The following is a 72,089-nucleotide window of genomic DNA, read 5'->3' as shown; positions in this document are numbered from 1 at the left end:
CTTGACCCTGATAGTGTTGAGTGAATGAACTTGTGAACTCTCAATAGAAGAGGTATTTTACTAACCAGGACTCGACGAGCTGAGCTAACCCCAAGGACTAAGTTCACGGTATGTTTATTTTCTATATTTTGTCTTTTGATTTTCATTTCTCCTTTTGGTGGGCTAGGGTGGTGTTGGGTCAGGGTCCCGTAGGGTCTGTTTTGGGGGAAAACGCCCAAGTTTGGGGGCAAAAATCCCAAGTTTTATTGTATAGAATGTAAAGTCTCCATAAGTTGTGGTCGCAGAGGGCGTATATAATAAAGTGTCATAAAGGGTCTTATCCTTCTTTTATGTAAGTTGAGTTGGATTTTGAAGATCTACCCATGGTCTGCAGACCATGGGATTGTATAAAAAGGTGTGTCTTAGGATGTCTAAGGCGAGAAGAAGTATCGATGATGAAGAGGAATGTAATTGTTCAATAGAGGAAAGAACAAAGAAGTCCTAGAGTAGAAGAGAGGCTTCGCAACTACATGCGTAGAGTCTGAGAGTAGAGTCCACAGTTGAGTGCGCAGACCCTTGCAGCTGATTGCACAGAGAGGTCTTCAGTTTCTAAGTAGAACTTAAATGTTAATAAAGAGATTCTTCAAGAAATTCTTGTGTTTTGTCCATTTACTTTTGTTATGAATGAATGTGCTTTTATGATGTAATGAATGATTGGTTTATGAAGTAATACTGTGTTTATGTGCAACTTTACATAATTGATGTTTTTATATGAACACACTTAATATTAACTGTTTACGTGAAGCATATCTTATTTCATGTCAAATTTCTCAATGCTTAGGCCGATCTAGGTAAACAAAGGATTAGGAGTAATCACAAAGGCACGTAAGTAATTGATTCACTCGTTTGGGCTCCACGAAAGACCGTCATGAATGTTCTTGAAGACATAAGAGCTGATTAAGGGTAGTTATATCAATACACCCTAAGGCCTTATCAATTTGCATGAAGGCAGGTTTAGGCCATAAAAAGACATTACACTAATCTTTGCATGTGCAAACTTGGTTCCAACATTCTTCCCATACTGCTTTCGATGACACTTCAATCCGTGCTACGCGGATTGATGCCGAAAGGGCCAATAGTGTATGGATTTATTTGGAAAAAATAACTCTAAACGTAGGTCAAGACCCACTAAGGCAACAAATAGTTTCGTTGTTGGGGTCGGGATCTGCATAATGTGATGTGTGATGTCACATCAATGGAATGCAATGAAGAAGGAAATTGAGGAGTGGTTGGTGTTTTGGCCAGCAACAACCCCCCTTCTTATTTAATTTTATTACTAATACTAAATAAGTGGGGACCCTTATGAAAAAAAAAAATATTAAAAAAAAAAATTAGTATTTGTATTCCCTTTTTGAATAAATCTTACTATCATAAAATTAGGAAAATACCTGTAAAATCCAAAAGAACATAAAGAGTATGATAATTTCTTTCAAAAATAAAGTATCGCATCGCAAAAGAGTTAATGAATAACACCGTAATAAGCAAACTCCTAAGATTGTGAAATCGCGATGCGAGATCGCACACTTAACAAACTCATCGCGCATCGCAGTTTTCATATGTCTCAAGTATCACTTAAGATGAAATACGTCAAGCCGCTGATATGCGATAACACGTCTCGTAAATCGCATTCCGCAAAAACATATGGTAATAGACGATTGTCAAACACAACCGATCTATGATATTGCAAAGCAAATCGCAAAATCGCTTTATCGTAAATCTACAGGGCTCATCGTTCAGAAATTTTTTTCTGTAATCCGATGCCAAGTTATGCACATTAATGTTAATTTAATGAGTTAGTTAATGATCATTAATGAAATAAGGTTTGGATCTAATCGAAAGGTCATTTCATGTAGGGTGATATATTTTATATGATTTCAGCATTTAGAGCTTTCACGTCAGCTTATTTCTTATCATTACTCTTTCCTTATTTGTAAAATGAATAGATGAGGAAAGAATAACAAGCAACAGAAGAAGTAGCCACAGAGACAAACAATGTCATCGACTGTGTCATTGAAAACTTTCACAGAGCAAATCTCATATCAGAGACTAGTCCGGGATTTCTACCAAATGCACAGCATCTACAGACAAGCTGTAGATAAAAGGTGAAAGAAAGAGTAGAGTCCATCATGAGGTTAACCAAGTTGAATTGGGATTCTTACTGGCAGTACTTGGTTAAACCACACAGTCAACGTATGATTATCAATTGCCTCACAAACTCTGCTGAGAAGAAAGCGCCAGCAGTTGCTGATTCTATTTTCACATGGCTACTAAAGTCAGAAGTCGGCGAACCAACTCTCCTCAAGCCAATGCTGAATGCTTGTGACCACAAAGAATAGATACATAGATAGTTAATTGCCATATTCAATTTTAGTTTTAGTTTTAGTTTTGATTTATTTTTTCCTTAGATGAGGACGATCATTTAAACCTGCTCCTATATTTTTTTAATAAACTATTTTTAGATTTAGCTAGTAGTATTTCAACCCTTATCATGCATTTGGAGAAGGGTCGTGAAATTTCTCAAAAATGTTTCCTCAGAACCTACAATTCTGCACCCTCGGAGGAGGTTTTGATGAATGAATGGAACAAGATTTATTGATATTTGTGCTTAAATGTACTACTGAAATGCACTTTTGTACTCTTAGTGGATGTTGAATTAAGAAGAGATAAATCATTATTGCTAAAGCTCATGAGTAGAACTTGTTATCAATGGTACTTTAATCTCCTAATGATTTCTGCTTATGTGTTAAGATGATATTTATGTTCAGTTATTTATATATGAATGCTTGAATGTTTGAGTTATCATTTGGAACTTCTGTATGGTGATGGCTATTCTATGTATGCTTAATATATGAATGACTTATTATATGATATGCTTTTCATAATTGTTTCGGCTAACTTTTTTTATGAAACGATTCATCTTTATTGAACTCTTTTCTCATAGCGATTGAATGATATTTTTACCAATTACTGTTAGAAATTATTTTAGATCACATAACTGAAAGATTAAATCTCGGGTTAGTTTTAGAATTAGATATTTCTATTCATTAGAATAAAATTTCATGTTGTTAAATTATATTTATAATAAAAGCATTTTACTTAGGAATTATTAGAAAGGAAATATCAATTCTCAACACACACATACACAAATTGGGAAAGTGGTCCCATTATGCCTAGTTGGGCCCACCATCCCAAACGGAAAAGGAGGTACTTTCAAGGTTCGGACTGGGTGGGTATCCCCCTTGTTGTAGACCTGATTTTTGGGGCCTCAAGATATTTGGCTCTAGAAGGAGGGCCTGAACTGTGAATGGCAAGTAAATTTAAATCTAAATACCAATTTGAGTGTAAATCACCCTCAACATCTCCCCCGACTTCTCCATCGCATTTAGAATCTTTAAATCTTGATCAAGAAGTCGATAAAACAACAACCACTCCCACAAACATGAACATTTTAGAGAAATCTACTATTGAACCTCCTGAAGTTGAATCTTTGATCCATAAACTTCAAGGATTTTCTATATCACCCCAAAAATCTAAAATATCTCAAGGTAGTGTGACTTCACAATATAACCCTTGTCATCCTCTTACCAAATTGCAAAGTGAAAATTTTGGTATTGAACCAACTGAATTACCTCTACCTAAAAGGAAAAGAGAAAGGAAATCACCTAAAGGGTCTGATACTAAGACTCTTTCATCATCATCGTCCATCTCAACTTCTCCACTATGAAGTCAACCATCCACCCCTCCACTTCAATTTATTATCCAACTGACTACTGGAACTTCAACATCTGCTTCACAATCATCTAGAACTGCAATATCCTCATCTTCCCAACCACAAGGAACATCTTCTATGCTTTCCTCTGTTACTAGTTCAACAATGGCCCAAACCCCATGGAATAACCCAGGCGCAGTCTTAATGCCTGTGCCCTTGAGTCAATACCAGCCCATCATGTAAAATGGCTGCCTAAGTTTAATCCAGAAGTAGGCATGCTAGTAGAAGAACACATAAACAACTTTATGTTATCTATAAATCTCAATGGAGTTACTAATGAAGATGTTGTTGTCTGACTCTTTCCTTACACTTTGCAAGGAGCAGCTGGATCATGGTATTTTTCATTACCATCCGGATTTATCACTAGTTGGGATATTTTCCAAGAGAAATTCTTGACTAAGTTTGGTGATGATAGGTCTACTGCGACACTGATCAATGACCTGTCAAATCTTAGGACTGAACCAAGGGAACCTATCAAATATTTTAACTCGTGTTTCAATAAGATTTTGAATAAAATTCCTACCTCTTCCAAGCCTAGCGAAGAAGTTCGAAGTGAATGGTACGTATTTTCTCTACCTTCAAACATATCAATCTTCATTGATAGGGTTTCCAAAACAACTTTGGTTGAAAATATGAAGGAAGCAATAGCGGTAGAGAAACGTATCATAGCCTTAGAAAAGAAAAACACTATTGATGAATGAAAATCTAAGAAGGTCACTTTTAAAGAAGATCCCAAGAAAAAACAATCAAAAGACACATTTGATTTAGAAGGATTATAGAAGGTTTGGAAAACCATGTCTAATGAAATGGTTGACATTAAGAAACAAGTAGCAGAGACTTCTTCAAAAAAGCCTTACAGGCCTTATAGAAAAAAATCCTTCAACTGATTCAAAGCCTCCCAATGCTATTACAAATATAGAATCAGAAGAAGAAGAAGGGGATGTTTCTAATGAGGAGCTTATTGATGAAGAAGAAGTTGAGGAAGTATAAGGAATGTGGGATTTCATCCTCCTAGAAGAAGAGGATCAAAAGGCACCACTAGTCAGTACCATAAGTAGAGATCAACTCGATCCTCCACAACCTACTCCTAAATAGAAGGGCGTAAGCTCAATGTCCAGAGATAAAGTCGCAAGTAAGAAAACGTCACCCAAAGCGAATCAAACAAGCCCAGTCCAATCCAATTCACCAACTCCATCTAAAACATTTATTATTTCGGATGAGATGGAGTATAATATCATAGAAGACATGAAGAAGACTAGGGCTAACATTACTTTTCATGAGTTAAGCAAATTAAAACATCAACAAAAGCTAATTTTTAAAAAGTTACATGAAATACCTGCTACACCTCTACCTGCCGTTGTAATCTCGCAAGCTTCTCATGAGATGGGAAGACCTCCAACTAATGTGACTAATAAAGTTGATCCAAACAATATCCCCTTAATTGGAGGAGGTCAAGATCTCATACTCCTCCATTTCTTCTTGCTTATGAATTTTTCAACAAAAACTTGCACAATTGCTTAGTAGATTTAGGAGCTTCATCTAATATCATAAACCTAAATTAATATTTGCAAAATTGAACGTTCAACCTCAAAAATATGTAGTACGCATAGTTCAGCTAGACCGATCTCCAGTTGAAGTGATCGGCGAACTAAATCAAGTTACCACAAGGTTGTCATCTAATCCAAAGGTATGTCAAGTTATTGATATTTTAGTTGCAGACATCTTAGAATTTTATGGCTTAATTCTTAGTAGAAATTGGTTTGAAAAGCTTCATGGATACTTTGCAACTAATTGGTCGCATATGTGGCTCCCTTACAATGGTAAACCGAATCAGATAAAGGTTGACCGAGAAAGACATAAAAAATACATAGTAACAGAATTGGAAGGAGAAAATGAACCTATAGCATACAACAATAATATAATTGGCAACTATTATGTTGAGTCTTTCTTAGGAAATTTTAATGCTCATACTTCGCCTTAATTAGAACATTTTGTTTTGTCTCAAGTAGAAAAATTTTCTCAAACAGATAATTCTAAATGTGTTAATTTTATAGATAGTCCTGTAAATAAATATTCATTTTGTAAGTTACTTTTTGATGGTTCTAAATCTAATGATGGAGCAGGAGCAGGATGCGTATTAGTTAGTCCAGAGGGAAACAAAACTATGGTAACTTGTAGACTCGAGTTTGATTGCACGAATAATACTGCAGAATATGGGGCTTTAATATAAGGATTATACAAGGCAATCGGATTAGATATCAAGGATCTACAAGTCTTCAAAGATTGTGAAATTGTTATTAGATAGGTACGAAATACTATACATTGTCTATCAGGTCATTTAAAGCATTAACAATCTTTAGTGCAAGATCTAACTGAACATTTTATAGCATTCAATATTTCATCAATCCCCAGACTCCAAAATGCTAGTGCTGACCTCTTTGAAAATGTAGCTTCCAAGCTCATTCCCTCAGAATACTATAGCCTAGACAGATTCTCAATCGAACTGATCTTTAGAACCTTGATTCTTGATAATATTACAAACTAGAGAATTTTCAATGATGATCCCAATATTGTAAACTTCCTCACATCAGAGGGATCTTACAATAATCAAATAATTGATGAAGACCAACATGACAAACAGTTGCAACAAGATAGCACTAATAATGGTATACCAAAATCAGTAGTCAAGTTGGAAGACTTATATGATCTGAAAGACTGATTCAAAAGATCTACCAATTCAAAACATCAAAGCTCAACTCTGAACTATGAATTAGTAAATCTAGGAACTGATACCAAGCCACTGAATATCAATCTAGGTCTTGGCCTAGCCCCTAAAGAAATATTAGCATATGTTCATCTCCTGAAACAATACAACAGTGTCTTTTCCTGGAACTATGATGACCTTAAGACTTACGACACTTCTATCATTCAGCGTACTATCCCAATGATAAATGATGAAAAACTTGTCCAGCAAAAGCTGAGGAAGATCCATCCTAATATGGAAAGCCAGATTAAGTCTGAGCTCAATAAATTATTGAAATCCAAAATTATTTTTCCCGTTCGACATTCTAGACGGGTTTCCAACTTGGATCCCGTTAGAAAGAAAAATGGAGACATTAGAATTTGCATTGACTTTCGAAACCTTAACAAAGCCTGCTAAAAGGATAACTTTCCCATGCCTCCCATGGAGCAAATATTACAAGCAGTTGTAGGATCAGAATTAATGTCCTTTTTGGATGGTTTCTCCAGCTACAACTAAGTTTTTCTCCATCCTGATGATCAATTAAAGACCATGTTCAGAACCAAATGGGGTACTTATGCATATCAAAAGATGCCTTTTGGTTTGATCAACGCTGGCACCACATTTGAAAGGGCCATGGACATGACATTTAAGGGATTAGTAAACAAATCAATAGTAATCTACTTGGATGATATAACTGTATATTCTAAAAAAAGTGGTAATCATCTCAGAGACTTAAAACAGATCTTCCAATGTTGCCAAAGGTATGGGATTTCACTTAACCCAAAAAAGTCATTTTTTGCATTAAGTGAAGGAAAACTTCTTGGATTTATAGTGTCAAAATCTGGAATCCATATTGATCCTGATAGAATCAAGGAGATTTCTGAAATACCCTTGTCTCACAAAAAGAAAGCCATGCAATCCTTCCTTGGCCAAATTAATTTTGTTAAGAGATTTGTTCTGGATTCTCAAGGATCGTATCTCCCTTACAAGCAATGATTAAAAATAATTCAATTTTCAAATGGGGCCAAGAATAATATGCGTTCAATCAGATTAAACAAGTGATTGTAAACGCCCCATCCTTAACAACTCCAAATTTCTCCGATCCTTTCATTTTGTATACATGTGCCTCTGATAGATCGTATGCTGCGATACTCACTCAAGCAAATCAAGACAAGGCGGAAGCCCCAATTTCCTTTTTCAGTTCAAATATACAAGGGGCCGAATTAAATTATTCTGATGTCGAGAAACAAGCTTATGTTGTTTTCAAAGTGATCAAACACTTCAGACCCTTTCTACTTAAAACCCATACAAAAATCATAGTACCATTTCCAGTGGTAAGAAATCTCTTAGTATAGAAAGACATGGGTGAGAAAAGAGAAAATTAGGTTACTACCTTAGAAGAATACAACGCTGAAATTAAACCAACAAATATTGTAAAAGGTCAAGTCTTTTGCAAAATGTTGGCTGGAGCATTGCTTATTTCCGAAATACCATCTTCAAAAGTACAAATGTATGAGGTAAGCCTAAATGATATTGAATCATTATATGCTGATATAATATTTTATCTAAAGAATAGATATGCTCCTTCAAACCTGGATTATACAAAGAAAAGAGCCCTAAGATTGAAGGCTAAGCAATATCAACTCATGAATGATGTACATTTTAGGATGAATTATGATTTTGTTCTCCTTCGATGTCTTGAGAAATCTAAAGCTGAAAAGGTGTTGCAGGAACTTCATGATGGACCAGCAGGTGGACATTATGTTGGAGATGATACAACACATAAAATCCTGCGCGTAGGGTACTACTGGCCTACACTATTCAAAGATGCACATAGCTATGTAAGGAAATGTCAAGTTTTTCAAACTGCTGCTAAAAGACAAAAGAAACCATCGTTGCCTTTGCAACGAGTCAATATCAATAAACCCTTTGATTAATGGGGATTGGATATAATAGGTGAGATCTCCTCATTCTTCTAAATAACGTAAGTACATCCTTACAACTACGGATTATTTTACTAAATGGGTAGAAGCAGTTCCTCTCAAGACAACTAATGCTCAACACATCATTGATTTCATAGATCAGTTGATAATCACCAGGTTTGGTTTACCCTCTGCTTTAATGTTTGATAATGCATCATATTTTTCTGGCAATGCTATGACTAAATTGCGCTCAAAAGAGGTTTTAAACTTAAATACTTTGCCAATTATTACCCATAGGGGAACGGGTAAGCTGAATCAACAAATAAAAACTTGATCAAAATCATTAAGAGAACCATCGATCAAAATCATAAGAATTGGCACAAATCTTTGATGTATGCTCTATGGGTAGACCGAATAACGCATAAAGCCTCCATTGGAACTTCTCCCTTTAATCTAGTTTATGGGAAATAAGTGGTTCTTCCAACTCATCTAGTGATTCCCTCTTTGGCCTTAGTTCAATTTATTGATGGAACACCAACTTCATCCTTACAACTAAGGCAATTGAGAATCCTTAAGCTAGAAGAGCAATGAGAATAGGTTAAAATAACTCATGCTCATCATCAAGCATTAGTAAAGGCTTCTTTTGATTCGAACATGGTATCCAGAAAGGACTTTCAAATTGGAGATTTAGTTTTAAAATGGGATAAGACTCATGAATAAAAAGGCAAACATACGAAATTCTAATGAATGTGGCTTGGCCCTTTCCAAATTGTGAATATCATAGGTCCATCTATTTTTATGTTACAAGATTTAACATGAAAAAGAGAATATTTACATGTTAATGGACAGATCCTCAAAAAATACTTTGCATAGAAGATCATTTTTTCTAATTTTTGTAAATTAGTTTTTCCTTTATTTTGATAATAAAACCAGTTGTAAATGGTAACATTTGGAAATCACTAAAAAGACTAGTATTTCTTTTAGATTTTGTTTTTTCGCTTGTATAAATAGAATTGATTTGGAAAGTTGGTCATTATTATTGAAAGATACAGTCCAAGGCTATAAGCATGAAAATGATACTAGTTACAACCTTGCAAATTTTGATTAAAAAACAACCTTTAGTGGGAATTTGTTTTATATCAGTCAAATGAAAAACATTAATAACAAAAAATGAAGACTCTCTATAGAAAAGTTCTTTCCAAAAAACTCTACCATTGTCATCCAAAGATATTCTTAAGGAACCAATGACTTCCTCTCCATCTAGAGAATTACAAGCTTGAAGGAATAATCTGGTGATACACTTTAAACTTAAAGAATAAGAGGTCTCACCACGAGCCGACTTATCAGGATCATAGATATTATAGCTTGTTGACTTTGCTAAAACTACATACCACAATAGGGCAATGACTGAAGATTGTTGCAATCAAAATACAAAGGGTCTCATCACGAGCCAGCTTGTTCAGCAAAGTTATAAATCAAGTGAGTGGCACTGTCATAATTTGGCTACCAAACCAAGGCATTGTTCTTTAAGAATTAAAAGAAAATAAAAGCAACAAGTGTGGATATGGATTTCCCTTTGAAAATCATATATTTCTCCAAGTAGGATACATGATCATTTTTGGGTAATAGGTAACCCTGTCGAGGCTATAAATGCCTGCTGGCAGCAGAGGCTCTACCTATGATAAATGAGCATATTTAAAACTAATTTATAGAGAAGACATTGTTTTTATCTTTACAAACCAAGTAGTGGCTGATGTAAATACAATGACTAGCTCTAGGAAGTAAATAATCAAAGTTAACATAGAAGAAACAAACTATCATTAACAGCTGAAAGCATGGTGTACTTTATCTTTCTATAATAAAGTTTGATTTTCCAAAAAACCCTTCTAATTTGGATGTCTAGAAAATTCAAAAGAAAATCGAAGATAACTGGTTCTTCCAAGTGAATCGCCAATTGTTGTGGCCAGTGACAACCATGCTTCTTATTTAGTTTCATTACTAATACTAAATAAGTGGGGACCCTTATAAAAAAAATAAAAAAAAATAAATAAATAAATTAACATTTGTATTTCCTTTTTGAATAAATCTTACTATCATAAACTTAGGAAAATACCCGCAAAATCCAAAAGGACTTAAGTTTTATGATAACTTCTCTAAAAAATAAAGTGTCACATTGCAAAAAAGGTATGGATAACATCGTATAAGCAAACTCCTGATATTGCGAAATCATAATGCGAGATCACACACTGAAGAAAATCATTGTGCATCGCAGTTTTCATATGCCTCAAGTATCACTTAAGGTGAAATACCTCAAGCCACCGATATCTGATAACGTGTCTCGCAAATTGCATTTCATAGAACCATATGGTAATAGATGATTGTCAAACACAACTGATCTATGATATTGCGAAGCAAATCGCAAAATCGCTTCATCCAGATCTGCATGGCTCATCGTTCAAAAAAGTTTTTCCATAATCCGATGCCAAGTTATGCACATTAATGTTAGTTTAATGGGTTAGTTGATGATCATGAATTAAATAAGGTTTGGATCTGATCGAAAGGTGGTTTCATGTAGGGTGATATATTTTATATGATTTCAGCATTTAAAGCTTTCCTGTCACCTTATTTCTTATCATTACTCTTTCCTTATTTGTAAAATGTGCAGATCAGGAAAGTAGAACAAGCAGTACAAGAAGCAGCCACAATGGAAAACAATGTCATCGACTGTGTCAATGAAAACTTGCATAGAGCAAATCTCATATGAGAGACTACTCCAGGATTTCTTCCAAATGCATAGCATCTAAAGACAAGCTGGAGAGAAAAGGGGGAAGAAAGAGCAGAGTCCATCAAGAGGTTAACCAAGTTGATTTGGGATTCTTACTGGCAGTACTTGGTTAAACCACACAGTCAATGCATGACTCTAAAATGCCTCACTAACTCTGTCGAGAAGATAGTGCCAGCACTTGTCAATTCTGTTTTCACAGGGCAACTAAAGTCAGAAGTCATCCAACCAACTCTCCTCAAGCCGATGCTGAATGCTTGCGACCACAAAGGACAGATACATAGATAGTTAATTGCGAGATTCAGTTTTAGTTTTAGTTTTAGTTTTGATTTATTTTTGCCTTAGATGAGGACGATCATTTAAACCTCCTCCTATATTTTTGTAATAAATTATTTTTAGATTTAGGTAGTAGTATTTCAACCCTTCTCATGCATTTAGATAAGGGTCTTAAAATTTGTCAAAAATGTTTCCTCAGAACATGCACTTCTGCACCCTCGGAGGAGGTTTTGATGAATGAATGGAACAAGATTTATTGATATCTATGCTTAAATCTACTACTGAAATGCACTTTTGTACTCTTAGTGGATGTTGAATTAGGAAGAGATAAATCATTATTGTTGAAGCTCATGAGTAGAGCTTGTTATCAATGATACTTTTATCTCTTAATGGTTTCTGCTTATGTGTTAAGGTGAGATTTATGTTCAGTTATTTATATATGAATGCTTGAATGTTTGAGTTATCATTTGGCACTTTTGTACGGTGATGGCTATTCTATTTATTCTTAATATATGAGTGAATTATTATGCGATATGCTTTTCACAATTGTTTTGGCTAACTTTTCATACGAAATGGTTCATCTTTATTGAATTCTTTTCTCATAGCAATTGAATGATCTTTATTACCAATTTCTGTTAGAAATTATTTGAGATCTCATAACTAAAAGATTAAATCCTAGGTTAATTTTAGAATTAGATATTTCTATTCATTAGAATACAATTGCATGTTGTTAAATTAGATTAAGAATAAAAGCATTTTACTTAGGAATTATTAGAAAGGAAATATCAATTCTCAACACACACATACACAAATTTTGAAACGGGTCCCATTATCCCCAGTCAGACCCACCATCCCAAATGGAAAAGGAGCTGCCTTCAAGGTCCAGATCGAGTGGGTATCCCCCTTATTGTAGATCCGATTTTCGGGGCCTCAACAGTTGGATAGAAATATCCATGAATTCAGGACACAATAAAATTGAAATCCACACTTGATATAAGAACAATTGTTGGATATATATTTGTATAGAGAGATACACGAGATTTTTTTTGTTCCTTCTCGATTGAGCTATAGGAATGGATCACTAAATTGGCAGACGAACAAGGAAGGTGGAGGCTTGACGGTCCAATAGTGTGGACCTCGAAGCTAGTGTGGAGATTGGAAGCCTATGAAGATAATATCATGTGCGTTTTCCATCATTGGGTTGATCAAGGTCATTTTTTAACTAGATTGCTAAATAAATTTTTTTTATAAGATGTCCAATATATAGCCCACTTGTCAAATTTCAGCCCTAAAATTTTCCCTAATATGGATGTCTGGAAACTTTTTTTAATTTATTTATTTATGGTTGTTCAGGGCTATAAAATTATGAAATATGATATGTTATGATTTGAAGTGCTTAAAGTATTTTCTAGGAAGGATGGATAACCCTACTAATTTTTTGTGAGAAAATATATAAACAGATGTATGTGTATTTTTTTATTTTTTTTCACTACAGGATAACTAAAGATTGCAGGTATAGTGTAAGCATTTCCTTTGGTGAAGATATAGGGAAGAGAAGCTCTTGTTAAATACTAAACCTAGTTTTCACTATTCATGTGAATCTGAAAAGGAAAGATAGAAATGATTGACCATAGTAGAAGTTACAAGGTAGGAATGGTGAAAGGAAAAAGCATGTAATCTGTAATAAACCATAATTTTATCTTTGAATAGGAATCTGGGTTCTATTTTAGAATGAAATAAATAAGAAATATTATAAAATTGTAAAAGAACCAATCATGGGTAGTAAAGTGTGTTTCTCAAGTTAGTATATCTTAGGCCAATTATCAAGAAGAGAACTATGTTAACCCGCCAAATGACATTTATTATGTGGAAATAAAATTAATAGGGCCTAAATAAATTGTGGATGGTTCCCCATGATAGGAGAACATTGGGGCTTTTGGCCTAGTTGGTGTTCAAAAGAATAGAAACCAAATAAAGTTTTTTATGATTTATACATAGACACATGACCATAACTTTACTTAAGCTATGTTTTACTTACCACGTATACAACAAATACACCTTTATGTATGCATATATATATGAAAAGGAAATTATATAACAAAGCTAAATAAAACATGACTAGGTATATATCAACATGCACAATAAGCATAAAAAAAATAAATTAAAATCACTTTTCTTCAGAATAAATCAAAGATGTTTGTAGTCTTTTCCTTACCTCAAAATTGCAAAGTAAGCATTTTGAAGCTAACAAAAGGGGTAAACCCCTAATGAAAAAATTATGAGTATTATAGAAATTGTGTCTACAATGGCTAGGTATTTACCCAAAATGTTTTAGACCCTGAAAAAGTATATATAACAAAATAAATTGCAATGTTTTACAGTTAAGTTCCTTTTAGTAAAAACCATAATCACAAATAATTTTCATGCAAAACATAGACAAGTCGAAGTTTGATAATGGAATTGAAAATTTGTGAAGGGAAAAAATAAATGAGTAGATGTATAAGTTGTAGATAAAATAAGTGAAATTGTAAGTATGCAACTTCATAAAGTGCCGAGAATAAAACCAAAGTGAAACCAACTATTACAAAATCATATATTACAAAGAAATGGAACACATAAAATATTGCAAAAATGTAAACACAGAAAAGAAATAAAACAAGAGAGACATAGATATATGTGGTTCACCCTATTTGGGCTACATGCACAGAGAAATAGTTAGTCCTTCGTATTATATTATACAACAAAATGAATAGATACAACCTAGAATAGATCCACTGTAATTCCCTCTTCACTCTCAATCTCCTCTCTCTTTCTCACTCAGAATAAAAATATACATAGACGCACTACAATTCCCTCATATATAGTGAGGGGTTTCCTTCTAGGGAAAAAACCTAAATTAAGAATAACTTGTACCATCAGATTTCTGCCTAATGAATGGCCCATATTGACTATGAAATTACAACATTTTACAAGAAAATTTTACATCCATTTTTAGCTTCAGGTGGACTTCCCTCGATCCCTCGCCAGGGGGGGTCCAAATAATCACTATCACCCCCCCTGGACCCCTTTGGCGATGCATATTTATAGATGCTTTTACTGTCACATTACGAGCTGGGGTCCAATGTGACGATACCTCTCAATAAACAAGATAACTAGTCTCTACACCCAACACCATCAACTATCCTGCTAAAGAAATGTAGAAATTCCTTACTCCATCCCCCAAATTTTGAAGAAACTTTCAAAATGATATGTAAAAGAATGTTACTGATAACCAAAATATTTTCTTGTTCCTATCATTATATCTAGGTAGTCATATTATTCATTCCTATCATTGTAATAAAAAATGGTTCCTATCATTGTATCTAGGTAATCCTATAAACCTTTCTAGTGTTACTCCATTGCAATGACGCATTCATAGACTTGACAGGGTTTACCAAATAATACAAGAATTAATCTATTGCCCTCACTAAGAGATTTACATACCAACACTAGTAACTTGTGAAACTTTATTCTCTCCAATTTTGTTCCTTTTCATTTTTCTTTTAGCAATAATAGAAGAAGAAACCTTTTACAAAAATATGGTTACATCTTGGATGATGGCATTCGAGTAATTACACTTTTAATCTTATGTAAACTAAGAGAAACAAGACATTTATCAATTCTCATTAATCACTTACATGACTATTTATAGATTTATTCAATTTATTCAATCTATCCTTATTTGGTAAGACTCATTACCACCATTGAAAGTAATATATTTTATAAAACCACAAAAAGTAAATAAAAACTATGTAATTTCTTTAACTCTTCATACGCACTATGATGTCAAGTTAGTTTTTAGATTTAAACAAATAAGATGTATCTTTAAGAATTAAATGTTACATTTTAAAATTGCAAAAAGTTATCACTCCCAAAAACTTCACTATAAATGAGATTACTCAAGTAAAACATGAAAACAAAATACAAAGGGAAAAAAAATGAATCTATCGTCCAAGAAACTCTTAAAAAACTAGTAGGTAAAGTAATTTTTTCAAAAGATCTCATTTCAGTATCAGTAGTGCTACCAAGGTTAACATATTTTATTTTTAGAGTTTTAGTAATGATAGGCAGCTTTTCAGCTAAAATGAATCATGCATTTCTTTATTTGTACCAACCACATAAGTTTTGACCCACTATCATCCAACACACATCTTATCCATAATCCCATTCACACACAGTCATCCCTACAAGGCCTGTAAATGGAGGCTTCCTCCACACATTGATAAGAATCGCAATAAAATTTCCCATCTTAGGAGATTACTAAAGGATATACATCATTATAGCCATCCATCCATGTCAATGAGGTCATTTGGTTTTTCAATAGTTGTAATGGTTCTAGCCATGGTGGTGCATAATGCTACAGGCATGCCCAATACAAACTTCGTATCATCTGTGTGTAACACACAAAAGATCACAAGAGAAAGCCCCTTTTATAATACTCTCAGATCTCTACTCATAAATCTAGAGGGAAACACTACCTTCAGTAGCTCCAACTACAAAACATTTCATGCAAGAAATGGAAGCTCACTTACTTCATATGGGCATGGGGTTTGAAATTAGTGAATCTCTAAGTCTGATTGCACCACCTCCTTAAAAAGGTTGGCAGCTGCTTCTGGAAAGTTTGTAGCAATGCCATCGGTGCTCAAGTTCAAATAACTGACTGTTTCATCTATTAGGAGAGATACAAGTTTAGTTATATTAATGTGTACTCACTATTTCATGGTGCAACTAATGCATTCTTTAACATCATTTTTCATATGGTGATTATCTGTGTTTCTAATGTTTTTAAAAGGGGTTCCATTCCCTTTCAAATGCATTTGTTCTATAATTGAGCAATGATTGTCAAGAGTGATAAGTCATAGAGTACAGAGAGAGGATTTATGCACTAAAGTAGCCCAAAAGCTACAAGGCATACTTCTTTTTAATTGCATTGATTTTCTATTTCAAGAAGTAGAGCAGAACACTCACCTTTTACATACGTTATTCTCCCTAAAGAGTTTAATATGACATATCTTGTGTCTAATCATGGTTTGTGAGTTTTTATTTCACTATTTTGTATTTTTCCAATAATTTTAATTTACATGCATACAAAATTAATAGTAATCTACAAATTAATAAATCGAAATAGAAACAAAACTGTGATAGTGTAGATTTTGGATTTTCAAATATAGTTTTATCTAATCCATTTTGGTAAACTATCTAGTGGAATATCCATGAGAATTTATAAATCAAATTAATTTTTTTTTTCTCGATTAAGACTAAATCTATTAAGTAAAAAATAATGTACAAGAGGATACATCCCAAAGATGCAAGAAACCGGCAACCGGAAATGATAGACCTATCAACCTCGGTTCCGGAGAAGGAGCTAAGCAAGCAAGGAGCTACAACAAGTCACTAGAAGCTGAAAGAAACATAGAAAACTACCCTGAGAGGGTAGAGGCTTCAACACGAGGCTTTTTCCCTTTTCGTTTTTTGACTACAACCCATCCATTTTGAGGTGGATGAGCGATTACAACTTGAAGATTGGGATCCTCCACCGGGGATCCCTCCTTGGGGAAGCCCTCCTTTTCTGAATCCGAGGAGGAGGACAAATGGACACGTTTCTGAGCAATGGCTGAGTCAGAGGGAGGCGCCAGACCATCTGTGGAGGGGGCCACGGAATGAGGGGCCTGTTCCAATTCTTCATTGCTGTCTTCATCTTCAGAGCTGGAGGAACCAGAATCCACCACTGGAGGTGGAGAGCAGGGAGTCCAACGTTTGGACTTGGGCTTGGAGGCATTGGCCTTGTTATTTTTTTCCGAGCGGGATGGGCATGTATTCTGCAAATTCCCAGATTGGTGGCAATGGCGGCACCAAAAAGCAGTATTCTCGTAGTCCAGTGTCTGGGTCCAGACAAAGTCGTTTATCTTAAGGTTGATTTGTTCTGGAAGACCTTTGCTCAGGTCTAACTCTGCACATATTCTTGCATATGAGTAGAGACCTTTAGATTCCCGCCATAAATCTCCACTGAGGAAGCTGCCCAAGGTGTCTCCTATAGCTCTGAAGACACGAGTACTCCATAGGTGGGCAGGTAAGTTTGGAAGCCGAATCCATACCGGAGTCTTGGTAATGACTGCAGTAGCTGGATCAAAATCTGGGAACCAAGGAGTCAAGAATAGCCCTGCATTTCCCATGAACCAAGGGCCCTCTTCTAAGGCCTTTTCATAGTGCTTACTGTTATCAAATAGAACAATGAAATAGCCTTTCGAACAGAAAAAGATCTTACAGTGATGAGTCCAGTTTGCATGGATCCAAGCGTAGAGATCCTGAGAACGCAGCCACAATCCATTAAATCTGCAGATGATGGCTCTTTCAGCAAAATCTTGAAGATGGGAAGCCATTTCTTCATGAATGAGTTCAACAAAGGGAACTTCTTCGATCTTGTCAACCAAGAAGACCTTAGATTTAGGGGCTTCCAGAGGTTTGGGTTTCTCAGAGTGGACTGCATCTTTGTATGAGAAAGGCCGGGTAGAGGAAGATTGCCCCACTACACCTCCTCTTAAACGAAGGGTCGCCACCACCAAGCTGTTCCTGGTAATGCTATAAGCAGAGAGCGGAAGAGGGTCTTCAAGTTGTTTACCTTGAGAGAGAAGTCGCAGAATTCTTGATGGAATCCCCAATCTGCACTCTAGCTTCAGTTTGAGATCTGCACCAGGTCTGAAGGGCTAACCCATTGCATGATGGTTCTGCCTGAAGGCTGAGAAATTAGAATCTGAAAGGAGTCAGATATAGGCCTTGATCCCATACCAAGATGAGTACAGATCTCTGGATCTGGCCATAGCATGGCCTATTCTGCCTGCTGGATGACCGGATCTGGCCAATCATTGTCAAATCTGAGGCTACGATTGCCTTTTGGAGAGCAGTTGTTCGCCCCAGATCCATATGGAGACCATGCGAGTGATGGGGTCAACTGCTCTGGCTCGTGGCTAAAGCAAACAGATATCAGACCGGTCAAGCCCCTAATGGCAAGTGCAGATCTTCCGTGAAGGCAAGAGGGCCTCGAGCTGTACTTGCTGCGATTGTCCTGAATGCTGGGCAGCTTTGCTTGAAGGATAACTGTAATAACCTGCGCGGCCGTGGGTGGAGATCGAAATCCCAGTTTGAGTCCAAGCTGAGCAGCTGCGGCCTGATAGTTCAGCTCTTTGCCCGGACTGCTTCTACAAAAGATAACATAGACGGTCTTGGATCTGGACGCCCTCTGATCGGACCCTGACCCCGTCGTTGTTGCTCCTTTCTCTAGAAAGCAACCACCAAGTAACGAACCATGGAGACCTGTGCAAAGTTTTGTCCGTCTGATCTGGAATGTGTCTTCCTCTTCAACGGCAGAGAGCCGATGCAAAACGGAGGCCGAAGGCACTGAGTCGGCGACAGCTGTAGGGTTCAACTTCGAGAGCTGTAGGGTATATCTGGATGCATCATAGAAGGACCAAGAACAGTCTGCCCCAGCGACCAAATCGGCGAAGAGTAGATGGGGGGGAGCTCTCAGGGAATATTTGAGATCATTCATGCCAGAAAAGAGAGCAAATACCTGCGATCCCTGTATTGAACTCGCATCATCGGCTGCGACAGGGCTGAGCAGGGGCCAGGCGGCGGCCGAAACAGGGGAGGCGGTGGAGAATCGGCTAGGGTTCATCGTCGGCTCTGACATCATAAATCAAATTAAATTAACCGAGTAATCACATAATAATAAATTGAAGTGTAATGATGGATAGGATATGGTTAATGGTCTATTTAAGTAATTATGGTTGTTGGATGGGGGAGACTTGATGCAAATAAAATGTGTGATGGTGATTAATAACACATCAGGAAACTTGATTAGTTAGCAAGGGGAAGGATTTAGTACTCAAAATCAGTATCACTCATTTATGAGAATAGTAAAATGGAAACTTACACCCATCATTTTATTTATGCCTGTGACCTGACTAATTGTTAACCAAGTCGTAAGTTGAACTAAAAAGATTTATGTGTCATGGAAATAATGAAGAGTCTAGAACGGTGAGGATGTGAGGGAGTCAAGGCATAGCAGAGTCATCACAAGGACCACCTCCTCTAAGTACCACATTATTGTCTCATATTATGCTTCCTAGACGTAATTAATGAGACTTTAAGAGGGAATCAGACAAATGAGATTGTACTAGAGCACTTCCTATTAGTTGTGGGAAATATTCAGGGATTGAGGGACTCTAATAGAGGATATCAAACTGAAGACATTGCTAGGTAGCTCGAAAATATTAGCCTCCCAGAACTTGTTGGATGTTGTGCCAGTGAATAAGTAGAAGCTTGGTTGGAGGGAATGATAAGTTGTTTCACACTAGGAGAGCATAATTCCAATTTGAAGACTAATATGGAGATATTACAGCTCAATGATAGTTATATTCTTGCATATTATAACTAATCGAATAATTAATATTATTCTAATTTTGTAATCATAAACAATATTTCACTTAGGTTACTAAATTTAAGTAGATTCAATTGGTTTTGTTATATTACGAACAACTTATTTAGAAGAATACTCGCCATATTAATATTACATTAAAATAAACTTAAATAATGATCATTTATATTTGTAGATGTGGTATTTTATAATGAAAAATATTTTCATATTTTAAAATATGAGATTTATAAATAATGCTGTTAAGAATTAGAATAAATTGTATCCTTTTAATGTTTCAAAAATTTACAATTAAATTATATTTATATAAATATAATTAATTTTTTTTGTTCGTCAAGTTGGAGATTACAACATGCTTGAGCTTGGGCTTGAGAAACTATGATCTAGGACATCTAGACTACCAAAATGGACACAAGATCACACAGTGGAGTTCTGCCCACAAAATTTCGAATGGGTAACCTTCACATTATGGAATGACTTAAAAGTACAACCATCACCGCCAAGTGAACTTATATAACATAATTATTTTAATTAATATAATTCTCAGCTAAAATATAGTTATATAAATATAATTATTCTAATTAATATTATAATTAGGAAAATATTTAACACATTTAAGGCAAGTATTATTACGTTCAATATGAGTCATTTTAAGCCTAGTAATGAATTTTAATGATGATATGGTTATTGAGAGATCATATTTTTGTTTTTCTTGTGTTTTCATTAATTTTATTACAATGTTATTATTTTCTTTGAATGTAAATAATATTTTCAAATTTATGTTATTGGCTAAAAGTTTATATTTAGTTTAGTTTTTATTTACTGTATTATTTTTAACATTTTATGTTCATAGAATAGATATGTTAATTTTGGATCTACATAGTTACGAGATGAATTAAATCTTTTGAGATCCAAAAGGAGTAAAACGTTAAAAGAGGCTTGAGCTCTAAATATATATATATATATATATATATATATATATATATATATATATATATATATATATATATATATATATATATATATATATCAACTCCATGTTAATTATGGAAAGAATAAGCCATCTATTTTTTTCTAAGAAATTGGCTAATAAGATATTTTATTTATAATTATTTTTCATTTACTTTATATAAAATATAAAATATATTTATATTTAGATTAATTTTTTTATTATTATTGATTTTTTTTTAAATTTTACCTATAGTGTGCATATATTTATACTAAATACACAAAGAATTATAAATCTCTCTAGTTGTAAAATTATTTTTTAGAGATCTCATATACTTTAATTCCTAGCCAACCTCTTCGTTTTTTAATAATTCTAAAAATTCTACTTTAAAATAAGACCCAATTGATTTTAATAAATAATGTGGCATGTCCGATCTAATCTTTTTACCGATCTTTACTTGCACCCACTCCACAAAGGATGGGGTGGTCATCATGCATGACCCATATGGATTTCAATTTGAACCCACTCCACCCAAGATGGGGAAACGGTCTAGTGAGACGGCTACAAAGATTCATGCATTTCTTTCATTTATTTGTAGGATCATGCGTCCTGATCCAGCGACGTACAACACACTAATGTGACCCATAATACTACAAATAACCATCCTGACAATACCTATAAATGGAGACTACCTTCACATATTGATAATCATCTCAATAGCATTACCCATCGTAGGAGTTTATTAGACGTCTGATATCATTCAAAGCATCCAATTCGATGAGGTACTCATTTGGTTTTTCATTGGCAATAATGGTAGTAGGCCTGGTGGTGGGCAGTGCTCTAGGCAGAAGTCCCTTTTATAGTACTCTCAGATGCCTACTCATAGATCTAGAAGGAAACACTGCCTTCAAAGGTTATGACTACAAATCATCACGTGCATGCTCACCTACCACCTAAGGGTTTCCATTTTTCAATCAAGTAATCTCTTAGTCTGATTGCACCTTAAAAACCTTGGGAGTCACATCTAGAGCATTAACAACAATGCCATCAGTGCTCAAGTTTAGATAGTTGACTATTTCTTCTTCTACGAGCAATACAAATTCTAGTTATATATTCATTGTCTGTTGTACAACTTCAAATTCTTGAAGAAAGAAAGTAAAAAATCAAGTACAAAATTTCTGATTTGAAAACCCAACTACAGGAGGAGAAGAGAATTGAAGAGGAAGCGAGCATTTTGATGAAGGTGATTAAAAAAAATATGAAGCACTGAAAGCTAAAGCAAAATCTGCAAGACATGATGTAAAAAGGAGTAAATCTAGTGCAGAACCATCTACAAGCCAATCAATAAATAACAATAGAAATGTGAATAACGAGAAACCTTAGTAAGACCATCAACATGAAAAGGATAATGATTATACCCAACATGTTTTGGATATTTTCCACCTTAACCTTTGGATATTTCATATGGGGAGAAAGGAGGAGTGAGGGAGGATCGCATAGGGGATCCCTTGAGGGCTAAAAAAATTGTTGAGAAGATCAAAGAGATCCATATATAGGGGTATGAGACACCACAAAATCCACAAGAAAAATACAATTATAGGCAGGGTCAACACAACATGGAGAATTCATTCAAGGTGGGAGACAAAGTATGGTTATAGTTGACCTAGGAGAGGCTATGTTGGGTCACTATAATACTAGTGATTACCCCATTACTATTGTAGTTATACCCCTTATTTATATTGTTGTGCCCCTATTACCCCCATATTGTTATTTCTGTGCCCCATAGAATCCCTCTATTGTTATTTTTGTGGCTTTATATTATTATTGTTAGGTCGGCTGGAATATATTGTGACTCCTTAGACTCCCATATATAGAAAGGAGGTTTTGTCATTTGTATCATCCAAGAATTGTTCATTTATGTAATGTAAAGGAGGTTGCCACCTCGAAGAGGCTGAATTCTAAGGCGTTGATCTTTCTTTTCTTGAGCTGGTTTCATAACATTTGGTATCAGAGCTTTGGATTCTAGGGTTTCGCTGCTCCAAACAGGTCATCGTGGAATTTTCGCCATAACTTTTTTTCTGTGACATTTCAGAAGTCGCAAACAAAACCCATTTGAGAAGAAATCGCGCTGAACCTTGGGTCTAAATGTCAGAGCTTTTCGCGCGATATTGGCAAAGATATGATCTGAGGAAGTTGGTCTTTTTGCAGACTCCTGAATTACATTCAAAATAGGTGACCTGGGGAAAATCATCATAACTTACTCTCTGGGGATCGGATTGAAGTTTCGTAAGAAGGTACAAAAAGAGGACAGAAGTTAGTTTCTTGTGGGTGCTTTTCAGATCCAAAGGTCGAAACAGTGACTCGAGGCATGTCGTACAAGTTAGCTCTATTGAACTAGTCTATAATCAAGTCACTGTGGGAGATTTCGCATAACTCTTCCTTGGAGAATCCAATTTGTGTCAGACTTGTGGCATTGGAAAGAGGAAACAGAGAGCTACTATAGGTCGCAAGTTCAGAACTAGATGATTGGAAAGTATAGAGATACATCAGAGGAAATATCGAGCTCCTACAAAGTGAAAAAAGGTGTGTAGATTTTTTTAAATTTTTGCTTAAGCTTGGTTTGAAAATTTATTTTGAAGGAATTCAAAGGGCATAGTAGAGAATTATTATCGGTAACTGATGCCCCAAGGAAAGAAAATGCAAACGCCTAGTAAGGAACCTGAAAGCTCTAGCATGACTCATGAAGAAGAGGAAGAAATGCTACATGATATATCAAAATTACAAGAACAAGTGAAACAAATGTCACGCTCACAAAAGTTAACAGATGCTAAGATAAATGGCGTGGAAGCTAAGATGAATGGCATGGAAGCTAAGATGGACAATTTGAAGATAGATTTGAACACAAATTTGAAGACAGGCATGGCAGATTTGAAGACAGATTTGACTAATTTTCTACAAGAAATACTTACTAATGGTGAAAAGGTAGTAAAGGAAACTCATGATGAGAACAAAAGAAATGTTAATCATGATTCCATAGATGCTAATGTTGGATCGAAGAATCACCACGTTCCAAAAATCGATATGAGGAAGTTTGATGGCAACGAGCTCATAGCTCATCTTATCATCCTCAATCTGATGGGCAAACTGAGATAGTAAACAAATGTTTGGAAGGATATCTTCGTTGCTTTGTATCTGATAAACAGACACAATGGGTCAAATGGTTGCCTCTGGCTGAATGGTAGTATAACACTTCCTTCCATACAGCAACAAAAATGACCCCATTTATTGCACTTTATGGGTACCAACCACCATCAATCACATCATATTTAAGAGAAAATTCTAAGGTTCATGCAGTGGAGTACATCACATCGAACATCAACAACAAGTCCTCCAACTCTTAAAGGATAACCTCGTGGTGGCACAAAATAGAATGAAACAACAGGCAGATCAACATCGCAGTGAAAGAAGTTTTGATGTCGGTGATTGGGTATTCCTACAGCTACAACCATATAAGCAAATGACCCTAAAGCAAGCTAAGAAGGATAATAAATTATCACCAAAGTATTATGGTCCATACAAGGTGTTGGAAAAGATTGGTACTATGGCATACAAATTGGAGCTTCCTGCAGCTTCTCGATTGCACCCAGTTTTCCATGTTTCATGTTTAAAGAAGGTTATAGGCGACAAGATCCTAGTTCAAACAATATTGCCAGAACTTGACGAGGAAGGAAAAATTATATTGGAACCGGAAGCAGTCACAGAAACAAGAACTCGACAACTACGAAATTGATCAATTTCAGAGTATCTTATCAAGTGGAAGAACTTATCCGCTAAAGATTCTACATGGGAGGATGAGAATTTTATGCAGAAGTATCCAGAACTGCTCAAGCGTTGAGGATAACACTTTTTTGAAGGAGAGGGGCATGTTGGGTCCCTATAATACTAGTGATTACCCCATTACTATTGTAGTTATACCCCTTATTTATATTGTTGTGCCCCTATTACCCCCATATTGTTATTTCTGTGCCCCATAGAATCCCTCTATTGTTATTTTTGTGGCTTTATATTATTATTGTTAGGTCGGTTGGATTATATTGTGACTCCTTAGACTCCTATATATAGAAAGGAGGTTTTGTCATTTGTATCATCCAAGAATTGTTCGTTTATGTAATGTAAAGGAGGTTGCCCCCTCGAAGAGGCTGAATTCTAAGGCGTTGATCTTTCTTTTCTATCTTTTCTTGAGCTGGTTTCATAACAGGCTATAGGGTCTTGGTAAGAAAATCAAGGCTTTGCAATATGGTTCTTTTAAGATAAGAGAAAAGGTGGGAGATAATTCCAACAAACTCAATTTATATCGTACATGTGCATCTATTTCTTTGTCAATATAGAGAATCTTGTAAGGTCGCACGTTAAGCCTCTATGAACCTTCCATGCTAGATCATGAAGAGGAATAATCCCTACCTTCTCTGGAAAATTTTGGCCCCAGATGCTTCAGAAGCATTAACCGAATATATAGTTTATAGAAGAGGTCTAGAATTGTATGAAAATGGAAATATGACCTTTGACAGATTGTGTTGAAAAGAAAACTTGCAGAAACAGATAAATGGTACACTCAAGAAAGGTGGAGGAAAAATTTCCTCACCTCATTTAGTAGAAGGTTTTGGAGACCAAAATTCTCCCAAAATGGGGGGGTCTGATCCGAATCGACCATTATATTATTTTTCAACCAACACTATGATTTTAGAGTGGAAAAGTAGGAGGACTCAACTCACATGACCATTTTTACTAGCAAGACCCCATTTGGAAAATCAAGGTCTAGAAACCTTCCAAGAGAATTTTGAGGCAACAACTGAAAACATTTTGGGAGTAAAAATATTCTCCTTAAGTGTTGCACTTTTTTCATATTCGACACAAAGATTTCTTTCAAACAACAAAAGAATCACCTAATTCAGAGTCTTTATGCAAAATTTATGCCACTCAAAAGTCGACCTCGCCATTTTCACAACCATAATTTGGGAGGATTCCATTCTACCACCCATTATTCATGCAGAAGAGGATACCCACATAATTATGATGAAAGAGACTATAGAAGAGTCCATATTGTAACTTTGGTTAGTAATTGAGATAGTCAAACCTTACCACTAGTAGGCTATTGCATTGTGTTATAACTAGGTCATTAGGAGGAAACGGGGTTCCATTCCATTTTTGAGTGCATTTATTCCATAGCTAGGACAAAATATTCGAGAGGGATAAGAGATAGAGTGTAAAGATATGTTGAAAACGTAGCAAGAAAATCCTAATTTAATTATGTCCTTGAGTTAGATTGGGAATAAAATTGTAATTCCACATCTCATGACAACTTGTATTAGTTATCGAAGATAATTTCATTTATTTAGCTCAGTTAATTTGAGTTTAGGGTATAACTTGAGTCATGTAGAGTGTTTCCTACTTTATAGAATCCCTGGTAGAGTTTATTTTGAGTTGTAATTAATTAACTTAGTTTAACTGAGTTAAGGTGAGTGAAACTAGTTCGAATTGTTGGAGGAACTAGTGGGAGGTCTATGAGTGGCATGTTGTTCAAAGTGATAAACCAATTAACTGATTATTCACTCATAATTAACTCATGCATGTCAGATATTAGAGTTACCCAGTTGAGATTGGAGTTCAGGGATAGTGTACTATCATTTATATCATCACCTCAATGGTACAATTGGTGCATGTAGTTAGAGGAATACCTATGATGGATTGTGGAATTCCATTGAGGAATTTCCCTAATTAATATGGGCCTAATTCCCAAGGAAACAATGAAAGGAAATAGGGACTTGGGAAAGAAAGAAATTGGTCAAGTATTGGCCTAGGCTTGTCGAGGAAGTTGTGAGACAGATAGATATCATGCAGAGGTTGTTCATGCTTGAGAAAAAACATTGTTTTCTTCTCATATTTTTTTTACTAATGGGATATATAGACAGGAGGGGTTTTCAGATGTGGATTTCGCTAGGAAATAATTTCTTATTGTGTTCATTGAATTCTTGCTTTTGTATGCTTCATGATTTAGTGATTGTTTAATTGTTTCCACTAATGAGTAGAGTAGATTCAAGTTGGCGGTTTGAATCTACAAGAAATTTCTACATGCTAACAGAGATGAAATCACTATAGAAGAGTAAAATCAATGTTTTTCTATTGTAGGTGAAATCAAATTTAATATCATTCTTTAGAGCTAGCAGGATTTCATTCTCTGGACTGAGACTCAAATATGCCCTTAAGGGTAGTTCAAACTACATTGCTTGGAAGGACAAGATGGAGGAAATGTTGGAAGTCAACATCCTTGAGGAATTCATAGAAAAAGATATTTCTAAGCCTCTAGTAGTTGATTCTCAAGATCGGGTAGAGTAGAAAACGTTTGTTGCAAAAGAAAGAAGGACTATCCTAGAAGGAGATTGTGATTATATTGTCTTGAATCTCCATGGTAATGAAACTCCATATGCAACATGGAAAGCCTTGACATACTTATTTCAAAACAATAGTGACCATAGGAAGCTACCTCTAAAGGACAAGCTCAAAAAAATCAAGATGGAGAAGGGAGACACAATACCAAAGTACTTGACCAAGTTCACTCTGTTAGAGTCGGTATTTTCATCCCTCCATCAAAGATCAAATCCTCTTGTTGCATTTCATATTAGGTGTCACGCCCAGTCATTTTCATTCCATTAGGTGCATAGATCACATGACGGTAGTGGCATTCCTTCAGTTTCTCTCACGTTATTTACCTGTTGGCTCATGTTTGTTCATAAAAAAGCGTATATAGTCTTCTTTTTATCTTGAAAGTAGCAAAGGTTGTATTTAGAGTTTTATGGTCAAATATGTCTAGGGTTTCATTAGGGTTTGGTGCAAAAATGTGTTAAAGTGTCCAATAATTGCCAGTAGGCCATGAGGAAGTTTCAACATCAATAAATTGCATCTCCAAATGTTTGAAAATGTGTTTTTCCTCAAAATTCTGTTTTGAGGAAAAAAAGGAGTATTTAACCTTAATTGTTAAAAAATCATGAAAATTTTGTTATTTTCAGTGTAAATCCATTCATCTGCATCCTGGTTTCTTTCCTTAGCCCAGAAGCTCCAACACCCGCAAAAACAAGCAAGCTCAGGTCATCAAATTTATCACAAGGTGAAAAAGCAGTGAAAAATTTCAAAAACAGGGTTTAAAGATAAAGTCAAATCCAAAACATTATAAAAGTGGCTTTCATGAGCCGAAATTTCAAAAGATCTTGGTTTATAAGCAATGCCTTCATTTGTAAAGTTCATTTGCAAAAGACAAGTAAGCCAAAGTGATTTTGTTGAGCAAGAGGAAAAAATTGGGTGAAAATCGCTCCTGGTGACCGGCGTAGTGCACTAGGCAGGAGGCGCGGCACATTAGTGAGGCACGGCGCACTGGACCTCAAAACTCAGTGTATTTTTACACAGGCATGGCGCACTGCTGGGGCATGGTGCATTGGGCATGCTGCATGACACACATAGCCAAAAAGCCCGAAAAACCTCCAAACTTGCTCCAATCACCCAAAATCACATGGAGAAATCTTGATACAAGTAGGTAGACTCTTCAAATCTATATTCCATCTAAGTTTGATGATGGTTTGATGGTATGTTTTTGATGATGCTTGTGAAAAGCAATCAAACCCTACTATTAAAACAAAAACTTGCTACCTAGGGTTTGAAAACCTATTTTGCTACCAAGTTCATCATCCTTCCATTACTCCCCTAACCTCCATTACTCCCCCTAAGTTCATTGAATCCCTTTCCCAAATGTCCACATGTAAACCCCAAACCCTAATCCTATACAAGAACTCCCATAATATCCCATTTTTCCCTAGCTAACTCTGTCCCAACAGTCCCTAAATTCCCATTATTTTTCCCTCTCCTAACAGTCCCTTGTTTCACTGTTTTCCCTTGGTAGCAGAGGTCAAACAATCATCAAAGGCAGTCCAACACAACTTGACACATCAACTCTTATTTCTTCAAAGTAATTTGTCTCCCAGCAGTTATGGCATCAGATCGTTCATATGAATTTGAAGAAGAGACCCAAAGTGATTCACCCATGGAGGGGCATGCACCCAGGAGGCCTCATAGAGGTGGCATACATATTAGAGAAGAACCGACCACTCTTGCCGAGTTGCAGGCCTGCCCTCTTGCCATCTTTTGTTTCCAGCATTAGTCATGTTATGAATTTTGCAAGAAGATTGCTCATATTCAATTTCATCGTGAGTTGGCCCGCTTATTTGTGTTGCATTTGCATGGTGATCAAATCACTCTTGCCGGTGTTACTTTCACATTAACAACAGAAACCATTTCATTGGTAACCGGCATACCAAACATTGGAGAACCATGGAATAAGAGACAGAAGATTGACCGGAAACACTATGAACCATATATCAAACCTAGTTTTCTGAGGCAGCTCAAGAGAGTGTTTCCTTTTCGGTTTCTCAAGGATGAGTATGCTCCTTTAATGAAACTCATCATGAAGTATTTCACCTATGAGGGCTGGTTCTCCCGCTTGTATGCTTATCACATCAGGTTGTTGATGCATTTCACTTGGGTACGGATGATGAACATTCCTTATTTCATATGCCGAAACATAGAAAGGATGACCACTCTTGTTCAACACAAGACCCCTCAGTAGCAGATTAACAGTCTTTATCATTTTGCTCTCATCAAAATTGTGGTCGTTCATTAGCCTAGTTTACAGGGCATCACTTGGGATGACTTCATCTCTCATGAGATTTTCAGAGCCTCACAGGGACCTTCAGAGGTTGGGCATGAGACAGGTGGACCTTCTTATCAGCAGGGGCATGAACCCGCTAGTGTGCTAGTGTTCATCTCTTGTTAGAGAGGCACTAGATAGTTGTTTGCAGCAGCAAAGTTAGTGTTATCTCCACCCGGGGTGGAAGGGGCCTCACTTCCTCCATCAGCACAACAGGTTCAAGACTGAGGCAAGAGGCCTCTACAGGAGGAAGGACCATCAGGTGAGCGAGAGACTGATTTCATCCTCATTGAGGGTGATGATACTGACATGGGCCCACAAAGTGAAAACCTTAAATAGATCATCAAGGAGAAGCAGGTGGACATTGATGCCTTGTCCACTAACTTGGATAGAGACCAATGGACTATACAATATTTGGAGCAAAGGAATAAGCAGTTTGAGTATCAGCAGGTGGTGATGGAGTTACAGAACATGCGGCAAAACTGCCAAAGTGCCTGAAGGAGGAGGATAGAGTTCACTTCCTTGGAGCAAGAGATCAATGCCGATAGAGAATCATGGCTCAAAAGGGTCAATATCCACTTGGGGAGGAAGCTGGAGAAGGCAATAAATGAGAAGAACATGCTTAGAAATTTGTCATATCATTATTTGTCCCAGAATTTGGTGTGCCAAGCAAGAATTAGGAATTTGAAAGCTAAGTTGAAGAGAGCATCAAGGAGGCAAAAAGTGGATGAAGGACTTCAAATCTTGGCTGAGGCTTCCTTGGCCCATCACAACACTTGATAGAGAAGATTCACCCCAAATTTCAAGAAATTTGGAGTAATTTTTGCATTTTTGTAAATTTTTGGCACAAAAAAAAAGAGTTTTCCTCCCTATGTGTCACGCCATGTGGCGCTCGCTTTTGCTAGAGGGCTCTAAATCACGAAAAATTTTCATTTCTAGATTTTTCATGAAAATTTATGCTTGCCTACTTATGGCCAGGAAGTTTTGGCAGGTTTTGAGCCCTCAAAAGGTCAAAAAACACTCAAAAGATGAACTCACTGCCCCTATTTTGACACACAGGAAGCAGTGTTGGGAGAATGGACTTTGGGAGGGTAAAATGGAAGCCAAATTGAAAAATTCTACTTGGGTTGGAAAGTAGACAGGTAGACCTTTCCAGCAAGAATGCCTGGAGCTCATTTGGACATCGGGAACGCCTCCAAAAGTGGGTCCAAACAGGCACTATGCATAGAGAATAAGGCGCGACGCATAGATGAAAAATTGCCAGTTTGACCAAGTTTTTCTCTGTTTTTTGCCCAACTTCGCCTAGTTTGACTTTTTCACTTTTTTAATGGAAAATTTATGATGTAATTTGATGAAAATTGATGGATTATGATGTAAATATGTTTGATTTTCACTTGTAGCGGTAGATTCATCAGTTTAGAGGTTGTTTGAAACTGAATGAATCAGTTACCTTGTTTTTAGAGGCATGTTGTTATCTTGCCTAGTTTCTAGTTCTCAGTTTAGAATCAGTTGGATCAGCTCCTAGACTCATGAGCTCCACCCTTAGAGGCAAGGAGGAGCTATGTTTGTCTATATTATGTTGTTTTTCAGTCATTAGCATGGTTGGACTCTTGAGAAAAGCATTGAGCTTCATTGTACACTCATACTTTCATTTTGGCTAATGAATTGTGATCAGGATTTGCAGCACTCGTTAAGATTCATGTCGAAATTTGTATTGGTACAGTGCTTCTCTTTGTAATTTTGAATTTTTTTATGTATGCCATCATCTATCTTATTTCTTCTAAACTTAAAAAACAAGAGTGTAAGTAGAGTTCATTGAAAGTGCAATGCTCTACTTGAAGTTTGCTTTAGTTGTTTGATGTTTTCAGCTGTTTGAGGAGGATTCATGATTTCCCTTGCGCTCTTCAACACCTCACCTATCTTTTCCTTCCATCTCACTAAAATTTAAGTTCCAATACGATTGCCTACCTTGCCCCATCGAGATCTCTGTAGAACTGAGCCCCAATCGCCACATCCTAAAATTTTCCTTTCCACTTGATTCCAACAAAACCCCCTAAAAATAAAATCAAATCCTTGCACTTCATACCTAGCCTAAAATTAGTTTTTCTTTTTGTCATCTCAAGCCCCATCGATTATCTTTTGTTCAGATTGACCCAGAGAGAGCCCTCTCATGTCCTCATAGGGATAGCTATGAGGCTGAGCGTGGTTTGATGTTGGCCCTGGCTCCTACATTTTTAGCCTGAGGTAAATCTAGGCTCTAACACACTCAATGTAAATATCATCTTGGAAGTGTTGATGTTACAGTTTTTGAACACCATTTCATCATCCTAACACTTATAGGCCTTCCCAAGAGCTGGCACAACTACTAGGACTCAGTAAATGGGAGGGAGAATCTATGAGAGTGGGAGCATTTGTGGTCCAACTTGGTCCAAGAAGATATTCAGTAGAACACTAGAGATGGATCCTAAGCCAAGCATGATCATGAGGAGAACTAGGCCTTAGTTATAAAGGCAAAGAAAGGGAAAGGGAAGTCATCCCATTCCAAATCATACTCCAGTAAGGGCACTACCATGGGATGTGACACTATGCCATGAAGTGTCCACACAAGAAGGCTGACAAGAAGCCCTGAGGAGGAGTGGCAAGTGAAGCTGTTGCTTCACAATTCGATATGGATTTCCACCTCATCACTTATATGGTGACATTGGTGATGGGTAGTGTGTGGTGTCTAGATGGTGGAGCCTCATTCGATATCACCGACAACAAAGAATTTTTTAATGACTTAGAGGAGAAGGACCTCTAGATGCACATTGAAATGGGGGATAGCCGGGGGTATAGCACGACCAACATCAGTATTTTTATCTTTCATAGGGAGTGTGATTATCCTCTGACATTAAAATATGTCATCTATTTTCTAGGTTTAAAGAACAATTTGGTTTCAGTTTCCATGTTGGATGAGCTGTGATGCAATATTTAGCAAAGGAAAGGCTTGCCTTCATAACATAGTGTCAGGAAAAGTGAAGTGGATTAGTGTTTTAGTGAAGAACCTCTATATATTGGATGTAGTATATTTGGCTACTTTGAGGATAAAAGCAGAGAAGATGCATAATAGAGACATTGGTGAGTTATGGCATAGAATATTGGGTCACCTGTACCACGAACCTTTGAAGATCATGGAGCAAATTTCTATAGTACTTTCCAATGGTACACTAGAGAAGAGAGACACATGCAAAGGGTGTACATTGTGGAAGTACACAAAAGCTACCTAAAGGATAGTTTAGCACAAGCAATCCTTGAAAGAGTTCACTCAGATGTCTGTGGATAGTTGTCGACAACCTCCATGGCCAAGCACAAGTATTATGTAGTATTTGTAGATGATTTCACATAAATTTTTTATTTTATTCATTCAAAATAAAGATCAAACGTTCACTAAATTTTTTGAATTTAAGGAACTTGTTGAAAAAGACACTGGGAGGAAATTTAAAGCTCTCAGGAGAGATAATGGTGGATAGTATGTCTCAAATGAACTTAAGAACTTATATGCATCAGAAGGCATTTGACGAGAGTTAATAACACCCGATAACCCACAACAGAATGGGGTGGCTGAAAGGAAGAACATAAGTATTGTGGGTATGTCACGTGAAATGTTACATGATCAGGACCTACCATTGCGCTTGTAGTTTGAAGCATGAAACATAGATGTATATGTGCAAAACATAAGCCCTTATCAAAATATCAGGATGAATACACTAGAAGAGGATTTTTCAGGTAAGAAATTAGATGTGCTACACTTCAGGATCCTTGGTTCATTAGTTTATTTTCATCTTACCAAGATTGCAAGGAAAAATATAGAACGAGTAGCTAAGTTGTGCATATTTTTAGGGTACACTGATACACCATAAAATTATCTGATGTACCTGCAATCTCACAGGGTGACAATGGTTCATAGAGTTTTGATGTTCAATGAAGAGAAGGAGATGAGATATTCCCTTAAGAGGGAGATTCAGTTGCATGGAGAAGAGGATAGTTTAGCTCTGAAGGAAGAACCTTAGGATGATGTGGCATAGCCACATGCAGAGGAGAAGAGAGTGGAAGAACCCTCTCACGTAGAGACTTCTAGAGATGGAAGGAAGCACACCAGAGTGGTTGACGTATTGATGCATGATGTTAGAGAGAATGTGAGAGCACCCGCATCATAACACAAGCAGTGGAGGTCACCAGATTGGTACACTAGCTACATGGGCCTTATGAGCGAAAGTGTAGAGATTGAGCCATTATCATTCGAGGAAGTATGCCATGAAGTGTCCACACAAGAAGGCTGACAAGAAGCCCTGAGGAGGAGTGGCAAGTGAAGTTGTTGCTTCACAATTCGAGATGGATTTCCACCTCATCACTTATATGGTGACATTGGTGATGGGTAGTGTGTGGTGTCTAGATGGTGGAGCCTCATTTGATATCACCGACAACAAAGAATTTTTTAATGACTTAGAGGAGAAGGACCTCTAGATGCACATTGAAATGGGGGATAGCGAGGGGTATAGCACGACCAACATCAATATTTTTATCTTTCATAGGGAGTGTGATTATCCTCTGACATTAAAATATTTCATCTATTTTCTAGGTTTGAAGAACAATTTGGTTTCAGTTTCCATGTTGGATGAGCTGTGATGCAATATTTAGCAAAGGAAAGGCTTGCCTTCATAACATAGCGTCAGGAAAAGTGAAGTGGATTAGTGTTTTAGTGAAGAACCTCTATATATTGGATGTAGTATATTTGGCTACTTTGAGGATAAAAGCAGAGAAGATGCATAACAGAGACATTGGTGAGTTATGGCATAGAATATTGGGTCACCTGTACCATGAACCTTTGAAGATCATGGAGAAAATTTCTATAGTACTTTCCAATGGTACACTAGAGAAGAGAGACACATGCAAAGGGTGTACATTGTGGAAGTACACAAAAGCTACCTAAAGGATAGTTTAGCACAAGCAATCCTTGAAAGAGTTCACTGAGATGTCTGTGGATAGTTGTCGACAACCTCCATGGCCAAGCACAAGTATTATGTAGTATTTGTAGATGATTTCACATAAATTTTTTATTTTATTCATTCAAAATAAAGATCAAACGTTCACTAAATTTTTTGAATTTAAGGAACTTGTTGAAAAAGACACTGGGAGGAAATTTAAAGCTCTTAGGAGAGATACTGGTGGATAGTATGTCTCAAATGAACTTAAGAACTTATATGCATCAGAAGGCATTTGACGAGAGTTAATAACACCCGATAACCCACAACAGAATGGGGTGGCTGAAAGGAAGAACATAAGTATTGTGGGTATGTCACGTGAAATGTTACATGATCAGGACCTACCATTGCACTTGTAGTTTGAAGCATGAAACATAGATGTATATGTGCAAAACATAAGCCCTTATCAAAATATCAGGATGAATACACTAGAAGAGGATTTTTCAGGTAAGAAATTAGATGTGCTACACTTCAGGATCCTTGGTTCATTAGTTTATTTTCATGTTACCAAGATTGCAAGGAAAAATATAGAACGAGTAGCTAAGTTGTGCATATTTTTAGGGTACACTGATACACCATAAAATTATCTGATGTACCTGCAATCTCACAGGGTGACAATGGTTCACAGAGTTTTGATGTTCAATGAAGAGAAGGAGATGAGATATTCCCTTAAGAGGGAGATTCAGTTGCATGGAGAAGAGGATATTTTAGCTCTGAAGGAAGAACCTTAGGATGATGTGGCATAGCCACATGCAGAGGAGAAGAGAGTGGAAGAACCCTCTCACGTAGAGACTTCTAGAGATGGAAGGAAGCACACCAGAGTGGTTGACGTATTGATGCATGATGTTAGAGAGAATGTGAGAGCACCCGCATCATAACACAAGCAGTGGAGGTCACCAGATTGGTACACTAGCTACATGGTCCTTATGAGCGAAAGTGTAGAGATTGAGCCATTATCATTCGAGGAAGTAGTGCATAAGCTAATATGGTTTGATGTCGTGGTTGAGTATGAATCAATTATCAGAAAAAATATTTGGGAAGTAGTTGAAAGACTAGTAGACAGGTGGGTGGTGAGTTCCAGATGGATTTACAAGGTAAATAAACCAAAGGATGGCAGTGTGGAGAAGCACAAGGTGAGATTTGTGGCCAAAGGGTTCTATCAAGTGTAGGGAATTGATTATGAGGATACCTTCCCTCCGGTAACAAGGTACTTTTCAATTAGATTTATTCTAGCACTTTCAATCTATATGGGCTAGAAGATACATGAGATAGATCTGAAAGCAACATTCCTCAATGGTGTGACATGGGGAAGAGGTGTACATTGAGCATTAGGAAGGATTTGAGACCTTCAATAGAGAGTCACATATGTGCAGACTCAAGCAAGCATTGTATGGATTGAAACAAGCAATCCGTGTTTTGTACACCAGGATTGACACTTATTTCATCAGGTTAGGCTTCACCAAAAGTGAAGTAGATGCAAACCTTTACCATATTATGGTTGAAGTTAAATTGTTTATTATAGTATCATATGTTGTTAGGCCCCTATACTACTAGTGTAACCCATTATTGTTATTAGTACAACCACCTTATTATATTGATGTACCCATGTAGTCCCCATATTATTACTATTCTGCCCCATAGAAGCCCACTATTGTTATTATTGTTCCCTTACATTACTATTGTTATGTTTCCTCTAATTATTTTATGACCCCTTAAATTCCTATATATAGAAAGGAGGTATTTTCATTTGTATCATCGAAGAATTGTATTTGTGTAATGCAAAGGAGGCTGCACCATCAAAGAGGCTGAATTCTAAGGCGTTTATCTCTCTTTTCTATCTTTTTTTGAACTGGTTTCATAACATTTGGTATCAGAGCTTTGGATTCTAAGGTTTCGTTGCTCCAAATAGGTCATCATAGAATTTTCACTATAACGTTTTCTGTGATGTTTCAGAAGCAAAAAACAAAACCCATTTGAGAAAAAATTTCATTGAACCTCAGGTCCAAATTTCAAATCTTTTCACGCTATATTTGCAGAGATATGATCTGAGAAAGTTAGTCTTTTTTTAGACTCCTGAATTACATTCCAAACAGGTGACCTGGGGAAAATCGTCATAAATTTCTCTCTGAGCATCACATTGAAATTTTGTAAGAAGGTACAGAGAGTAGATAGACTGTAGTTTCCTGTATATATTTTTCAGAGCCAAAGGTCGAAACAATGACACGTGGCAATTCATACAAGTTTCCTCTTCTGGAAAGGTATTTAATCAGGTCATCTTGGGAGATTGTGCCTAAATCTTCCTTGGAGAATCCAATTTGGATCAGACTAGTGGCATTAGAAAGAGGAGGTAGAGGGCTACTGCAGGTTGCAATTTCAGAATTGGATGATCCGAAATTACAGAGATACATCAGATTCAATATCAAGCTCTTACAATGTGAAAAAAGGTGTGTAGTTTTTTTTTTTTTTTTTTGCATCAGCTTGGTTTGAAAAATTAGTTTGAAGGAATTCAAAGGGCATAGTAAAGCATTATTATTGGTAATTGATGCCTTGAGGAAAGAAAATGCAAACACCTAGTAAGAAACCTAAAAGCTCTAGCATGACTCATGAAGAAGAGGAAGAAATGCAACATGATATATCAAAATTACGAGACCAAGTGCAACAAGTGTCACTTGCACAAAAAGTAACAAAATCTAAGATGGATGGTTTAAAGAATGATGTAGAAGTTAATATGGATGATTTAAAGAAAGGTGTAGAAGCTAAGATGTATTGTTTAAAGAAAGGCGTATAAGATAATATGGATGCCATGGAAGCTAAGATGAATGGCATGGATGCTAAGTTGAATGGCATGGACACTAAAATGGATGGCATGGATGATAAGATGGAAGAATTGAAGATAAATTTGAATAAGTTGCTACTAGAAATGGTCACTAATGATGAAAGGGTAGTAAAAGAAACTCCTGATGAGAACAAAAGAAATGTTAATCATGATTCCATAGACTCTAACTTTGGATCGAAGACCCACCATATTCTAAAAATCGATATGAGGAAGTTTGATGGCAAGGATCCCGCAACATGGATATTACAGTTGGAGAAATTTTTCGATCTCAATAATGTGAAAAACACACAAAAGTTACTTATTGTAACTTTATATTTGGAACCAAATCAGTTTGTATGGTATCAATGGCTTTTCTCTCATAAACAAATTATCACTTGGCCAATTTTTATGGAAGAATTGATAGCACATTATGAGGATATGAAAAGCAACACTTTTTTTAGCCAATTGATAAGTCTCAAACAAAAGGGTTCAATAATGGAGCACATTGGGGAGTTCCAAAAATTTAACATAAGGGTAAAAAATATTCCAAAGGAGCATAGGATTGATGTGTTCATGGGACTTTAAAGGATAATATCCATAATGATGTTCACCTTTGGGAACCTAATTCATTAGAGAAGGCATTCAGGATAGCAAGAAAAATGGAAAGAAAAATTATGGCAACCAGGAAGCATACCACTCACAACTATAAAGCTGGAAGTGTTGTTGCCCCTAGCCTCCACAACCTATAAGGTTGACACCACCAAAATTGGAAGAAAAAAGAGTAAAAGGGGTTTGTTATATAAAAGATAGCAAATACACTAAAGGTCATAAGTGTGCTGAGAAGAAATTATTCTACATATATTGTGAAGAGGAAGAAGAAAAGGAGCAAGAAAGGTCAAAAGAAGCGGAAATACTGTAGGAACAAAGCCTAGATAAAGAAGAAATGAATCCGACCATATCTTGTAATGCATTGGCTGGAATTGCCACCCCTCAAACCATCAGGATAGAAGGATGAATCAAGAAGAAAAAGGTAACAATATTGATTGATTTAGGAAGTACCCACGATTTTACTCATTGTAAGATAGCAAAAGAATTGAATTGCTTCCTATATCCATCACCAGAGTGTCAAGTGATGGTTGCAAATAGAGGAACGATAAATTTCTCTGGAAAGTGCCATAATATCAAGCTATCCATGGGAGAATATGTATTGAAAAGCCAAATGCTTTCCATCCCAATTGGAGGTGCTGATGTTGTACTAGGTGTCCAATGGCTACAATCTTTGGGTACAATAGCTTTTAACTTTCAAGAACTTTTCATGAAATTTTATGCGAAAGGAAAGGAAGTTGAATTAAGGGGTATTGCAGGGAAACCGGGAAAGATAATAAGCTCTAACACTATGACCAATCTTCTGAAAAAGGAACAACGAGGTATAATTGCACAATTATGTTCGCTAGATGTTTCCACATCAAAATCATCTATTTCTCTAGATATCCAAGAAGTCTTGGACAATCATTCCAAGGTATTTGAGACTCCTAAATGCCTCCCACCTATTCATGATCATGATCATGTTATTCATTTGATTCTAGGAAGTGTTCCTCCAAACATTAGGCCGTACAGATATCCCTATGCCCAAAAGAGTGAAATTGAACGTATGGTTGCAGAAATGCTTTAGGTTGGTATAAACCTAGCCAATGTTCTTTCTTTGCTCCAGTAGTCTTGGTGCACAAGAAGGATGGATCATGCCACATGTGTCCGGATTATAGGGAGCTCAACAAGCTCACTATTAAATAATCCCCTTCTTTTTAGAGGGAGTGTTGAAAATGAAACAAGGAAATTATATTTTTTTGTTCTTGAATTAAATTGGCAGTAAAATTACAATTCCCCATCTCATGACAACTTGTATTATTTTACTTAGTTAATTTGACTTAGTTGGCTCGGTTAATTCAAGTTGAGGATCTAATTTAGTCATGTAGAGTGTCTCCTACTTTATAGGATCCCTGGTTAAGTTTATTTTGCATTGTAATTAATTAATTCAATTTAACTGAGTTAAAATTATTTAAACTAATTCCAACTATTGGAGGAAAAAGTGGGAGGTCTACGAATGGGGCGATTCCTATGCTGATCAACTAGTTAACTAATTATTCACCCATAATTAATTCATGCATGTCATATGTGAGAGTTACCCATTTGAGATTGGCTTTTAGGGATAATGTACTGTCAGTTGTATAATCATCTAAATTGTACAAGTGGTGCATGTAGTAACAAGAAGGCCTATGATGGATTCTGAAATTCCTTTGAGGAATTTCCTTAATTAATATGGGGTTAACTCCCAAGGAAATAACAAAAGGAAATAGGGACTTGGGAAAGCAAGAGATTGGTTAAGTATTGGCTTAGGATTGTTTAGGAAGATACAAGACAAATAGAGATGGTGCGGATGTTGCCTAAGCTTGAGAAAACATTGCAAGCTTCTCATATATTTTTACTAGTGGAATATACATATAACATGCGTTTTTAGATGTGGCTTTCACCAGTAAATCATTTTGTGACATGTTGATTGAATTATTTCTCTTGTATGCTTCGTGATTTCGCGATCATTTAATTTTTTCTGTTGATGATGATCCAAGCGGATATTGGTGGCCACCCACCAATCCCACTTGGACTTACACCAATATTTCTTTCATTTTTTCAGTTTCCTTATTTGTAGCACAATTTCCTATTTTTGGCAATTTTTCGGGTCCTGAACTTTTGTAGCCATTTTGAGGCCCTAAACGACATTTTTTTCCGGAAAATAGGTCTACCATGGGTCTTTGCTCGATGTTGATCACTTAAGAGTAGTAGTCCTTGGATAGATATTTCTAACAAGGTATTGTGTGTCAAATGAAGATCGTATGCCAAAGTTACAACCCCAAGATGTTAATGTACTAATTTACCCAAATGGGGCCCATAGTTTGGTGCTTCATCTTGTAGGGTTAGGTTTTTGGATGTTTAGGTTTTACCATTGTTTCTCAGTAATAAATAGGCCTTTGAGCCTTATAGTAATATAGTTTAGAGGCATGTAGCTGCCACATCTCTTCTCAGAGTTAAGCTACCATCACCCGAGCTAGTTTTACTTCCATTCTTTTTGTAAGCATATTTTAGTGTTTGGTATTGATGAAATGAAGTGTTATTTCTACTGTATATTTATATTTATGGTTATATCTATAATTTTTTGTGTTCTTATTTAAATCTAGATCAGTGGTATCAGAGGAGGACTTCTCTTTCTCTGTTTTTCTTTGCATGTCCCCAACAAGGTTGCGATATAAGGATTTAAGGCTCAATCTAGTTGAACCTTTGTAAGATTAGCCTTGCAAACCTTTATGGCTGCCCATGGAGGAAGAAAAGAAAGACAGGGTGGCAAGAGATCCTATCCAAATATTGCTTGAGGAGGCCCTCGAGAAACAATGGAATGCAATGATGGACAACTTTGCCGATATCTTTCAATGGATGCCCACCAGCAGTGCATCTGCATCCAACAACCACTATGGAGGCTCCACTCCTTCTAAGATACAAGTAAACTTTGACATTCTTATATTTGAGGGTCAAATAGATGCAGCTACTATAGATAAATGGTTAAATCAGTTAGAAGGATATTTTTTTCTCATGATTTTTCCAGTCGAGAAAATATTACTTTTTCTCCTCTCAAAGTTTCCCCCCATGTCAAGGACTGGTGGGAAATCTACTATGAGTAGAAGGATGAAAGTACGACCTCACTCTTTTTGGCCACACCCACTTGGAATTTGTTATGGGATGCCATGAAGGATAAGTACTACCTTGTGAGGAGTTATGAGGATAAATACATAAAATGGACAATGCTGCAACAAGCAAGGGACCAAGATGTACCAGAGTTTACCAATGATTTCCATACCCTTCACATGAAATTAAGTATCAAGGATCCTCAGAAACATTTGGTACTCAAGTACTGTGGTTGCCTACATAGGTACATTCAGGACGTGATGGAGTTCCTAGACATCTCCTTTCTTGGCACAGTGTACCGATATTCCATCAAGATCGAGAAAACGTTTAAATAGAAGAATTCATAATTTTGATCTATGAATCCCAACCAAGGGAAAGGTGCCCCCAAATTGCAGAACAAAGGATGAAGCCAAGGAAGGGTGGCCCAGGACAACCCACCAAAGCCGTAAGGAAATAAAAACATCGTGAAGCCGAAGAAGGACATGGGAAAGTGGTGTGAGTTCCATAAGAGCTCCACTCACAAAAAAAGTGAGTGGTGGGCCAACCAGTCACTGGTGACCAAGTTGAAGGCTTCAGAATCGAATGCAAGTTCCAACTCTGAGTCAGAAAATGGCAACGGGAATGAAAAATGGAAGTTGTTTATTGATGTGAAGCCCAACGCCACCGTTTACACCACGAAGATCTAGAAGGAGGAACCTGAAGATCCAAAAGATGAGGAGAATGTGTTGTACTCCCAGATGTGTGTAAATGGTTCCCTGCTATAGTTCATTGTTGATGGAGAGAGTCAAAAGAACCTAATTTTGCCATAGGTCATGATGCAACTAGGCTTACCGACCATATCACACCCACAACCATACAAAATTAGGTGGCTTCACCAAGGACGAGATCTTCGTGTGAGCTAGTAGTGTCGCCTTTAATATAGCATCAAGCCCTTCGCAGATGAGGAATTATGTGATGTTGCTCCCCTTGATGTTTATGATGTATTAATAGGCCAACCGTACTTGTGGAAGTGACATGATGTGTATGAGTTAAGGCCTTGTACTGTTATTGTTACTTTGTGAAATAAGTTGTACAGGATACCAGAGGTAGCACCGCCTACCGTCATCTCGTTGGTTACTGCAAAATAATGCAGTAAGCTCATTTCCAAAATTAGGAAATTTGTTTCCTTGATGACACGCCCTCAGGAAAAGAAGAAGACAGTAGCCATGGCCTCTCGACAGGTCCCCTTCGCATGACACCAATAGATCGACAAGGTCATATAGGAGTATGATGGCATATTCACCTCCCCTGCAGGGGTGCCTCTGCACTCTCAGGTCAAGCACTCCATTGATCTAACTCCAAGTGCACTGTTGCCCAATGGACCAATATATTAGCGCTTTGTTCTAGAGAATGACGAAATAAAGAGATCTGCTTTCAGCCATTGCTGAAGAAAGGTCACATGTGACTAAGTTCATTACCCTGTGGGAGCCCAATTGTGTTGGTACGCATGAAGGATGGCACTTGGAGACTCAGTATTCACTATCGAGCGTTGAACAAGATTACTGTATGGAATAGGTACCCGATCCCATGGATTGATGAACTTCTGGACCAACTCAAGGGGGGGAATATTTTAGCAAGATCGAATTGAAGTCTGAATATCACTAGGTACCAATCAAACCCTTTGATGTGTGGAAGACTATCTCCAAACCCAAGGAGGGCCTTTTCGAATGATAGTTTATGCCTTTTGGGTTGACGAATGCTCCCGCAAGCTACATTAGGTTGATGGTTAACATCCTACAACCATTCACCAACTCATTTGCAGTGATATACTTGGATGACATCTTGATATTCAGCCAAAGTTGGGAAGAACACCTCCACAACATCCGACAGGTTCTCCAAACACTGCGGCAACACAAGTTGTGTGCTAATTTGGAGAAATGTACTTTTGGCATGACCCATGTTCAGTATCTCATATACATTATTGATGAATGGGGGGTGCATGTGGATCCAGCCAAGATCCAAGTCATTCAGGATGGTCTAGCCCTAACCACTCTGACAGAGCTCGATAACATTTTGGGTCTTACCAATTTCAATAGCAGGCTCACGTTAGGATTCTCTCATATTACTTGGCCCTTGAGACAAGTCACCAAGGGAGGAGTGAAAATAAAATTCTTTTGATTTGAATCTCAAATAAAGGCATTCACAGAGTTGAAACATTCCATCTGCTCTGCACCAGTGCTCAATTTACTAGACTTGCAACATCCATTTGAGATCAGGACAGATGCCTCTGACTATGCTATTGGGATAGTCCTTACTCAACAAGGGAATCTAGTGGCATATCACAATGAGACACCTTTCGAAACAATCCGAAACTATACCACATACAACAAAGAGATGTATTCCATTGTGAAGGCCCACCGACAATGAAAGCAGTACATTTTTGGGAAGGAAATGGTCATCCACATAGACCACTAACCCCTACAGTTCATACAAACATAAGGGAAGTTGGAGAATGATCACCATTAGAAGTGGTCTACATACCTGCAACAGTTCCATTTGAATATCATGTATAAGAAAGGCACAACCAATAATGTTGTAGACTTCCTCAACTGACCACTAATCATGGTGTTAATGATTGTGCTCAACTCTTGTGGGCATGAGACTTATAATCAGCCACCTCTCTATGAAGGCGACCCAGAATTCGGTGACACATACTCGACACTCTTGGAGGGTCAACATGTTCCCAATTTTCACCTCTAGGATGCTCTGCTATGCCACCTAGGATACCTTTGTGTTCCTTCAAGCGAGCATGTCAAGATGATTTGGAAAGTGCAATATAGTCGAGTTGTTGGGCATTTCCCATTCGAGAAAGTAGTGGCAGTATTACAAAAGTATTTCTATTGTCTGAATCTTCGATAGGTTGTCGAGAAGTACATCAGATCCCGCACTACCAATGCAATTGCCAAACTGACCATCAAGAAGAAAGGCATATAAACTTCACCACCTACCACTAGTCGACCTTGGGAATCTATCTCCATGGATTACATGTCGATCCTTCCTTTTACTATGCATGGCAACGACTGGGTTTTTGTGGCCGTTGATAAATTCTTGAAGGTGACCATTATGCCAGCATGCAAGAAGAATATCACAGCAGAAGCCACTACTAAACTCTTCTTTGAATGAGTGTGGGTACACTTCAGGATCCCAAAGTCTATCATGTCAGATCATGACAGCAGGCTCCTTAGTACATTTTGGTCTAGTCTCTAGTCAATGCTAGACACGAAGCTCACTAAGTCCACAAATTTCCATCCCCAAATGGATGGCTAGACAAAGGCGCTCAACAGGATGATCATACACATTTTGTGCATGTACAATTCAAATTCCCCATGCACATGGGATGGAAGCCTCCCCTATGCTTAGTACATTTATAATCGGGCTCTACATAGCTCTATTGGCCACAACCCCTTTCAGGTGGGCTCGGGATTCTAGCCATTATGTCCAATTGATGTGGTCATAACATTTGTGGCTACAGAGGAAGATTTAGCTCATGTCTAATCAGAAACTGATACGGCAAACAACTTCATTAAGAACATCCAACATATCCACTAGTAGGTCCATGAAATTCTGGAGAAATCAAATGCCAAGTACAAACAATGACATGATCAACATCAGGTGCCACACAAGTTTCAAGTAGGTGACAAAGTCTAGTTGCATTTGCAGAATGAACACCTTACAAGAGCCTATCAAAAACTCATACCACTTTGATATGGTCCTTAAACCATTACCCAGGTTGTGGGAGACAATTCATTTGAGCTCATGATTCCCACATTCCTTGGCCTACACCAAGTGTTCAATGGGGACTGCCTTCGACCATACTTCCCACCATTGTTGGACACATCAAATATTGCAAAACATCTCACACCTACAAAGTTAAATCCAGATTACATGGAACGAGCCACATCTAATTGGATCATGGACATGCAGATCAAGAACACCCGACATCAAAGGATCCAGCTATATCAAGTTTTCAAAACAAGCCAACTCCTTCTCTTGTGTAAGATGCTCACTAGGGACCAAGTTAAGCAAAATTTTCCTCATCTCATGTGTTATGCCCCTATTCCAATAGGTGTCATATATCATGACTGACTTATTGAGCTATGTAATGTGTTCATACCTTCACTTGTTGCAAAGGTTTTCCATATTTGTAAAAAATATAAAAATTTAAAAAATGTAAAGAGGGTATACCCTAAAAGAAAAATCAAAGGGTAAAAAGAATAGAAAGATGGTTAAAAAATGAAAGAAAAATGAACCCCAATAAAAAGAAAAGACCAGGAAAGTGTGCAAGTGTAAATGCCACTGCCTTTTTACTTTTGTATAATAAAAAATTGTGTGTAGCTTGTCACTTATGCCACAATTCTTAAATAGTCAAATAGTTTAAGCTTGGCTAGTTCATTTTTCAATTTCATGTTGTAGAAATAGAGAATAAATATCTGACCAAACAGTATAATCTTGGCAGATAAGTAGATAGGTAGAGTGAAAAAGGAGCTCAACAATTTAATCTGAGCCCTTGGATGTAATAAGTGAAGAATTAGATAGGTATTTCCATGTAAAAGAAAACAAAAATTTGATAAGGGTTTGCCAGTCTAAGTCCACCCTAATAAAGAAGTAAAAATGCTAGGTTAAAGTAGGAAGGGTAGGTAGATGATGTTTGCAGAATAACATGTGGTGAATGATGATGTTAAAAATGTGCAAATCTTTTATTTTCATCATAAGGCAAAGGCATTTAGTACATGAAGGACATATCAAACAAGGCAAAGTGAGAATAATTAACTCCCCTACTCATTTTCCCAAAAATTTCACTAATTTCCCCTAAGTACCAAGGTATTTATTAAATTAAAGGTGCTCAGAGCATTTCTCTGACATTTGGAAGGGGCAGACCCTTGGCCCAATAATATATGAAGCCTTAGTAATTAAGACCATTCATTAATCATCAAAACCCTTCATAAAAATCATTCATTCCCTTGATAAGATTTTCCTAAATAAAATCCTATTTTACTTAGGAAAATCAAAACATCTCCACAAAAACCCTTTTTTTCACTTTAGCCTAAGTTAAAATACACACCTCGAATGTTTTATACTTAGTGCTTTCTATTTCAATTCATATTAACTACTAACATGTATTAATATTTAAATCCTTGATAAAGTTTGCCCACTCCCGTATTATTGTAATTATGTAAAAAATCCAAAAAAACTATATATCCCACCCCTTTGGTTAAAATATGACCATAATACATGTTAAAAAAGGATTAATTAGTTAATTAGTAACTAATTAACAACCCTAACCCACCGCTAAATTAAAAAAGGATTAATTAACCCTCATGGTTAATTAATAGCCTCACCAGCCAATCTTGCCGCCCCCGATATGATTATATAACCTTTAATCGTATCGGGCCCACTTCCTAAACCTTTGTCACTTTTCATCCCCGATAACTGTCTAATCAAACCTCCCACATCCGAAAACCATAAAACATATCACACGACCCTTTGTGACCGCATGTTAGTGTGTGATCACAAAGCAGTTTTGTATACAGTACCCCCGCCACGTGTCAACCGCTCTATGGAATCATTGGTCCAAAGCTAAATACCACCCTTCCCCATAAGCGGTATGATATAAACTGCTTACCACCTTCAAATAAAACCACAAAACATCTTGTCGTTCGTCACTGTCGTCACCCGCCCAAACCCCAAAACTCGCCAAATATTAAATTTGTACATAAAACAAACAAGTCATTTTCATTGTTTTTTTTGTAAACCTATACACCCATGCAAATGAATGTTGAGGTCAACTAGCTCAAGCTTTCAGTCGCCAACCTTCTCCAAATCTTGCAGCCGGCGTTGCCTAGAACCCGCAAGAAACACCCAGTACCTGCCTTTCATTGCTCATCCCCCAAAAGCATGTATTTATCAAATTCCCAAACAAAAACCCTGCAAATACTTGTTTTCCACTGTAAATTGACTAAAAGGGTCCAAATTAGCCATAATTCTATTATTATTTTTCATCATTTAAGTCCCCAGACCCTCTGTTTTGCCCATTTCACAAAGTAAACCACAGTTTCCTTTCTGAATCCACAAGAACCAGAAATGGAAACCCCTGTATCTATGAATGTTGCACCCATTAATGCTCCTCATCGAGACTTAAACTATCTGCCTCTGGCAGATAAGGACTTCCAAATAAAAGACTTACCCACTAATAAAAATCACCTCAAAGTCTTTTGTCAATGCAGGGATAATTACTTAAATGGATATGATGTCATGGGACTATGGGAATCGAAACTCCCAATGTAATTCCTCCCCATTGTACATGTTTTTCTAGACATAATCAATCAGTGCCATGCTAGTTGTGACCACAACCACAGAACAATCATGTCTCCTAGCCAAACAGTCCTCTTCCCAATAACCATTGAATCATTTAATGAAATGCTCCAATTTCACCCAAGCCAAGCCCTCGCTCCTATTTCCATCGGAAATTTACTTGAGCAAGCAACCAAAATGTCCCAGTCTAAGCTTAATCGCCTCTACCAAAATTTCATACAAAATCAATATCAAACCACAGATCCCCCCCTTATGGGTCAGTTTTCTTCACAAATATGGGTCAAATCATAGTTGATATGATATCTCTAGTTATGGGATTCAACACTAGTGAGTTTGTGGATGAATTGACGCTAGTATTGATGTCTTTTTTTACCCCTTGACAACCCCCTGCTATCAAGTATGATTATGCCTCATTCATTTCCAATAAAATTCATGACCAGTTCATAAGACTAGAGAATGAAAGGGTTTTCAAATATTCCACCTTCATATATCACCTCATGCTCTATTATCAGTGAGATAATTTCCCATTCCCTATCATGAAACTAGAAACCAAGGGTAATCCAAGGTCTATCATCTTTTGGACTTCCATCTTTCATAAATCTCCATCCAACCCTTACTCCTATAATGAGTTCATTGATTAGTTTGTTCATCTAGCTACTATCTTTTAACAAGGATTTCACCTCCTAGAATCAGTGGAGATATCAAAAGAATCCTTCAACTCTCTAAAAAATACTGAGTGGGTGACTTGTATTTGAACCAGAACTACACAGAAATTAGGATATATGGGTGTGAGCTTTCTCCTCTTAAGTTACAAAAATATGTTCCAATGTGACTGTTTGCATTGGAATACTATAGACAGATAATAAACTCAGACTTGATTCATTTTACTAAAGCTAAGAAGAGAGCACAACTAAATATCAAGGATCAATTATGCCCTTTCCTCTGTAACACTAGGGAAGCATGGAAAGCAGCAAAGCAGATTTTAGAAGACCATCTGAGACTGAAAAAAAGTTTTAACTGGATTCCTTATGGTCCCCATAGTTTCATATGTGATAGAAGGATGAAAAATTGACTATCACCATACTTGCATCACAAAATCCCAGAGATTGAACATGTTTCCAACATGGATAAATGGAAGGAAGGAACCCTAATAGAAACAGATAGTGAGTGGGTCAATATATAAAATGTAATGAAGGATCTTGAAAAAACACTTGACCTGGATTCTTTTGAATAGGTACAAGTTGAGTCTTCTCAAAGGACAACATCAAGGATTGGTGCCTTAATAGCTGAAACCTCACAGAGGCACTCACAGGAGACCAATACACCACTTGCAGACAAATCCAAGGGAAAAGAACTAGAGACCAGCACCCAAGCAACAGAGAAATCCACCATGTCAAAGCAACCTGAAACTTCTCAAGAGCAGGTTCAAACACAGGCTCACCCAACTCGAGTTAATGTAGAAGAGCCCCCAATTTTGCAGACTCCTCTGAATGAGGAAAGGAATAAAAAGAGAGATAGGGAAGTAGCTACCCTACTAGTGGTCCATCAGACCAGCCTAGTGCTAAAAGGCACAGGCTAAATCCTCATTGAAAAGAGGAATTTTTTGAGGAAACTATAGAGAGCCAGAGGAAAGAAGGTGTAGACATTCATCAGACTTTCCCAACAGGTGGGACACCTTCTAGTTCACAAAGATAGGAGCTAGAGAGACAACAAAGTGTTGAAGTGTCTTCCTTCAAGCCTCGAGGAAACGAGAACCTAGATATCAAAAATAAATTCAAAGAAATAAAAGCCAGGAATGAGCCACTAAATATCTAGGTCTACAATCAGTATTTAAAAATGGCTCCCACCAATCAGAATAGGTTGATGTCAACCTATGACATCAAGGAGGGAAAAATGCAAATGAGCCTTGTCAAACCCAAAGTACAACAACCTCAAATAATGGAAGATTACCTACAAATAGATTTTGAATTCATGGCAAAAGACATTCATCCCTTGGATCAGATTGAGCTACACAAACAAATGAGGGAAATGATATATTCAACATTGACTGGTAAGGCTATGATGGCCCAAAGATTGGAAAATTCTTTGAATAATACAACTACCCAATTACAGCTACAGAGAGCCTCCTCACAGGCTAAAGACAATAGAATCAAATCTTTGGAAGAATTTATTATTGAATTGGGCCATAATCCAAAGGATGTGAAGGTTGCAGAGGCCTTAATTAAAAAGAAATATGAAGACATAGTTGCCTTAAGAAAGTAGCTGAACATGCCTCCCTCAAGGCATCCACAGACTGCTGAAATCATACAAAAAAGGTCTGAGGAAGAGCTTATGTACTTAGTCCTCAAGCTGAATGAGCAGTTGAAGGAGACTAAACAAGAGTTAGAAAAATCATTAAAGGACAAGCAGGGAGAGTCAACCTCTCAGCCTCCAAATGTGATACCAGTGGTCTCCACTGTAGTCCCTTCAACATTGGCAACAACTCTGGCACCCAATGTCCCTTTGGTCACAGCAGGAGTAGTCACAGGAGCAACATCAACAGAAATAGCAACAACAGAAACAACAACAATAGGAACTTTAGGTTTAAGCACAGATGAATTGATTAAATCAATGGAGGAGATGAAGCTTCAAGTTTCAGAATTACAAAAGGTAAAAGAAAAATTTGTTACCTTAGAATAGAAATATGATCTTTCCAAGATCGATTTTGCTGAAAAAGTGAGGGAGAATAAAGGTTTATCACAGAAGGTGAAATAATTAGAGAAAGACCTCACTTTTGAAAAACCCTTAGCAGACATCAGGAATATTATTTGGACAAACATCCCTCAGTCAATAAATGATGTTTTTCCATCAATTCAAATAATTTTTGAACAGATTGATTTGGTAAAAATAGCTCTTAAAGAAATCCAGAAAACTAAGGAAGAATTAGGAAGGATGCCCGAGGAAGCCACCGGGCTAATAAACTTTTTAAACAACAAAAATAAGTACTAGCTAGAAGAGGTGGGTATTGAAGACAGAATAAGGACTATTCTAGAAATCAGGAAGGTACTGACCAAAAGGTCTCTGATGCAGAATTTGGAAAGAAGATGCCAAAACATGCAAGAGGAAATTAATGTTTTTATGGCAAAAGTTGGCATTTTGCAGAGCAAAGGATAGTCCTTTAGTAATTAATGATAAAGTGATGAGACATATAGACTATGTTGATAAATTAGCCCAATATGCAAGTAACGAATCCAACTCATCAACTAGTTCATCTGCACCAAAGGCATTCCCTATAGGTAGAGTTCTCTATGACAGTCTAGAGAACCTTTTTTATGTTGAACATGAGCTAAAGCATTTGTTTCCAGTTCACCCTAATTTTTTCAAATACATAGAGGCTAATGAAATCCTTAGGAAACTTCAAAGGACCAAAATATGACAGGAAAAATGGTGGACAAATATGACAGAAATTTTGTAATTTATCCGTGGTAAAAAAGTAAAATTTTCATTATTTACCATAGTCAAAAATGGTAAAAAGGGTGAACAAGGATCAAACAGGTAAAGAGTATTAGAATAGGTCGAAGTGTATCAGTAAGAAGATGAAAAACAGAATAGCCAACACTGATTTATGAGGAAGACAGCAATATGCTTCATCATAGGGCCTGCCTCCAGCTCATCCATAAAGATAGGGACAACAAGCCATCAGTTTACTTTATCTTCTATCTTCGAGACCATCTGTCTCTAAATTCATATAACATATAGTTAGTCATCCTAGAATATATCTCTCTTTGTTATGAGATATTTTATTGTAATACTTTTGTATAGATACTCCCTCATTTAGAGTGTTGAGGGTGGATTCTTAGAGATTTCTATAAAACTGATTACTTTGGAATAATGTGTTGTTGGACAAAATCTTGTATGGCTGGCTGGATGAAGAATTAATACAAAGGACTTTGCACAGGATTCATGTGTCAAACACCGACCAAATAAGTATCTTACATCTCATGTGTTATTGTCTTCTTGTTCAATATTTCAATTATGTTTCATATTTGAATATTAAAATGAAAAAGAATAATTTAGAAAGTGTTTGAGTGCAATCTATGTTCAATCATTTTTATTCTAAATGTTTTCTTCTAAAATATCATAGGCAAGGAATTCTTAATTGCTCGTGCTTTTTAGTTTATCATTTGATCATTTGGTAAAAAATTCTTAATTGCTTTTTATTAGTGATCATTCAAGTTCCCTCTTCTTAAAACATGTGGAAGGATTCTTAATTGCCCTTCATCCCTTTTAAGTCCATTCTATCTTTTCAAGTCTTCATTTTCTCCCTGTTTAGCTATCTTGCACTGTGAATCCATCCTTTCTTGAAGAACCAAATCTAGTTGAGCCATCCACTTTTGATTCCATTATCCCAATGGCCTAAAATATTTAGTTCTACCCATCTGCTATTGGATTTCACCACTAAACACAATCAAAACCCCAAAGCTTCCATAACTAGCCTAATATCTTATAAAACAAAGCTAAATTTTAAAGAGAGAACCCTCTCTGAGTACAAATTGGCTAGAATCTATACTTAAAAGTTGGTTTGTGGTTACCTTAGACCCCTTTCCTTCTTCTTACAACTTCAAGGAAAATTTAAGTGATAACATAGTGGCGACTCTGCTAGGGACTAGTTCCTCTGTCAAACAAATCTTTAGGAAAATTTAAATTCAAATCTAAAGTATCTTAAAGAAATCTCAGAAGTTGTTTCTTGATATTAATTTAGAAAATAAAAACCAAGAAACCTAGCTTCAAAAAGGACTCGTTACACTAGAGCTAATCCTGATCCCAACCCACCGCAAGTGTTTGAGAATCCTAATTAGATCCGTTGAATTCTTAGGAGGCAGGAAAGTCAAGAAAGTTCTACTAGTTCTCGGTCCACCTATAGATCAAGATCCTATCTTTTTAGGTGGATTTATCTCGAAGACAAACCCTTTGATGAACATTTTGAAACTTTTTTTTTTAGGACATCTTCTGTTTCTGAATTAATTTACCTAATCCCAAATCAAATATTTGTCGAAGAATTACAATTCGAAGCTATCAGTTTCTCAAATGACAGACATTTGCAGAACTCCATACAATCTGATCTTACCTCTGAATGAACACCTAATCCATCTATGATTACTACTACCTCTACAAGCTCCTGACCATTTCCTCATTCATAGCAACCTCAAGCCACTCCACCTCAAACCACTCCTCCTACCCCTCCATCCACAACTCAAAAATCCATAGTTATCAAAACCCTAACTGTTGATTCATCATTACCAATAGCCATGGAAAACAAGTATACCCCCCTGGTTTTACTAGAAAACTTAGGTGCATGCCTCAGTACTACCAAAGTAAAATCACTCCATTTGATGGTACTGGTACCTGTATAGCCCAACAACACACCAAAATGATGACTGATTATTTCAAAATATATGAGAATGATGCTAATGATGTAAGAATGAGAATATTTGTTCAGAGTCTAGCTGGGGAAGTCAGAACCTGATTTAGGGCTCTCGTAGAAAACACCATAGATAGCCTAGAAACACTCTATAGACAATTCCTGAACTGATGGGAGAAAAAGAAAGATCCTCTTCAAATCCTATATGAGTATGAAAACCTCAAGAGAGGAACACAAGAAACTGTGCAAGATTACTGCACTAGATTCAAAGATGTCTACAAAGCCATCCCTCAAAACCTCAGACCCCCACCTGATTTGGCCTTGATCAAATTCCCAAATGGATTTGACTCTGATATGGCCTTCCAGCTAAGGGAACAATCCCTTAAAACTTTGGAAGATATGAAAAGTATAGCTGTCAGTGTTGAAGCCAACCTGATGTCCAAAAGAGCCAAGGTTAGGAGCGAGAGAAGGATACCAGTAAAAGAAGAAGCTTCACCTTTTGAATAGAATCTGGATGCTATAATTAAATGGATGGATGGACGGGGAGATAGAGTGGAAACAATTGAAAGAAAAGTCCCTTGGGATGGTCAGCCTATCAACACAGGGATAAATCCTAATTTTCGAAAAAATTAGAACCAGAACAATGGGAAGACTGGTCCAGACCAAAACATTATACCTCCTTTTCAACAGAATTATGTAGAAGAACCTAGTTCTGAAGGTGCACAAGAGGATACTCAAATAAATTTGATGGGACTCAATAATGAAGGAGAAGTTTTCATGACTCAAGAGGATCAAGAGGCCCACATTCTTAAACAATTTCAAACATAGTCAAGTGAATCGTTTGACTTCAGGGAGGGATATGACACAACCATTTATGAGGTGCATAAGCAATACAGCCTAAGGAGTAGATAAATTGATGTTCCTGAAGCCAACAAACAGAAATCTCTAAAACAACCCTTAAAAAGTAAGACAGTCACTACACCTGTACATATTTTGTCTAGATCAAATAGTAACCCTCCTAATCTAATAACTGAAGACGTCTCTGATAATCAACCAAACAATAGACAACCCTCCACTTCTCTTCCCTCCAAGGGAAATGTGGAAGAACCTCCAAAAGTTGATTTAGGAGAGATTGCAAATCATAACCTCACTCCTGAAAAGGAGAAAAACACAGAAAATATAGAAAATAGAGAGAATCCCACTGTTTGAAACACAAAGGCCCAAATAGAAAAACACTTCAATATGGAAACTGAATTAGGCAAGCTAAAGATTGTTATTCCATTGTCTAAATTAGCTAAACATGATGCCTACTGAAGTAAAATCAACAAATCACTTAAAATCACTGGAACTAAAGACTTAGTAAATGTTTTTGATGACCAGCTACAATTAATCTTTGGCCCTGAAGTAAATGGAAAACCATTAGAAGGAGGAATTCCTCCTTTCTATGTGAGTTTGAACATACATGATAAAATCCTTCACAATGCCATGTTTGATTCTCGGGCATCTCATAACCTAATGCCCAAGTCTGTAACGGAAAAATTAGACCTAGAAATCACTAGACCATACAAAGACCTCTTTTCTTGTAATTCTACTTAGGTGAGATGTTTAGGATTGATCAAAGACTTCTGTGTATCATTGGTTTAATACCCTACAAAAACAATCCTAATGGATATAATAGTAGCAGATATACCACCAAAATATGGCATGTTATTATCTAGGTCCTGGGGTGCTAAGCTTCAGGGATCTCTTTAATTAGACATTTCTTATGCTACTATCTGAGTTTTCATCCAACCTACGAAGTTATACAGAGAAACATTAATGAAATATGTAGTAATTGGTCAGGAAAAACCACAAAATTTCCCCATCTACTCAGTACACTCTAATATGGACTCGTTTATTCTCTATAATGTTGAAATCAATCCTCCCAACTCTTTAGAAGTTTTAGCAGAAGAATCAAAAGAAATTAAAAAAGAAAAATCAAGTGTTTAGATTCAGGAAATATTAGAAAGAAATGACAAATTAGATAACAAAGAAAAACCAAATGAGAATGAAAAACTAAATACCCCTATTAAACAAATTCCCACCACCCTCGACATTGATTATGTGCATGAAATACCATGGCATTTGGAATTTGATGGCTCAATCAATAAATTAGGTGCAAGGGCAAGAGTTTGGGTGTACAACCTAGAAAATGACCATGCTAAAGGCCTGCCTACAGATTAAATTTTAAGTGCACCAATAATATGGCCGAGTATGAAACTCTTTTGCTAGGACTTACAATTGTCAAAAGATTAGGGGAAATCAGAGTATCTGTCATAGGAGATTCAGAATTAATCATTAATCAGATCAAAGGGAAGTACCTTACTAGGGACCTTAGACTAGGATACTATAGAGGAACAATCATAGAAATTATCAATAATTTTCTGGAAGCTAAGCTTGTTGTAGTACCTAGAAAACATAACTTACATGCCCACAGTCTGGCCATGTTTGCCAGTACCTACAAATTACCTTTCGAACCTAATCATTAGTTTACTGCTGAAATTAGGCACAGACCAGCCATCCTTGATAATTTGAGGAACTGGCGAGTTTTCGATAGTGATAAGTAGATTAATAAATTTTTAACTTTATATGGAGAATTTGCTAACAGTTACATAGATGTTGATACAGTCATTAACTCTAATCAAATAAATGAGGTAGAAACAAACATGTTAGGTTCCTATAATACTGGTGATTACCCCATTACTATTGTAGTTGTATCCCTTATTAATATTTTTGTGCCCCATAGAATCCATCTATTGTTATTTTTGTGGCTTTATATTATTATTTCTAGGTCGGCTGGGTTATATTGTGATTCCTTGGACTCCTATTTATAGAAAGGAGGTTTTGTCATTTAAATCATCCAAGAATTGTTCATTTGTGTAATGTAAAGGAGGTTGTCCCCTCAAAGAAACAAGAACTCGATAGCTACGAAATTGATTAGTTTCAGAGTATCTCATCAAGTGTAAGAACTTATCTACTAAAGATTCCACATGGGAGGATGAGAATTTTATATAGAAGCATCCAAAACTACTCAAGCGTTGAGGACAATTCTTTTTGAAGGAGAGGGGCATGTTAGGTCCCTATACTACTAGTGATTACCCCATTACTATTGTAGTTGTATCCCTTATTAATATTGTTGTGCCTCTATTGTCCCCATATTGTTATTACTATGCCTCATAGAATCTCTCTATTGTTATTTTTGTGGCTTTATATTATTATTGTTAGGTCACCTAGGTTATATTGTGACTCGTTAGACTCCTATATATAGAAAGGAAGTTTTTTCACTTGAATCATCCAAGAATTGTTCATTTGTGTAATGTAAATGAGGTTGCCCCCTCGAAGAGGTTGAATTCTATGGCGTTCAACTATCTTTTCTATCTTTTTGTGAGTTGGTTTCATAACAAAACATTTATGAAGAAAGTTAAATACAAATGCTTCATCCCACAAGATTCACACAAAAGGAAGTACAAGACCTTAAGAAAATGGACCTTGATGAGATAATTGAAGAGGAAACAGAGGTTATTGAACTAAAAGACAATCATCTGCCTAAGGGATTAACTCCTCCAGAAGACGTCTTTGATTCCAATGACATTCCAAAGAAACCAAAGATGGAACCATTAAAAGTAGACATTGAAGAATATAACCTAGGGACAGAGAAAAATCCAAAAATGATAAAACTATCAAAGTCTTTACCTCGTGACCAGAAGTTAAAATATGTTGAACTCACGAGATAATTCCACAATGTCTTTGCCTGGAGTTATGAGGATTTAAAATTTTATGATACCTCCATCATTCAACATACAATACCTTTGAAAGAAAACCAGAAACCATTTAAACAAAAAATCAGAAGAATCAACCCTATTTTATTACCATTGATTGAAAAATAAATTAAACGTATGTATGAAGCAGGGATGATTACCCCTATTAGATTTTCAGAATTGGTATCTTATTTAGTTTCTACTAGGAAGAAAACTGGGGAAATAAGATTATGTGTTGATTTGAGAAATGTGAATAAAGTTTCTTTGAAGGATAATTACCCTTTACCTAAGATGGATTATATTTTGCAAAGGGTAGTAGGCTCCTTGAGGATTTCATTTTTAGATGGGTTTTCAAGATATAACCAGATCTTGGTTAATCTTGATGACCAAGGAAAAACTGCTTTTACAACACCATGGGGCACATTTATGCATATCAAAATGCCATTTAGACTTAAGAATGTGGGAGCAACTTTCCAAAGGGCCATGGACATTGCATTTTCTTGTTATATACCTGGATGACTTAACTATTTTTTCTAAGTCAGAACAGCAGCATTTAGACCATCTTAGACAAGTATTTCTAAAATGCAGAAAATATTGTATTTCTTTAAATCCAAAGAAGTCCCTGTTCATCTTGGAGGAGGGTAAACTTTTGGGTCATATCATTTCAAAGGATGGCATTCAAGTTGACCTTGCCAGAATAGAAGCAATTTTACAGATACCTCATCCAAGAAGTATCAAAGAACTTTAAGTTTTCTTAGGAAAGATAATTTTTTTGAGAATATTCATATCTAACCTAGCTGAACTAATTAGATTACTTAATGATATGTTTTAAAAGGATTCAAGTATTAGATGGATAGTGGAAGCTAAACAAGCATTTGAAGAAATCAAAATGGATTTAACCAGAACACTGGTCCTCACTAGTCCTCAATTTGATAGAGACTTCATAATTTTTTCTTCTGCCTCAGAACACACTGTAGAAACTGTTTTATTACAAAAGGATGACTAGGGATGTGAAAAACCTATAGCTTTTTTCAGTAAAGCACTCAGAGATGCATCATTAAAATACAAAATCATGGAAAAACAAGCTTTTCCACTTCTAAAAGCCATTAAAGACTTTAGAGTCTATATATTATATTCTCATGTGATAGCCTATGTACCAAATGCAGTTGTCGAGGACATCCTAACTAAGAATGGAATTGAGGGCCAAAGGGGTAAATGGATTGCTACCATCTTAGAATATGATATCTAAATAAAACCTACAAAATTGATAAAAGGACACGGATTGGCCAAACACATGGCAGAAACCAATTTTCAAGCCCTGGACATAAATGAACTAGATGACAAATAGGAAATGATGATTCCACAAATCAACTAGGCCTTTTCAGACTCACCTTGGTATGCTAATGTGATTTATGTTTTACAAAACCTACAGGCTCCTCGAGGGTTATCCAGAACAAATAATAGGTTTTTAAAAATGAAAGCTTCAAAAAATTTTATTCTAGATAATGCTCTTTTTTGGGAAAATCATGAACGAATTTTGTTGAATTGTTTATTAAAAGATAAAGCTAACAAGGCTCTTCAAGAATTTCATGCAAGAGCCTGTGGTGGACATCTCTATTGGAAATCAACCACAGATAAAATCATAAGGGCTAGATTTTATTGGCCAACTTTGTTTGCTTATGTGAAGAAATTTGTTAATTCTTGTCATAAATGTCAAATTTTTGAAGGAAAGAGAAAGTTGTTAGCTTTAACCTTAAAACCCATTTCCATTGTGAAGCCTTTCCAACAATGGGGTCTTAACTTTATTGGTGAGATTCATCCTCCCACCTTTGGCCAACATAAATGGATACTCACTTCCATTAACTATTTTACTAAATGGATAACAATCATCCCTTCTAGACAGGCCAATGATACAGTGATCATAGGTTTCCTAGAAATGAATATATTGTCCAAATTTGGCAACCCTACCAAAATCATAACTGATAATGCTGCAACTTTTAAATCAAAAAAGATGATCAGTTTCTGTAACAAGTACCATATCACCTTAGGCCACTCCGCAACCTATTATCCTCAATGGAATGGACTAGCTAAATCTTCCAACAAGAGCCTCATCAATATCATTAAAAAACTATTAGAAGAAAAAAAAAAGACTTGGCACAAGAAACTAATAAATGCATTATGGGCAGATAGGATTACAACTAAAAAATCCATTGGGATCGGTCCTTATGAGTTGTTGTATCGGATGGAGGTTGTTTTTCCTTCATCATTGGGTGTTCCTGTTATGAAACTACTCCAAGAAGCTCAACTATAACCTAATGACATTGAAAGAAGGATAAATCAGACCATCAATTTACAGTAGACCAAAAAGAAGGTGTACCAAAGATCCCAAGTGTTGCAGGAAAAGCTCAAGAGGATATTTGACAAGACAACCAAGGTAAAAGATTTCTACCCTAGAGATAAAGTGCTAAGATGGGATTCCAGAAGAGAAGATAAGAGGAAACATGGGAAGTTTGACTTCCTATGGAGAGGACCATACATTATCTATGCCCTACAAGGAAACAATACATATTTTCTCAAAAACTTGGATGGCACAGAAGTAAAAGGAGGACCAGACAATGGTCAGATGTTAAAGCATTACTTGGATCCTACTTACTAATGTTGTCATATTCTTAACATGTACATATTATATCCTTTGTAACGTCAAAGTTTTGATTGTATAGTAACTTTGTTGGACTTGAAGCCCGAAGAGAAGGCCCTAGGCTTCAGAAGTATCATTGTCATACATACAATAAAGCAGCAAGGAAGAGAAGATTGCAAATCATAGTCAAAGTCATTAAGATGCCACTGATCTATTGTTCTTGACTTTCCACCAAGAAAAGTTATCCCCAAGTGGAGCCACTGGTATTCCCCTATTCCAGTAGGTGTCATATATCATGATTGACTTATTGAGCTATGTTATATGTTCATACCTTCACTTGTTGCAAAGTTTTGCCATATTTGTAAAAAATCTAAAAATTTTAAAAAATGTAAAGAGGGTATACCTAAAAGAAAAATGAAAGGGTAAAAAGAATAAAAAGATGGTCAAAAAATGAACACCAACAAAAATAAAAGACCATGAAAGTGTGCAAGTCTAAATGCCACTACCTTTTTGTTGTTGTATAATAAACAATTGTATGTAGCTTCTCACTTATGCCACAATTTTTGAATAGCCAAATAGTTTAAGCTTGGCTAGTTCATTTTTAAATTTCATGTTGTAGAAATAGAGAATAAATATCTGACCAAACAGTATAATCTTGGCAGATAAGTAGATGGGTAGAGTGAAAAAGGAGCTCAACAGTTTAATCTAAGCCCTTGCATGTAATAAGTGTAGACTTAGATAGGCATTTCCATGTAAAAGAGAAGAAAAGTTTGATAAGGGTTTGCCAATATAAGTGCACCCTAATAAAGAAGTAAAAATGCTAGGTTAAAGTAGGTAGGGTAGGTAGATGATGTTTGTAGAATAACATGTGGTGAATGATGATGTTCAAAATGTGCAAATCTTTTATTTTCATCATGAGGCAAAGGCACGCAGTACATGAAGGACATATCAAACAAAGAAAAATCAGAATAATTAACTCCCCTACTCATTTTCCCTAAATTTTCACTAATTTCCCCCAAGTACCAAGGTATTTATTAAATTAAAGGGGCTCAGACATTTCTCTCACTTCTGGAGGGACCCGACCCTCGGCCCAACAATTTATAAAGCCTAAGTACTTAAGACCATTCATTAATCATCATACCACTTCATAAAAATCATTCATTCCCTTGATAAGCCTTTCCTAAGTAAAATTCTATTTTACTGAGGAAAATTAAAACATCTCCACAAAAAACCTTTTTTCACTTTAGCCTATGTTTAAATACACACCTCGAATGTCTTATACTTAGCGCTTTTCATTTCAATTCATATTAACTACTAACATGTATTATTTTTTAAATCCCTGATAAAGTTTGCCCGCTCCCGTATTATTGTAATTATGTAAAAAATCCCAAAAAACTATATATCCCCCCCCTTTGGTTAAAATATAAGCATAATACATGTTAAAAAGGGATTAATTAGTTAATCAATAACTAATTAACAGCCCTAACCCCCAGTTACATTAAAATGAGATTAATTAACTCTCATGGTTAATTAATAGCCTCACCAGCCAATCTCACTGCCCCTGATATGATTATATAACCTTTAATCATATCGGGCCCTCTTCCATTAAACCTCTATCAATTTTCATCCCCGATAACCATCCGATCAAACCTCCCACATTCGACGGCCATAAAAACATATCGTGCGGCCCTTTGTGACCGCATGTTAGCATGTGATCACAAAGCGGTTTCGTATACAGTACCCCCGCCACGCGTCAACCACTCTATGGAATCACTGGCCGAAAGCTAAATACCACCCTTCCCCATAAGCGATGCGATATAAACTTATTACCGCCTTCAAACAAAAGGAGAAAACATCTTGTCGTTCCTCGCTTTCATCACCTACCCAAACCCCAAAACCAACCAAATAAAACAAACAAGTCATTTTCATTGTTTATTCTGTAAACCTATACGCCCATGCAAATGAACATCGAGGTCAAGTAGCTCGAGCTTTCAGTCGCCAACCTCCTCCAAAATTTACAGCTGACACTGCCCAATACCCTCCAGCAATAGCCAATACCCGTATTTTATTGTTCATCCCCCAAAAGAAGGTTTTTATCAAATTTCTTAACAAAAACCCTACAAATACTTGCTTTCCGCTATAAATTGACTAAAAGGGCCAAAATTTTCCATAATTTTGTTATTATTTTTCATCATTTAAGTCCCCAGACCCTCTATTTTTGGCCATTTCACAAAGTAAACCACAATTTCTTTTTGGAATCCACAAGAACCAGAAATGGAAACCCCTGAATCTTTTAATGTTGCACCCATTAATGCTCCTCATAGAGACTTAAACTATCTACCTCTAGCAGATAAGGAGTTCCAAATAAAATACTTAACCACTAATAAAAATCACCTCAATGTCTTTTGTCAATGTAGGGATAATTACTTAAATGGATATGATATCATGGGAATGTGGGAATCGAACCTCCCAATATACTTCCTCCCCATTGTACATGTTTTTCCAGACATAATCCATTAGTACCATGCCAGTTATGACCCCAACCACAGAGCAGTCATGTCTCCCAGCCAAATATTCCTCTTCCCAATAACTGCTGAATCAATCAATGAAATGCTCAAATTTCACCAAAGTCAAGCCCTCACTCCTATTTGCATCAAAAATTTACTTGAGCAAGCAACCAAAATTTCCGAATCTAAACTTAATCGCCTTTGCCAAACTTTCATACAGAAGCAATATCAGACCACAGATCGCCCCCCTTATGGGTCAGTTTCTTCATAGATATGGGTTAAATCATAGTTGGTATGATATCTCTAGTTATGGGATTCAACACTAGTGAGTTTGTGGATGAAATGACCCTAGTATTGATGTTTATTTTTACCCCTGAATAGCCCCCTACTGTCAAGTATGATTATGCCTCATTTATTGCTGATAAAATTCATGACCAATTCATGAGACTGGAGAATTAAAGGATTTTCAAATATACCACCTTCATATATCACCTCATGCTCTATTATGAGTTAGGTAATTTCCCATTCCCTGGTATGAAACTTGATACCAATGGTAATCTAAGGTCTGTCCTCTTTTGGACTTCCATCTTTCATAAATTTCCATCCAACCCTTACTCCTATAATGAGTTCATTGTTCAGTTTGTTCATCCAGCTACTACCTTTTGAATAGGGATTTCACCTCCTAAAATCAGTGGTGATATCAAAAGAATCCTTTATCTCTCTAAACAATACAGAGTGGGTGACTGATATTTATACCAAAACTACATAGAAATCAGGATATATGGGTGTGAACTTTCCCCTTTCAAGTTACCAAAATATGTTCCAATGACATTGTTTGCATTAGAATACTATAGATATATAATAAACTCAAACTTGATTCATTTTACTAAAGCTAAGAAGAGAGCATAACTAAATATCAAGGATCAATTGGGCCCTTTCCTCTGTAACACTGGGCAAGCATGGAAAGCAGCAAAGAAGATTTTAGAAGACCATCTGAGACTGAACAAAAGTTTTATTTAGATTCCTTATGATCCCCATAGTTTCATCTGTGATAGAAGGATGAAAAATAGACTGTCATCATACTTGCATCACAGAATCCCAAAGATTGAATAGTTTTCCAATATGGATGAATGGAAGGAAGGAACCATAATAGAAACATATAGTGAGAAGGTCAATATAGAAAATGTAATGAAGGATCTTGAGAAAACACTTGAGCTAGATTTTTTTGAACAGGTACAAGTTGAGTGTTCTCAAAGGACAGCATCATGTAGTGGTGCCTGAACAACTGAAAACTCACAGAGGCACTCACAGGAGACCAATACACCACTTGCAAACACATCTAAGGGAAAAGAACCAAATACCATCACACAATCAATGGAGCAATCCACCATGTCAAAGCAACTTGAAACTTCTGAGGAGCAGGTTCAAACATAATATCGCCCAGCTCGAGTTAATGTAGAAGAGCCTCCAATTTTGCATACTGCTCTGAATGAGGAAAGGAATAAAAAGAGAGATAGGGAAGTAGCTACCCCTGCTAGTGGTCCATCAAACTAGCCTGGTGCTAAAAGGCATAGGCTAAACCCACATTCAGAAGAGGATTTTTTTTAGGAAACTACAGAGAGATAAAGGAAAGAAGGTGCAGACAATCATCATACTTTCCCAGTAGGTGGGACACCTTCTAGTTCACAGATACAGGAGCTAGAGAGACAACAAAGTGTTAAAGTGTCTTCCTTCAAGTTTCCAGGAAATGAGAAGCTAGATATTAAAAAGAAATTCAAAGAAATAAAAGCCAAGAATGAGCCATTAAGGATCCACATCTACAATCAGTATTTAAAAATGGCTTCCACCAATCAGAATAGGTTGATGTCAGCCTATGACATCAAGGATGGAAAAATGCAAATGAATCTCTTCAAACCCAAAGTAAAACAACCTCAAACAATGGAAAATTACCTACAAACAGATTTTGAAGTCATGGAAAAAGACATTCATCCCTTGGATCAGATTGAGTTACACAGACAAATGGGGGAAATGATATATTCAACATTGATTGGTAATGCCATGATGGCCCAAAGATTGGAAAATTCTTTGAATAATACAACAGCCCAATTACAGCTCGAGAGAGCCCCCTCATAGGCTAAATACAATAGAAATAAATATTTGGAAGAATTCATGATGGAATTGGGCCATAATCCAAAGGATGTGAAGGCTATAGAGGCCTTAATTAAAAAGAAAGATGAAGACATAACTGCCTTAAGAAAGCAGCTGAAGTTGCCTCCCTTAAGGCATCCACAGACTATTGAAATCATACAAAAAAGGTCCAAAGAAGATCTTATCGACTTAGTCCTCAAGCTAAATGAGCAGTTGAAGGAGACTGAACAAGAGCTATAAAAATCATTAAAGGACAAGCAGGGAGAGTTGAACTCTTAGCCTCCAAATGTGATACCACTAGTCTCCATTGCAGTCCCTTCAACGTTGGCAATAGCTCTAGCACCAAATGTCCCTTTGGTCACAATAGGAGTAGTCACAGGAGTAGCAACAATAGAAACAACAACAACATAAACAATAACAGCAGGAACAACACCAACAAGAACTTCAGGTTTAAGCACAGATGAATTGATCAAATCAATGGAGGAGATGAAGCTTCAAGTTTCAGAATTACAAAAGTTAAAAGAACAATTTGTTACCTTAGAACTGAAATATGATCTTTCCGAGATTGATTTTACTAAAAAAGTGAGGGAGAATAAAGGGTCAGCAAAAAAGGTGAAATCATTAGAGAAAGACATCACTTTTGAAAAACCCTTAGTAGACATCAGGAAGATTCTTTGGAGCAACATCACTCAGCCAATAAACAATGTTTGGCCATCAATTCAAATAAGTTTTGAACAGATTGATTTGGTAAAATTAGTTGTCAAACAGGTCCACAAAACTAAGGAAGAATTAGGAAGGATGCCAGAGGAATCCACCATGCTAATAAACTTTTTGAACAAAAAAATAGATACCAGCTAGAAGAGCTAGGCATTGAAGATAGAATAGGGACTATTCTCGAAATCAAGAAGGTACTGAGCAAAAGGTCTCTAATGTGGAATTTGGAAAGAAGATGCCAAAACATGCAAGAGGAAATTAATGTTTCTATGGAAAAAATTAGTATTTTATAGAGCAAAGGACTACCCAGTCCTTTAGTAATCAATGATAAATTGATGAGACATATAGACTATGTTGATAAATTGGCCTAATATGTAGATAACCAGGCTAGCTCATCAGCTAGTTTATCTGCACCAAAGGCACTCCCTACAGGTAGAGTTCTCTATGACAGCCTAGAGAACCTTTTCTATGTTGAACATGAGCTAAAGCATTTGTTTCCAGTTCAGGCTAATTTTTTCAAATACATAGAGGTTGATGAAATCTTCAGGAAACTTCAAAGGACTAGAATACCACAGGAAAATGGTGGACAGATATGACAGAAATTTTGTAATTTATCCTTGGTAAAAAATTAAAATTTTCATTATTTACCATAGTCAATAATGGTAAAAAGGGTGAACAAGGATCAAACAGGTAAAGAGCATCAGAACATGTCAAAGTGTATCAATAAGAAGATTAAAATCAGAACAACCAGCAGTGATTTATGAGGAAGATAGCAAGATGCTTCATCATAGGGCTTGCCTCTAGCTCATCCATAAAGACAAGGACATCAAGCCATCAGTTTACTTTATCTTCTATCTTCGAGAACATTTGCCTCTACTTTCATGTAACATATAGTTAGTCATCTTAGAATATATCTCTCTTTGTTATGAGATATTTTATTGTAATACTTTTGTATAAATACTCCCTCGTTCAGAGTATTGAGGGTGGATTCTTAGAGATTTTTGTAAAACTGATTACTTTGGAATAAAGTGTTGTTGGAAAAAATCTTGTATGGCTGGCTGGATAAAGAATTAATACAAAGGTCTTTTCACAAGATTCATGTGACAAACGTCGGCAAAATAAGTATCTTATATCTCATGTGTTATTTTCTTCTTGTTCAATATTTCAATTATGTTTCATATCTGAATATTAAAACAAAAAGGAATAATTCAGAAAGTGCTTGAGTGCAATCTATCTTCAATTGTTTTTATTCTAAATGTTTTCTTCTAAACTATCATAGGCAAGGAATTCTTAATTGCTCCTGCTTTTAGTTTATCATTTGATCATTTAGTAAAAAAATATTAACTGCTTTTTATTGTAGATAATCCAAGTTCCCTCTTCTTAAATTTTTTTGAAGGATTCTTAATTGCCCTTCATCCCTTTTAAGTCCATTCCATCTTTTCAAGTCTCCATTTTGCTCCCTGTTTAGCTATCTTGCCCTGTGAAGCCATCCTTTCTTGAAAAACCAAATCCAGTTGAGCCATCATCTTTTGACTCCATTAGCCCAATGGCCTGAAATATTCAGTTCTACTCATCAACTATTGAATTTCACCACCAAACACAATCAAAACCCCAAAGCTTCCATTGCTAGCCTAATATCTTATAAAACAAAGCTAAATCTTAAAGAGAGAGCCCTCTCTGAGTACATATTTCCTAGAATCTGTACTTAAAAGTTGGTTTGTGGTTACGTCGGACCCCTTTCCTTCTTCTCACAACTTCTAGGAAAATCTGAGTGATAACATCATGGACGAACTCAATGCAATGTGGACCATTACTTCCAAGGGGGGGAGGAATGAACTAGATGGATATTGGTGGCCACCCGCCTATTCCACTTGGACCCTGAGCATTGTTTCTTTCAGTTTTTAAGTTTCCTTATTTGTAGCACAATTTACTATATTTGGTAGTTTTTCAGGTCCTAAACTTTTGGAGTCTTTTTGAGACCCTAAAGGACATTTTTTTGGAAACCTAGGACCAACATGGGTAATTGTGTGATGTTTGTCATTCAAAATTTTTATTTCTCAGATAGATCTTTCTAACGAGGTATTGTGCACATCAAACAAAGATCGTATGCCAAAGGTATGACACCGAGAAGTTGATGTACCAATTTACCCAAATAGGGCCGATGGTTTAGCGTTTCATCTCCTAGGGTTAGGTTTTTGGATGTTGACGGTTTTCCATTGTTTCTCAATAATAAATAGTCCTTTGAGCCTCATTGTAACATAGTTCATAGGCATACAAAGTGACCGCATGTCTCCTCATAGATAAGCTACCATCGCCCGAGCTAGCCTTATTTCCATTTTGTTTGTAAGCATATTTTAGTACTTGGTATTAATGAAATGAAGTGTTATTTCTACGGCATCTTTGTGTTCATGGTTATATCTGTAATTTGTGCATCTGTTTAAATCTGGATCAGATGAGTAAATTAGATTCAAGTCTATTGTTTTAGTAAATTACAGTTAGCAGTTTGAATTTACAAGGAATTTCTACAAGACGAGATTTGTGCACTATAGTATCTCATAGGCTACAAGCCATACTTTTTAATACTTGTATCCATTTTCTATTTAGAGAAGTAGAGCAGAGAAACTTAACCTTCTAGCTACATTTTCTCCCAAAATAGGTTACTAGGTCAAATCTTGTGTGAAAGCATGGTTTGTGAGTTTTTATTTCACTATTCTTTATTTTTTGGATAATTTTAATTTTCATGCATACACAATTAATAGGAATTTATAGTTCTCGAATTCTAAAGAGAAATGAAACCCTAATAGTGTAGATTTTGGATTTTCAAATATAGTTTTATCATATATGTTTAACAAACCATCGAGTGGAATATCCACGATAGTTTACAGATCAAAATAAATTTAGCAAATAGTCATATAATAATAAATTAAGGTCTAATGATTGCTAAAATAAGGTTAATGATCTATTTAATTAGTTAAGGATGTTGGAGGGGAGATATTTGATGCCAGGAAGACGTGTGATGGTTACTAACAACACATCATAAGACTTGATTAGCTAGAAAGGACAAAGGATTTAGTAGATCCATGAGGATCTACTCATAATCAACATCACTTATTTACGAGCATAGTAAAAGGGAAACTTATACATATTACTTTGTATATGTGTGGGTGGTGACCAAGCGCTAACCAAGTCCCAAGTTGTACTAATAAGACTTGTGTGTTATGTAAATAATTGAAAAGTTTATAATGGTGAGGATGCGAGGGAATCAAGGAAGAGGAGATTCATCACAAGGAACACCTCCTTGAAGAACCCAATTATCATCACTAGATCTAGCTCTCATATTGTGCTCCCTAAAGGTAAATAATGAAATTTTAAGAGGGCACCAAACAACTGAGGGGGAAGTAGAGCACCTTCCATTATGGGTGGAAAATCCCAAGGGATCGAGGGACTCTAATAGATTATCTCCAACTAAAGACATTACTAGGGAGCTCCAAAATATTAACCTCCTAGAATTTGCTCGAAATCATACCAATGAACAAGTTGAAGCATAGTGAGAGGGAATGATAAGATGTTTCACACTAAGAGCATATACATAGAGATATTCCAACTTAATAATAGTTATATGGATTCATATTATATTAATAAAATAATTAGTATGACTTTAAAATTCTTAATTATAAAAAATATTTTAATTAGGTTACTATATGTAAGTAGATTCAACTGATTTTTATATATTATAAACACTTTATCTAGAAGAATACTAACCATATGTATATTACATTAAAAGAATTTTAAATAATGATAATTCATATTAGTAACCATGATATTTTATAATGAAGAATATTTTCATATTTAAAAATATGAAATTTATAAATAATATTGTCAAAGATGAGCATAAATTTTATCCTCTTAATGTTTGGAAAAATTCATATATATATATATATATGTTTGCTAAGTTAGAGATTTTAACATGCTTGACCGTTGGCTTCAGCAACCACCACCTAGAATCATTTAAACCATCAATATCACAAAAAATTGCACAATAGATTTTTGTCTAAAATTACTAAAGTTCACATCAGAGTACACCCATCAAAACGAAATAAATTACATAAATATATAAATTTTTTAGTTAATATTAATTTCCTATAAAAATGTATTTACATAAATATAATTAATATAATTAATAATTCATATTATAATTGGCAAAATAATTTATATTGTAATTAGCAAAATATTTAACGTTAGTATTATATTCAATATGAACCGATTTGAGCGAAGTAATGTTAGATTCACTTTAAGCTTAGGATAATGTTATTTGTAGACCCTCCTTCTGTTTCTCTAGTGTTCTTATTAATTTTATGCAATGTTATCTATTTTTAAAGCAAATTTATGGATTAATAATTTTTTGTGGTTAAAAAATTATATTTATTTTATTTTTTATTTAACATAAGAGTTTTAATATTTTATATTTATAGTATAGATATATTAATTTAGGATGTAGAGATCAATTTCTTCTCTCTTGTATGGGCTAGCCTTAGGGTTAACCGTATGCTTTTATTATGGAGGGTAGTAGTAACTATTTTTAGATTTTCTAATTTTTTAATTTGAAATCATAAATTTTGTTGAAATCATGAATTGTGTTATTTAAATTGGGTCTTTTTATTTTATATACAGATTAGGTACCCTGAAAAACTCTGAAGCACTTAAATTGTGCAAAATTACCTATCAAACTTGTGATTAAAAAAAAATCCCTTCATATTTAAAAAAAATTAAAATAAAAAAACTCACCACAAAATCTTCCAAATATTCTGGCTAAAAACAATTCTATCCACCATCCAGTAAAATCATCCATTCATCATAGGCATAGTCGTATAAAGGTAATTTGTGTAACCAAGCTCTATAGCAGATGTTATTCTCAGGCTGCTCTAATGTTTGTCCTCATGGTACTACTTTTCAATGGCGGTAATGCTATACTGCTGGCTAACTCACTGAATTGGGAAGGTGGAAATGGGTGAACAGAAAAGAAAAGCAACAACAAAGCAAGAAAAGCGTGGGTGAACGTAAACCGGATATGGGTGATTCGTCTAGAAGGGTAAGGTCCTCATGGTACTACTTTTCAATGGCGGTAATGCTATACTGCTGGCTAACTCACTGAATTGGGAAGGTGGAAATGGGTGAACAGAAAAGAAAAGCAACAACAAAGCAAGAAAAGCGTGGGTGAACGTAAACCGGATATGGGTGATTCGTCTAGAAGGGTAAGGTTCACCCACCACCTATGGGCGTGGGGTTTGCAATCAGGGAATCTCTCAGTCTGATTGAGGGAACGCCATCGGTGCTCGAGTTCAGCTAACTGACTGTTTCATCCGCTACGAACAGTACAGCTTCTAGTTTAGTTATATATTCAACGCCTGCCCAACTGCACAATACGCATCTAATATCTCATATGTATATATCTATGTTTATGTTAGTGTCAATAAAGTGTGTCACATGATTCTCTGAGCAAGAGAATCTGATGTCTATTCTCACCAGTCACTATAATAAAATTGTCGTGCAGTTTCGTATTTTACTTTCCGTTCGGGTGTCGCTGCCATTATTCTCATTTTCACGGTGTCGCGGTTTTTGTTTTCGACGTATTAAAAAGTTCTAGTTGAAACTATGTACCATGAACAGTTACGTTCACATCGAATTATTCATTCACTGAAATGTTATAATCCACTGGACTTTACTTGCGGCTAGTGCAGCTAATGTAGTTTTTAGCTTCGGTATTCTTAATTTCATCCTTTGAAGCTTCATAAACTAATAAGCGAAGTTCTTGATATTTTTATTCATATGCTCTAATATTTTATATTATTCTTGTATATTCCTTACGTATTAAAATTATTGGTCGAGTTATATAAAATGTATTTAATGTAAATTGATAAACTGAATTAGAAAAAGAACCAATATAATTGTTTTAGTAGCTTATATATTTGGATGAAATGATGAAAATACCTATTAAAGAATGTTTACCTGCTTATTGAGGAGGAAAGGAATGGAACTACAAATTTTAATTTTAATATATACCTTTTTCTTCATATGACACTAAAAGATATAAATTTAAATTCTTGTCCAATTATTGATGGCCAGCTATGTTAAATTTTTTGAAATCTCTAGTGTAATGGTTGATTTGAACAAATGGTGGGGAAGTTATTTTTACTTTTGTGGCCACTATTATTATTATTTTTATTATAATATATATGATATCAAATTATGATATATATAATTTTTTCTCTAATTATTGGTTTTTAGCTTTAAAAAAAATATAAAGTTTTATAATAGTAATGATAATAATAATTCATGTAAAATTGTAATCAATCTTTCTACTTAAGAGTTGGATCTTTTTGTTCTTCATCTCTTCAATAAAATACTTAATTTTCCCTTGTCTTTAGAAAAATTCCCATTGGTGATATTATATGTAACACTGAATTTGGAATTAGGGATCTTCCCATAACGTCATGGAGGTCATTAGGTAAGAATTCACTATTGTGGTTAAAAAAACTAACCCTCCTAAAAGAAACATTAGCAAAAGTGAGTTCCTTGCCTTAAAAGCCTTAAGGGGAAACTCTCACATTGTCCTCCTAAAGGCTCACAAAGGAGGGGTAGTTTTAACAAAATGATTGGTTATCTTCATAATAGTGGTAGTTACATTAAGCTTAAAAGGAATCCCCTTAAAAAATTTGTAACAAATCATGCTAGCCATTAAATAGAGTGTTTCTCTTAATTCCCCTAGCAAAAGGCTTATTTAGAACAATCCTCTTATCCCCAAAATTTATGGTCTTCCGAAGTTCCATAAAAATGGGGTCCCTCTGAGACTTTGTTATGCTCTTCACCTACAAAATGATACCCAAATACAGAATATGCGAAGAAAAGATACCCAGAACATAGAATAGCAATTATTTTATTATTCAGAGAGTAATGTTCACTTGCCTCTTCGAGGGGGCAACATCCAATAGAGCAAAGCTCGATTACAAAATAAAACACGATGCTCCTTGCAGGGAGTCTCTATCCTTTATATATGACTCATACATGCAATACCACGGGCCAATACCGTGGGTTTTATTAATACCATCTATCTAATACTACGGCCCATTTGCAACTAACTGTGGTTCCGTCATTAATTGTGGATTAACCACTTACAATTATTAATATGGGCTTTATTGACTCTTGACTATGACGTGATCCCATTACATAAATAAGGGGGTTAGGGTGGGACCCTAACATGCCCTC

This window comes from Pinus tabuliformis, chromosome 4_1 (genome assembly GCF_031772625.1).
Source record: "Pinus tabuliformis cultivar Carrire ecotype Pingquan chromosome 4_1, CPIR1, whole genome shotgun sequence".
NCBI classification, from domain to species: domain Eukaryota; kingdom Viridiplantae; phylum Streptophyta; class Pinopsida; order Pinales; family Pinaceae; genus Pinus; species Pinus tabuliformis.
This window is presented reverse-complemented; position numbering follows the sequence as displayed.